The sequence below is a fragment of the Mytilus edulis genome, chromosome 13 (assembly GCF_963676685.1).
Source record: "Mytilus edulis chromosome 13, xbMytEdul2.2, whole genome shotgun sequence".
NCBI classification, from domain to species: Eukaryota; Metazoa; Mollusca; class Bivalvia; order Mytilida; family Mytilidae; genus Mytilus; species Mytilus edulis.
In genome coordinates this window covers 60,965,303-61,037,391 of record NC_092356.1, presented here as the reverse complement: position 1 = coordinate 61,037,391, position 72,089 = coordinate 60,965,303, and the positions used below count along the sequence as shown (strand labels likewise).

The 72,089-nt window shown below is 32.6% G+C and overlaps 1 protein-coding gene across 5 annotated transcripts; it reads left to right on the top strand.

Moving 5' to 3' along the window:
- The first annotated feature begins 42,782 nt into the window (after positions 1-42,782).
- Positions 42,783-71,779, top strand: LOC139500728 (uncharacterized). Of its 5 annotated transcripts, none has more exons than XM_071289570.1 (9): positions 42,783-43,029; positions 44,054-45,231; positions 54,112-54,143; positions 58,199-58,312; positions 58,635-58,744; positions 59,809-59,967; positions 60,332-60,431; positions 61,107-62,315; positions 63,009-71,779. In XM_071289570.1, the coding sequence occupies exons 4-9, from the start codon at positions 58,237-58,239 to the stop codon at positions 69,545-69,547; spliced, it is 8,193 nt and encodes a 2,730-aa protein (XP_071145671.1). In that variant the 5' UTR covers positions 42,783-43,029; positions 44,054-45,231; positions 54,112-54,143; positions 58,199-58,236; the 3' UTR covers positions 69,548-71,779. The 5 variants fall into 5 exon arrangements, with proteins under 5 accessions (XP_071145671.1, XP_071145670.1, XP_071145668.1 ...); XM_071289569.1 differs by having other exon boundaries at positions 42,814-43,029; positions 45,154-45,231; XM_071289567.1 differs by having other exon boundaries at positions 43,000-43,029; positions 45,154-45,231; positions 60,332-60,437.
- The last annotated feature ends 310 nt before the right edge of the window (positions 71,780-72,089 follow it).

Here is a 72,089-nt window from a genome sequence, read left to right as displayed (position 1 = left end):
TTGACTTTAGAACTTGTTTAAAAGCAGAAATAATAACGTTTGATATTGTGACGCATTTACATCAAATATAATAGACTATTCAGACATCAATGATGAACGATAACGAGAGTCCTTTGAAATAACTTTTCAAAGATTTAAGATTTCACTAGACTGCCTTCAAATATTAATCTAATTAATTAAGTTCCTAATCTTGGTATTCTTTTCCAATACTTGGCACAGTACAACTATGGTAATTTCCTATTCTAACAAAGACTACACAAAATTACATTTTTATTTCTGACATAATAAATGAGATTTCTGTATAATATCACTTACAGTTTGAACTTTGCTAATATATTCAATTTTTTCATATTGATGTATCACAAAACTTTTGTGAGTTATGGGCGAGGATTATGATAGCCAATGTGTTAAACGCAAGAAAGAGACATAGATACTCTTTCCGAATGGATTAAAGCTGTAAGCTCGTTGATACAGATCAGACACTAGATGGGTTCATCAATAGCCATGCTACGTCAATCTTTACAGACTTAAATATTGCAAAACACCTGTCCTACCTCAATGACAAATATGTTGTTGTCAGCTCAAATAAAGCCCGAAAAACTCGGTTTTTTGTGTAAATTACATTACATAAACTGCTTGATAAATAAATAAGGTATTGTCAAATCACTTGAAAACTCAACATATACCCCAGCGATAGTTATTAAGAGGAAATCCTGGATAATCCTAGATCTGTTCTATGTTCCTTTTGAATTTCAACCAAATATGAAGAACTAGATTGATACGATATTCCCGGGCTCCAATTGTTGGATTTGAAAGCATCCCTTCGTATATTTCACGAACGTTATCACGAGTTTGATGACCGTTATGGAATATCCGCTTCACAGATGATTGCGGATATGTTACCAATACAATACAAGACTAGACAATATTTTTATTTTCATTCAAGGACGACCTCAGAGAGCAGTATAATTTCAAACAATTTATTACAATGCTTATTATTAATTCTTAATGATATATAATGATAAAGTAGAGAATAGAGAAAATTAACACAAAAGCAAAATTAATAGTTATCAAAGGTACCAGGATTATAATTTAGTACGCCAGACACGTGTTTCGTCTACATAAAACTCATGAGTGACGCTCAAATCAAAATATTTATAAGCCAAACAAGTACAGGTTGAAGAGCATTGAGGATTCAAAATTCCAAAAAGTTGTGCCAAATACGGCTAAGGTAATCTATACCTGGGATAAAACCGCAGATATTTATATATATTCAACATATAAAAATGTTATTCAACTGTTTATGGATACCATTAATGCCATAAAATTTAAATTTGGTCTATGGATGATTCACTTGGTCAGTAAATTGGCCTTATTTTGCATTTTTTATCAAATTATCCCTCTCAGTGCAGAGACAGATTATTAAATTACATCGGTATTTTAGAACTCCTAGATTCTCACACCCTATTAGCCATAGATGTTATCAATGTCCTAACTTCAATCCCGTTATCTTAAATATGCTACCTGCCCGATTAGACTCATTACGGATGTGTACTAACATGAAAAACATGACGGGTGCAAGCAGGATGAGCTTACCCTTCCGGAACACCTGAGATCACTCCTAGATTTAAATAGGGGTCGTGTTTAGTCTTTATGTTTCTAAGTTGTGTTTTTTAAAAGTACTATTGTTTGCCTGTTTGTCTGTTTTCTTGTCTTTTGTTTTGCAATGGCGTTTCAATTGATGAGTTTAAATGTCAATATGGTATCTTTCGCCCTTCTTTTCTATTGTTTGTTGTTTTTCTTGTATTTTAGATTTGTGGTAAAATGACAAAAAATACAACCGTCCACAACGGACAATTAAAGTTCAACTTATATCGTGTAGTAAGCTCTTACAGAAACCCCTGTGACCAGGCTTACAAATGCTATAATAATACATGTTCAACAGTTGTCGTTTGTTGATGTGGTTCATCTCTTGTTTTTTATAGAGATTAGACCGTTGGTTTGTCCATTTGAATGGTTTAACACTAGTCGTTTTGGGTCCCTTTATGGCTTGCTGTTCTGTGTGAGACAAGGCTACGCGTTGAAGGCATATAATTGTTTACATTTTACAAATTGTGACTTGGATGGAGAGCTGTCTCATTGGCACTCATACCACATCTTTCATATATCTATTAAAACCCTTATATATATGGCAGATAGCAACTTACAAGTACCGCCTTATTGAAGGTTTATTAGGCTTAATAAATGTGGTTTTGTTAAATAGCGATGAATCATTCCTCACCATTGGACCGACATTCAATCAATTATATGGAGGTAAATTATTTTGTTAACTAAAAATAAAATAAACCAAAATACTGAACTCCGAGAAAAATTCAAAACAGAAAGTCACTAAAAGCTCAAACACATCAAACGAATGGATAACAACTGTCATATTCCTTAATTGGGACAGGCATTTTCTTTTGTAAGCACGGTTGATTAAACCCGATTTTCATATGTTTTACTTGAGAAGATTATTTATGTACTATCAATTTATAATAGTCACTTTGAAAGCTTTCTGTTCTGAAACAGAGTAGTGATCATCCTTAATTGTGAAACCCATGTTTGGAACTTACCAAACAAGTAATTGTTTGACCAAAAGAACATGTTAATAGCCCTCGTCATTGAATCTAAGCCGCCGCGTACTGTGTTCACAGTAGTTAAGTAGTGGTCAATTATGGTTCTTCTCCAGCTAATTTAATTCAGGTAGTATTGGAAGTCAATATATTTTTAAACTACTTGAAGGTGATGGTACTGTGGTACAAAATTACAATTTGTTATTCTTGAATATTTAACGTGCTTTTCTATGAAAGCCGTAGAAGTTGTGAAAACTAATCAATGATGTTTAAGTATGGAAAATAAAAAAAAATTAAATACTTTAATATAGATTGGCGATAAGAATGTTCCTGCACCTAACTGTTCTTGTGGTGGTTCATTTAGTATACGATCACACTTCTGTGTTTGGTTTTGATTTTCCATGGCAGAAATCCTTATATACGCTATGTTATAACAAACAATGATTTATTAAATTCTATAGGTTTACATTTACATGCAATTTTAGAAACAGAAACATATTAAACGTCACATATTTGTTTTACCACTACACCTCCAAAAAGAGGATGTTCTCTGTTCCATAAAAACTCTTGACAATTGCTCCCTCTCTATATTAACAAAACTGTCAATAAACTGTTCAAATACTCAACTGACCTTTGTCTTTTTAAACTTTTCATGTTCGTTGTTGATCATAAATTAATAGCATCAAGCTAACTTTTGTTTTTTAAGAAGAAGGAGGTTCAGTACAAACCCATTTAAAATTGTAATTAAAATCAAAGATCGCCCTCTGTCAATTTGTGTATCAATTTATATATGAGTTAAAACCACAATGGTTGGGAAGGGTTTTAGCGAGCGACGATTCTTTGTTAGTGGCATCTTCAAAAAGCAATAACAACGATTACTTATAATTACTTAAATACACATTTTAACGTTGGATAGTTGTCTCATTGGCATGCATACCACATCTCTCATTTGTTTAGGAGTGCTGGGTTTTTCTCTATGCTAAAAATACCGATAAAATAAAACAATACGTGACAGGAATACACATGACACAATCCCACAAAAGCAGGACCACATAGGACTGAGAAATACATAACTTAATAATATAATTAGTACATTACAACATGTAAACCATAGAATAACAAAAATTGTACATCAGTACACCACGAACTCTGTTTTAAACGAATGCATCAACGTCAAACAAACGGGACGTACTTTTGTTACGTTGGTTTTATCAAAGATAAATGTCTAAAAATAGAATATATAATTGGAAATGAGTTTATAATTTGTGTTATTTTATATTTTTTCTACCCATTACTAAAATATTAATATAGAATTGTGTTTGTTAGGGTGTAATTATATGTATTTTCTAACCATATCGGTTTAACTTCTAAATCATAACTGTGTAAAAGCAAAAAAAAATGTTGTGCATATAATTTAGTTTTTAAAACTGAAAATGATTTAAATGAACTAGCTGATTATCTTCACTTTTACATACATATGGAAAATAAAAATAGAATTCAAAATAAATGTTTTGTAAATGAACATTTGTATGCATCATTTGGCTATTGCATGGTAGCCAAGAAATAAAGGCAACAGTAGTATACCGGTGTTCGATGTTGACTAGTGGTCCAAATTGATGACCTGCAATTTGTTTAGCGTTTTAGAACTAGAATTACGATTTTTTTTAAATCTTACGAAAATAAAATCACACGATAATGTGTGTCTTAAATTATCTTTGATTTTTCTGTTTGGATGGAACGATGAATAAAAAGTCATTAAAAGTAGCAACAACTAGCTAATACTATTGTTCATGTTTTCGTTTGATCGAAAAATTTATTTCTTATTTTTCTTCGATATTCAGGTTTATGCATGAGCAAAGAGAGGCAACTTTTGTTACTTGTTAGGGCAGTGTAGGGTAGGGTCAAAACGCTGTGAGAAGCTGCAAGTGACTTAAATGAAATTTGACGCATTGTTGATAAATATTGTTCCCCAGAAAGGATTACCTGAGCTGCATTTAGCAAAACTAGAATTAAGGTGATAGATTTTTTCAATTGATTTTAAGGTGGTACCCAACACTTTCACTAAAATTAATTTGGCTCGTTTAATTTTCATAAAATTTTGACAATGTATTTACTTTGACCCTTTAACAAAAATATAAAAATTTTGAAAATTTTGAACCAACCGTTTTGTCAGAAAAATTACACTGGTCATATAGCAGTTTGACAAACACCAATTTTGATCATTAAGAAGCTTTCTATTCCCTTTACAACACAACGTAATTAAAACGTTTAGCTGACTTTACAGAGTTATCTCCCTGTAGTGTTAGGTACCACCTTAAGGATTAAATTTGTATCAAAGTCCATAAATAAGCAGATACTGTATAATGGCTAACAAGTAGAAACTCTTCCTTAAAGACCAATGAATATATGTTATCAATTCATGATATGGCCTTCAATAATGAGCTAAATCAAAACAATATGGTATGCTACAAAACGTCGTGCGAAAGTAAAATATCAAGAAATTATAAAGGCTTTTCTTCTGCCATGCTGTAACAAATAGAAATTAAATGAAATACAATTACAGGCAACCATTTAACAACAGGCCCCTGTGATAATATTTGAACATTCCGATCAATGGTGTTGTGAAAACCCTTCTTTACCCTGCCTAATTGTGGGGCAGAACAATCTATAAATTTTCTTTTCTGTAAAGGATCGGTCATATCGGGAGCTAGTACAAATATGAATACACTTTGAATGAAGATGCAATGTAACGATTAAAGAATAATAACAGTTCTTATTGCCTATCGAATCTAATAACTCACATTTTTTTCCAGAACTAGTACTTTATAGACAGGGTCCTTGGTAGACCCAAATATATAACGTTCTGGAGTTACAAATCTATTGTAAAGGTAAATGTTAAGTAACAACAATAATAATGTAGTTAAACTGCTGGTACCTGTAGTGAGTAGAGTGTTTTGATTCAGATGCAGTTTCTTTATGATTAAAACACGACGGGTGACACATGTGGAGCAGGATCGGCCTAAACCCCCTGTGCATCCCCAGCTTTTGTTTTGGTAGGGTTCGTGTTGATAAGTCTTTATTTTCTATGACGTGTCTTGTGTACTATCATCTGTCTGTATGTATTTTTCTTTTTTAGCCATGGGGTAGTAAGTTTATTTTTGATCTATGAGTTTGACTGTCCCTCTGGTATCTTTCGACACTCTTTTAAAGAAACATTTGATGTCGAAACTGTTGTTGGGGGACTGAAGTAACCAAGCGTTCTGTTTTGGTCATATAGCACTTAACATTACAGTGTATTTACGCATTCCAGATGAACGTAAATTGAAGATTTACAAAAGTGTTTTTTTTCTCTCCATTATTTAATGTGTCAATACTTTTGCTAGTGAACTTCTACTTAATAAAGGGTATCACCTGCTCAGTTATCAATGATTCCGTATGACGTGATTTATACATATACCTATTTAAAATTCCATGTCAAATTCTTAAATGAAGATAGTATTAAAAAAGTAAGATGCCACCTTGATTCCTCTGAAAAAGTGGCATTAGTTAAAACGTCACCAGTGTCTAAGAAGAACGTTGATGAAACAGTGGTATGTCAAAGAAAATCTAGTCTTTTTTCTAAAAAAAAAAAGGTTCATCAGAAGGTCCAAGACCTTGTTGAAAAAAATTCCGTATCAACTTCACAAATAATGCACGATGGACTTGCAATATAGAGTATGGGTACTGACGTTGTTTATCATCAGAATAACGTGTTATAGTATTCTTTCATTTGTCTTTTTGAATATTACTTTCCTGTTTAGTCTAGTTTGGGTGATATTCATTTGACGAGGCTCGGTACTTATACATTCCGTCATTGTGTTATAAAGTTATAAATTTTAGTATATGTGTATAACGTTTTTGATTCATGTGGTTTGTCTATATGCCTGTTTGTATTTCTTTGTAACATATTTGTTTGTTTTTACAGTGATTAAGATTATAACACAAGGTTTACCGTTAAACTATTATTGTGACATTTTTACCAACTAGTATTATGTCTGTTTGTTTTGTTGACACATTCTTGTCAATTTGATGTAATTTTATTTGACTGTCATACTTGTCAGAATTTTAGCTGGCTATAACACCAGATGTAATCCACCCTTTCCTACATAGCAAAAATGCCTGTACAAAAAGAGGGACGAAAGATACCAAAGGGATAGTCAAACTCATAAATCTAAAACAAACTGACAACACCATGGCTAAAAATGAAAAAGACAAACAGAAAAACAATAGTAAACATGACACAACATAGAAAACTAAAGAATAAACAACACGAACCCCACCAAAAACTAGGGGTGATCTCAGGTGCTCCGGAAGGGTAAGCAGATCCTGCTCCACATGTGGCACCCGTCGTGTTGCTTATGTGATTACAAATCCGGTAAATAGTCTAATTCGGTAGGTCACATTCATGAAAGGGAAGGGGGTTTTAGTTACGACGTAAGGAACATATCCGATATCATTTGTGAAACAGTTATTCCATAACGGTCAACCAACTCGTGATGACGTCCGTAAAATTTACGAAGGGATGATTTCAACTTTACCATTTGGAACTCTTGGTTTAATAGCTTCCTTGTGAGCAGCAACCCTCTACCAAGAAAATCATGATGGGAAATGCAAGCACGGGAATATCATATCAATTGGGAGATAAATACCCCGTATGCAGGTGCTGCTGGAAAGTTGCTACTTAGAAAGGGAAAGTTCACAATTGGAAAGCTGAAATCATCTCTTTTGTCGTAAAGTTTTGTTTTCAACCGACCCTCATTGTCAATTTCTAGATGTGAGTCAAGATATGAAGCCGACCTAACTGTATCTGTAGTATCCTTTATCTCTAGTTCGATGGGATAGATGCGTTCCACATAGTCACCAAATTTTGAATTGTTGAGTGAAAGAACATCATCTATATAGCGGAAAGTAGAGTTAAAGGATATTGCTAACTTCTTATCTTTCTTCCTAAGAAGTTCCTGCATGACGTCAGCCTCATAATAATAAAGAAACAAGTCGGCAAGTAGAGGGGCACAGTTTGTTCCCATTGGAATGCCGACAGTCTGTTGAAAAACACGTCCTCCGAACGTAACAAATATGTTGTCAATCAAGAAATCAAGCATCTTGATAATATCAGTTTCAGAGAATTTTTTGTTTGAATCAGAGTGATTCTTTACAAAGTAGGATTTATCCCTCCCTAAGACAAGATACTTGTATTTACGTTGGCCATTCTTTTTTACGAAGCAAAGTAATACCAACTCTTTCAATTTGTCTTTTAGTTTGGAATGTGGAATACTTGTGCAAAGAGTAGAAAAGTCAAATGTTTTAATACTGTTACAAGATGAAAGAGAGTTAGCTTGTATGTACTCTAAAAGATCTTTGGAATTTTTAAGTATCCACATCTGATTCACGCCACCTCTAGAATAGGCAGTTTCACAATAACTTTGCAGACCGTCTTTGATTGCTGATAAAATAGATGTTAATAATTTAGAAAGAGGTTTCGTGGAGCACTTGGAAGACCCAGCAATATACCGTTGTTTGTAAGGACATTTATGTAGTTTAGGTGTCCAATACAGTGATGGAAGATCCAGTTCTTCATCTTTGGTTGAAATTCCAAAGGAACATAGAACAGACCTATGATTATCCAGGATTTCCTCTTTGGTAAGTGTCGTGAGGGTATATGTTGAGTTTCCAAGTGAATTGTCAATACCTAATTCGTTTATCAAGCAGTTAATGTAATGACTTTTACACACAAAAACGATGTTATTTGGGGCTTTATCTGCGAGGACCACAACATATTTGTCATGGAGGTCGGATAGGTCTTTTGTAACATTTGGGTCTCCAAAGATTGACGTAGCATGGGCATTGATGGACCCATTCAGTTTCTTAACTCTGATTTGTATCAACAACCTCACTGCCTTAATCCATTCGGAAAGAGTGTCTACGTCTTCCTTCTCGCGATTAGCCCATTGCCTGGCATAATCCTCGACTGAATCCATCAAAATTTTAAAGTTGTATTTCCAATTGATGGATTTAGGCTCACGATATTTCGGACCTTTCGATAACACATTTCGTAGAGAAGTGTTATTAACAATGTTAAGGTTACAAAGTAAGGAATCGTTTGATGTGTTTGAGCTTTTGATTTTGCCAATTGATTAGGGACTTTTCTTTTTGTGATTTTACCTGTTGGCTATTGTGTTAAGTTCCATATCTATTTTTTGACATTTTGAAATATATTTCATAGCTTTAAACATGTAATGTTGTCATTTTAATGTTATATTTAACATTGTCATAAAAACGGGAGGTTTGGCATGCCAAAAACAAACAGGTTCAACCCACCATTTTTTTTTCTTAAATTGTCCTATACCATGTCAGGAAAATAGCCATTGTTATATTATAGTTCGTCTCTGTGTGTGTTACCTTTTAATGTTGTGTTTCGGTTGTGTCGTTGTTCTCCTCTTATATTTGATGCGGTTTTAGTTTGTAACCCGGATTTATTTTTATCTCTATCGATTTATGAGTTTTGAACAGCGGTATACTACTGGTATTTAACACATGAAGTGCTTCCGAATATTTAAGTTTAAGTGTTATTGGTGAAGGCAAATCCAGAAATGCACTTAAAATGCATGAAATTTATAAAGTCTTCGTTTTATTAACTTGAACTATGTCGATATCGCTACTTGTGGACTGCTAGTCCCAAATGGTATCGTCTGCTCCTGCAATGCTTCAAATCTGACATGACAAATTTTGAATAACAATTCAAACGATAAAACGTTAAATTAAGGTTAATAACAATAAAGGAAAAACAAATCTGATATCTTTATGATTACAAATGACAACCATATTAAAGGCTTCTGGTTTGGGACAGGCACATATAGATTGTGGCAGTGGTGTATAGTAAAGCTTAAGAACGCATTGTTAATATCAGTTTAAAAGTCCTGACTCATACAACGACACTAAACACGAAACAAATTGATAAAAAGACTTAACACGCAAAATACGGATATCAAAGAATTCCAAGCTTCTGGAAACTAGTTCCAAATCAGTAACAAATATTAAGAAACTTGTGCACCTAAGACTCAATTACAAATCAGCACAAATATAATTGCTCTGATGAGGAAAACAAATGTTATACACTTTTTGTACGTCTACTCGCGAAATAGTGATTTTCTTTATAGCTATTAGCTTTTTTCAGTCTTATAATGCTGTTATCATCAAAACAATGATTTGCCAATATATGGTAGTTTTTCTTAACAAATATTGTCAGGTATTATAGTAGTATTCGGATCTCTTTAGAAGTCGAATAGCGGAGCATGAACTGATTATTAATCCGAGTTCAATACCGTGTTTATGTAAGGATGGTTGTGTTGTTAATTCAGGCGTTACCTGTATAATATTTTTTATGATTTTCTTTTCTTTTTGTTTTTGTTTGTCATGGTGTTTTCTGTTTCTTATTAGACTAATGATTACTGAAATTACAGCCTAATAACATTAGGTTACAGACTGTTTGAATACGATTAAATTATAACTACATGTACATGTGTATATGATTGAAGCAAACATATATTTATGTTTTAATAATCAGTTATAACTTCAAGGAAAAATCGTGGTTTAAATCAAAAAGTGAGAAACATAAAAATAAAAAGACATCAACATTATGTATAAGTGTAATCTTTTTGTGTAACATGAAGTTGCATGTGTGACTTTCTCTAACACAGCATTCACTTGCACTGGTTTGGGACAGGCACACATATATATTGAAGTAGCGTTGTAAGAGTTTAAAGGCTGGTTACACACGATCAAAATATAACCATATATATATATATATATATATATTATATATATAAGTACGTCTGAGTCAGTGACAACTCTACAACAGATGTATCCATCGGATCGCCATCAATGATGATGATACATGGCTGTGTACATAATGTATATACAACTCGTCTAAACATCAACCCAACAATGTTAGATCTGTAAATTTGCTTTCGCAAATTTTTGGTTCTTCCCTCGCCGGGATTCGAACCCATGCTACTGTGATATCGTGACACCAAATCGCCTGCACTGCAGCCGTCCCGCTAGACCACACGACCACCTGGGCTCTCATAAAAAGAGCTTTCGCTGGCCGTGTGTTACCTTTCCTCGTCAGTTTTTTAATCTAGCGGCGTACTACAGTACATGATATATAAGGCATGAAGATGTTATTGTTACAGATCAGCTAAATTATCTATAGTAAAGGATCCTACAAATTAATGTAATATACAGTCACAGAAAATAATTATATTTATAAGTACGTCTGAGTCAGTGACAACTCTACAACAGATGTATCCATCGGATCGCCATCAATGATGATGATACATGGCTGTGTACATAATGTATATACAACTCGTCTAAACATCAACCCAACAATGTTAGATCTGTAAATTTGCTTTCGCAAATTTTTGGTTCTTCCCTCGCCGGGATTCGAACCCATGCTACTGTGATATCGTGACACCAAATCGCCTGCACTGCAGCCGTCCCGCTAGACCACACGACCACCTGGGCTCTCATAAAAAGAGCTTTCGCTGGCCGTGTGTTACCTTTCCTCGTCAGTTTTTTAATCTAGCGGCGTACTACAGTACATGATATATAAGGCATGAAGATGTTATTGTTACAGATCAGCTAAATTATCTATAGTAAAGGATCCTACAAATTAATGTAATATACAGTCACAGAAAATAATTATATTTATAAGTACGTCTGAGTCAGTGACAACTCTACAACAGATGTATCCATCGGATCGCCATCAATGATGATGATACATGGCTGTGTACATAATGTATATACAACTCGTCTAAACATCAACCCAACAATGTTAGATCTGTAAATTTGCTTTCGCAAATTTTTGGTTCTTCCCTCGCCGGGATTCGAACCCATGCTACTGTGATATCGTGACACCAAATCGCCTGCACTGCAGCCGTCCCGCTAGACCACACGACCACCTGGGCTCTCATAAAAAGAGCTTTCGCTGGCCGTGTGTTACCTTTCCTCGTCAGTTTTTTAATCTAGCGGCGTACTACAGTACATGATATATAAGGCATGAAGATGTTATTGTTACAGATCAGCTAAATTATCTATAGTAAAGGATCCTACAAATTAATGTAAGATACAGTCACAGAAAATAATTATATATATATACGATCGAACATATATAGATATAGAAAGATGTGGTATGAGTGTCAATGAGACAACTCTCCATCCAAGTAACAGTTTATAAAAAGTAAACCATTATAGGTCAAGGTACGGCATGTTTTAATAAGCAGTTCTACCTCCAAGGAAAGTCGTGGTTAAAATCAGATAATGGGAAACATTAAAAAATAAAACATCCACACTGTGTATTAGTGTAATATTTTCGGTAAAACATGAATTTGCATATGTGACTGTCCTTTACACAAGACAGATGTACTTTTGGTTACATCTTACAAAGTACTCATGATTACCGTATGCTTACAACGATAATAGACGGATATATTTTTTTCTACAAGAGCAAAATCCGACATTTTAACATTATAAAGATATTTGGAATCTTATTTCAATCAAGTGGATGTTATTTTCTTATTTTTTTATTATTTTTTTTTGCAAATACGGTAACTTGCTTAGACTTAGTTTTAATAAAATGAAATGTTGCGAAAACATGTGGCTTCTCTTATTGTTTTTGTTGGTTTATGCGTTGCCGTGATACAGTTGCATTCCTTAAATCAGATGTAGTTTCCTATTGTATATAATGAGCATGATGAGATGATTATCAAACGTTGCCTCCACTTCACCATTTCAGAAACGAAACGAAAAATAATAAGACGTACATTTCTGTAGTCTCCCTTCGTGCTTAACATTTTATGTGAGTTTAACTTCCAAAAGATAAATCTGTTATATCAATACATTGACTATCAAACAATAGATAATTAGACTAATTAATTTTGTCTTGATATTCCGTGAGCCTATGGTGTAGATAATGTGTGTTCCTTTCCCTATGAAATATGTATAACGGTAATAAAAACTGTCTGCCCTTTGGTCGGGATGTTGTCTCTTTGACACTGTCCCCATTTCCATTTTCAATTTTACTTCGCTGATTTAGATTTGTGAAAGCGTCAAGGTACAAGTCTTTCATAAATGCGCATGAAAAACAAACACAATTAATAGTTCAAGTTTGAGATTTGTGTTAATAGTGCAAAATGCCACAGATTATGTCATTTCAGGAACTTCATGCTGAGATTTGTAACTGACATATATATAGCCTCGAATTATCACTTCGTCATGCGTAGATATGTATCTGACAAATAAAAGGCCTGGCATCACCACACTTCATGTTATTCATTCCTTTAAAGTAAATAACATTAAATGGTAGTTGATTCTGAAGAACAAGACAGCGTTCCTCACACCAAAAACAAAGTGCGGAATTAGGCTCCCCTGGCGCCCATTTAAGGTATGTAACATTGGAACCATCTGAGTATTTCCAGTCGTATTTCATCACTATGTCAGTACCATCTATGAAAACACTAGCAATAGCTACAATTGAATACAACTTTTATTAACATTTTACTACTAAGATGGAAGATACTTACGCTAAAACAATCAACGAAAAGTTCAACATAGTATACTTTCTGACATATAATAACTGATCTAAGCATGTTTCTTTGCTCTTCATAGTCTGTAATGTGTATTGATAAAAAATTAACTTTGCAGTGTCAACATCTACGTAACATTTCCATTAACATCCATATGAAAACAATCTTTGTGCAATTAAAACTGAGAATGGAAATGGGGAATGTGCCAAAGAGAAAACAACCCGACCATTGAAAAAACAACAGCAGAAGGTCACCAACAGGTCTTAAATGTAGCGAGAAATTCCCGCATCCGGAGGCGTCCCTCAGCTGGCCCCTAAACAAATACTTACTAGTTCAGTGATAATAAACGCCATATTCGCTATTTTACAATTCATGTTAGCATATCACATCAGACCAAATCTATCATTTTTTTATCTGTGTGGTTCTTTTTCTTTTTTGTGTGTGTTTTTTGTTAGATATCTTTTTTAATGGAAGGGAGGAGTTGTGAAAGGGAAACGTATAGCTTTGGTATGTGTATGTACATGCTTAAAGCATAGTTAACTTATCTAAAAGCCCTTGTGAGAGAAAAAAATATATCCTGATAGAAATGCATACTTTTTTTCAAAGGTATACATATTGTGAGATATATAGAAATAGGATAATTACATGTACATTTATACGGCATGGAAGCCCATTAAGAACCTTCCAAAAACATAATTTGAAATCGATATCACGAATTAAAATCGTAATCACGAATTGTACTTTTTGTTATACCAGATTAAAACTGTTGTAATGAATTGGTTAAAATCGTAATAACAGATTTTGTAATTTGTTATCACGAAATATATTTAAGTAATTAACGAATATTGTATTATTTATTATTACGGATTATATTCGTGATAACGAATGTGAAGAATTATTTGTGATTTCTGATTAAAATTTATGTTATCGCAGTTTTTAGGCTTACCTGACCCACAAAGTTTAGTGAGCTTTTCTCCTCACTTTGCATCCGTCGCTGATCATTACGTTTACAAATATATTCTTTACCGAAACCTTTTGGCCAAAGTGAAACAAACCTGGCTACAATCAATTGAGTTTGAACACATTTAATTTTCAAAATTAGCTAAAGGGATATTAGCAAGCGACCCAGTGTAATTTTACACACCATAACAACTTTTATATGTATTTTTTTATATGGTGATGAGCAATACTATCTTACCGTTAATCTCCTTCAGGTAGGCTCCAATATGCAAGATTGTGTCAATATTGAGAATTTGCAAAAGGGTTGCTGAAGATTCCGCGCAATGTCTAGATGCAGAGATGGCGTCCATGGGTGATGATTGAAAAACTCTGATGCAAACTGGCAGCTGTGGTAGCGTTGGGGTCTGGGTAAATCCTCTAGATGAACAATAATCTGTTGCAATGATCATATGCATATATATTAAGATACATTCATAACAAAACTATAAAGTTATCCTTAAAAAAACAATAGCAAATGTTATCAATTTAGCGTGTTAGTATGGTCTTTATCGGTTAATGTAGAAATATTTGTTGTAACGGTTTATTTGTTTCTCTGTGGTATAGTATCCTGGGGATAGTTTATCACAGTATTTTTTTACAGACATGGTATTTCACAGGTAGATTTTTTCCAGAGGAGTGAATTTTCTATCTGTTTTATGCGGATAGTAATAACCAGTATATATTGTCCGTTCCATATTTCACAGAATCTTGTGAAATAAAGTCCCAATGTCTACCATGTAAGGAATTATCAGTCAATATATACCTGACCATAATTAATAATGTTTCACCAAGGTAGAAAATATTTGCATAATTTATCAATCAAAGGGGGGTGATATTGAGCAATCAATATTTTAACATTCTAGGGGCCAGCTGAAGGACACCTCCGGGTGCGGGAATTTCTCGCTACATTGAAGACCTGTTGGTGACCCTCTGCTGTTGTTTATAATTTGGTCGGGTTGTTGTCTCTTTGACACATTCCCCATTTCCATTCTCAATTTTATTAAGGTTTTCAATTTCATAATGACATTTTTCTTTTATTCTTCATTTTTAGCTCACCTGGCCCGAAGAGCCAAGTGAGCTTTTCTCGTCACTTTGCGTCCGTCGTCCGTCGTCGTCGTCCGGTGTCATCTGTTAACTTTTACAAAAATCTTCTCCTCTGAAACTACCAGGCCACATTTTACTAAACTTAGCCACAATCATCATTAGAGTATCTAGTTTGAAAAATGTGTCCGATGACCCGACCAACCAACCAAGATGGCCACCGTGGCTAAAAATAGAACATAGGGGTGAAATATAGATTTTGGCTTATAACTCTGAAACCAACGCATTTAGAGCAAATCTGAAAAGGGGTTAAACTGTAAATGCAATTAGGAGCAAGTATAAAATCGGCGCAATTAAAAAATTAGAATTTTAAAAATCGGCGCAAATGTCATACGCCCATAAAAAAGATGACTTAAAACATGATTTATTAAGACAGAAAATATTTCTCAGGTAAATACTATCCAGCTGTTGAAATTGTTTTTGTTCCTATATATTGTTATGTTGGTTTCCACGTTATCAACAACTTAACCTCTGTCCTCAGACACGTGCTTTATATCATTTAAATGCATTTACTGTTTACTGTAGTAATGCAACTATATTTCTACCTTTACTTTTCTATATGTACTGAGATCTGAAAACAACTCATTTTTACTGTCCCTCTGGTATCTTTCGTACCTCTTTTTTACATGTGTTTCACTTACCTTAATGGTATTTGCTTTAATAATATATGACAGTATTTTCAATTATAATCTTAGAAATTATTTCCCATTATAATACATTTATTTGGGGGGTTTTTTTATTTACCAACTTAGCTTATATTCAAATACACTATTAGTATTCAATAGTATTTGCAAAGATTAAGTTTTTTTTTGTCAACTATTCAATATTTTACCTTCCCAGATAGAATTTCATGTCAATGGAAATATTATCATAGTGAAAGCTATGATATATTTTCCATTGCAATGAAATTTGGTGTTCGAATGCCATGAAATTGGGATTCGTGTTGCTTATTCTTTAGTTCTCTATGTTGTGTCATTTGAACTATTGTTTGTCTTTTTGTCTTTTTCATTTTAAGTCATGTAGGCGTTGTCAGGTTATTTTCGATTTATGAGTTTGACTGTCACTTTGGTATCTTTCGTCCCTCTTATATGAAAACGCGATTTTGTATATAAGTAGGTCTCTTAACCGCGAAGGTATTCCGAACGATGATTGCCAAGCTGGTGTGAAATTGTAACATGCTCTAGTGCGTTTTTGTTCACGCTGAAGGGAAAAGATGTCATTATCTTGTTGATAGCTAAGCCATAGTTCTTTGGCGGTAAAGCTGAAGTATGATGGATGATATCTTGATGTAATATAAGTAGCTAATTTATTTATGTTTTTGTTTTTTAAAAGCAGTTTTTCATGTTTTTAAGTAAAATGTAGATAATACTCGTTCAATTCAAAACATATATGATGAATCTATAATCCTAAAATAACGAGGTCCAATTTGTTAGCCGTCATGGGGTACAAAACAATAAACCAAAGAATTCAACTTTATATATAGCTTATATAGGAAAATGGTGTTGATTAAAAATTATACCTTTCCAGAACCTTTTGTTTTCAACATAATTAATGTTGCCAATAATTAACTAGAGGTTTGTCGAATCCGATACCGATACCAAATGTATATTCACCTGTTACCTATTACCTTATATGTATGTTCCGTATCTGACAGGAGCACAAACGAACGGTGTATTTAGGATTTGTTATATACACGGGTCATAATCATAGGATTAACACTTCTAAATTCAATCATTTTCATATTGTTCCATATTGAAGTATTTTAATCAGCATGACTTTATAAGATGACAATACGAATACTAAAAATCTAGATCTAAAATAAGGTGTATAGGTACAGTTTCCAATTTGTTAGCCGGCATGACGTAAAAACGGCGAATCAAAGAATTCAACTTTAATTATAACTAATATAGTACAATGCTGTTGATTAAAAACTACTCCATTCCAGATCCTTTTGGTTTAAAACAAATAATATTACCAATAATTGATAAGTTCCTGGTCGACGGGTTCAAACAGAAAGATTTTGAAAGCAGAGAAAACTGTGCATCTTATAATCAGCATGACTTTATCAGATGAAATACTAATACTAAAAATTCAGGTTAAAATAAGGCTTACACATAATAATATACTATATTCGTGAATATTGAATTTCCGTTGTAGGTGTGTTGTAACAGGCTTATTGCATGATAATCATTCTTTTAAATATCATTTTTATCAAAAAAAAACAAAACACTGAAACATATCGTCGATACTGAAATGTCATAAATGTCTGATAGACAATAAGCAATACTTAATGAAAATGTATATACTAACAAATGAAATATATACTTCAAATCAAAATTGTGGCTTTTAAAATAGCTTCTCAGCTTGATATAGATCATCGACCATAAGCGGAAGGACCATCAAGCTTCTGCGAAAAAAACAGTCATAAATTTGGGTACAGCAGTATACTTTAATCACTATGTATCAAACAAGTATGTAAATAAACTCATCAAAGGTACATGGATTGAAATTTTGTATTTGCGACAGATGCGCGTTTCGTCTATACAAACGACTCATCAGTAACGCTCGAACCAACAAAAGTTAAAAAAAAATAGGCTAAATCAAGTACGAAGTTGAAAATCATTTTGAGGACAAAAAGTTCCAAACTTTTTTGCCAAAAACAGCTAAGGTAACAAAGAAGCACAAACTCAAAAAAGCAATTTATTTAGTTGATTGATGTCATATGGTTAAATTCAAGTTAATTGTCACCTATTAACTTATGAAGAAAATTGTCCCCAGATGGCGTGAAAATTAAATCTTTATATTATCTTATGGTCTTAAACAATGAGCAGAAACATTTTCCATAGTAATCTATAAAAGACCCTGAAATGACTAATGTAAAATAATTAATTAACAGCAACAAACGACAACCACTGGCAAACAAATTCTTGACAGTCACAGTCAGAATCAGGCGGGGAACCTCCTCTTAACATGAGTTAAACATATATAAAATCAGTTGAAAAGGGATTGACTCATCAGATAGCTTACTGATATAGGGTATAAACAATTATCATTTTTAAGGCCGCACCATGACCTCAAATCGTCAACATCTTTTTTCCTACATGTTCACTGTATTTTTCCACAGCACATTATTGTCACTTATAGTTTAAAAAAAAAAAAAAAAAAAAAAAAGAACACAAAAAAGCATTCGAAGATTTTAAGTATTAACCCTACGATATCGATATTTACCTTTCCGTTTGAAATACATGTTACCGATTGATGTAGATGGAGCACTAGTATAGAAAATTTTGGAAAACATCTGACATCTTAATTCCCATTTATTCCAGGTAAAAGAGAGACATCTGTTGTCTCTTGCGCACATATTTCCACACACGGAGGCACTTTTACCTTGAACTGTCCATAAAATGTACAGTGTAAATTCTTTGTCCTCATAATCACTGACATTCTGCCATTCTTCTATAGTTGTATCACTAAAAACTAAATATATCAAAACCAAAATCAGTATGATGGCATAAAACAGCGGTCTTTCAATAAACTTAGACTACTATTCTTTCTACAGTGAAAGATGGCATTCGAATATATCTAATATCACCCTTATTGTAAGGTGTAAGTTTCTTCTTGTTTGTTGTTTCCTTGTTGATGACAACTTACATTACAGTTAGGATAGAAATCAATCAATATTAAGATCTGCACTGTATCGTGTGGAATATTGTCCTGTTATCATTCATGGCAACATATGTTCGAGTAAAAAAAAGCATCTTCAAAGATACAAGGCTTAACATTTTGTACACAAGACGCGCGTTTCAGCAAGAAAAGACTCATTTGTAACGCTCGAATCGAAATCAGAACTCAAAATACCGCAGGATTTGGTCAAGTTCAGATAAAAGAATATATCACAGTTTATAAATCATTTATCAATATAATTAGATTATATCATAATGTAGACTGCCGTGTCCCATTTTTAACGTTTTTACCTATAATGTATACTAGTGAGAGGTTTAGCTAGCTATAAAACCAGGTATAATCCACCATTTTCTATATAAGGAAATGCATATACCAAGACAGGAATATGATACTAGTAGTTGTTTTTCATTCGTTAAATGTGTTTGAGCTTTCGGTTTTGCCATTTTATACAGGACTTTCCGTTTTGAATTCCCTTTGCAGTTCGGTATTTTTGAAATTTTACTTTTTGCAAGCATACCTTATCACCTTTTATTTCTAAACAGAAAGAATAAGTACAGTTGATGAAAACAAAAATGTACGCGTTGAACCTTTTAAACTATCAACACATCTGACCTCGAAAACATATTCTTTATTTCATATGTTTAATATATCAATCAACGTCATGGTGTCTTTATCAAATGGATTCGATTTTGGTAACATTTCTTTGATAGACTCAATCAAAATTTCTAAGAATCCGGAAGATTGAGTGTTTAACATCGTGACAGACAAAAGTGTATTGTTGAAAATCGAAGTGTAGGTCGCAGTTAGATAACACATGAGTACTATACAAAGAAAACTACCTATACAAGACTGTATTATTTTTCAGTAATCAGATCGATTAAAGTTAATTTCATTATGAAGTTATATATACATATTGTGAAATTAATGTTTTAAACAATGTGCATGGAAATTAAAATTGTCATTATTATATCATATTGATAAACTTGAATACGAAGATTTTTTCGCATTTTTAAATGAATACAATGTTATAACAAAAACATAGAACTACAATGTAAATTCAAAAAGAGCAAGTCCAAAATATCTGACATAACCAATTCTTGACTTCAAAAACTGTACAACTTATGAATTATTTCAGGCATTGTCCAAAAAAATAGTAACTTAAACATTGTGGTATTCCTGGCTTAACCTGTTACGGATATTTGTGCTGCAAATAAACGTGTTCACTTAAGATCTAAAGCAAATTTTGCCATTTGTCTTTTTTCAAAGATATTATTGTTGGTTTTAAACTTCACTGAAGTTTGATTGTAACAAAAGGGATAGCTTAGATCGGCCCGTTAGATCAGATATGCATATCTGCATAGATATGTGTGCCACCTCAAAGAAGGTTCAGATTATGACAGAAAAAGGACTAAATGGAAAAAGCATTACCGAATTGGCTAAAAGGTAAAATCACAAAAATAAATAATAAAGCTATACAATTTTCAAATGGTACAGTGGTCATATTTATACAGTTTATTTGTCACTGTTGCAACGTTTTGGGACAGTTATAAATCAACTGTTCGAACTGTTTAAAAGTTGGAGCAGTCCTGTGAAAACTGTTTCCAGCGTTGTTGCAGTCTATTTTTGTTACAGATAAAATTATGCTCTTCTCTAAACAAAATGTTATCTGAAACTTTCATTTCCAGACAATTGAATATTTGGTTGACAACAAAATTGTTATGTTTGGCAGACGTGTTTATAAACTATCGGCATAAAGTTGAGAGAAGACGTTAACTCATAATACAGGATTTTTATTTTCAATCATTTTTATTTCCCATTTACTGTGAAGCAACAATACAATAGATAATAATAAAATTGAGAATGGAAATGGGGGAGTGTCAAAGAGACAACATCCCTACAAAAGAGCAGAAAAACAGCCTAAAGCCACCAATGGGTCTAACACAGTGATGAAATCTCGCACCTAGAGCCTGTAAGTGCAGCATCTGTCTCCCAGTTGATACCATATCTCAGTTGTTGTGTTTCCTATGCACTTGTTCTATACAATGGGTCTCTGCTTACAAGATATGTATGCCTGTCCCAAGTCAGGAGCCTGTAATTCAGTGGTTGTCGTTAGTTTTTGTGTTACATATTTTGTTTTTCGTTCATTTTTTTTACATAAATAAGGCCGTTAGTTTTCACGTTTGAATTGTTTTATTTTGTCATTTCGGGGCCTTTTATAGCTGACTATGCGGTATGGGCTTTGCTCATTGTTGAAGGCCGTATGGTGACCTATAGTTGTTAATTTCTGTGTTATTTTGATCTCTTTTGTACAGTTGTCTCATGGGCAATCATACCACATCTTCTTTTTTTATATTGTAATCTTTTTTTACAAAAGTTTACATTTTCGAGCTCATACCCTGAAAAGTGTTATGGACGACATCATAATTTGATTAATCATAATGAAATATCTGTAGCACTAATGATCATGAATATATATCAATTGTCGTAGGAACAATCCTATCCTCTTTCCTTCAATTGGTATATCAACAAATTGTACTTATTACTTAGTGTTTTCTTGTAATAAGCAAAACAAAGGGTGCTAAAAGTTGAGCAGGATCTGGTTAATTTTTCTGGCACCTGATATTACCCTTATGGTTAGGTGTAGATGTAGGCTCGCTTGTTGTTTCTTTGTAAGCCAGGGTTGCAGATGACGTACATTATTGTTGGGATATACCTAAATCAAAATTGAGGTCTGCGCTGTCATGTGCGAAATATATTTCTGCTGTTTTCATGACAAAGTATGTTAGGGTAACACTTATCATCATCAGAGATACCAGTCTTATAGTTGTGTACTAAAACCTCCTTGGTAAATAAAGGCAAAAGCAATATACTGGTGTTCATAGTCATAAAAACTATAAGAGGAAAACAAAGGAACAACAGGAACACTGAAGTGCAACAAAAACAAACGCCAATATACATAGAGTCGAACTATTCGATAACAATTGCCATATTTCTGACTTGGTACAGGACAATTTTATGAAAATGTTGAGTTGGACATGGATTCATGGCTAGCCAAACATTCCGCTTATTTGACAATGTTAACAAATATATTGCTAAAATTAAAATGTGGCAGAAATACAGCACAAACACACTAGAAAAATATTCATCTCAGAGAAACGCACAAACAAATGATACAATAATGGACTCAACATGCAAACCGCAGAATAACAAAGAAAGTCTCCTTTAACGACAGACACTACAGGACATCACAAACAATGACACACTAACGTAACAAACATACAATCTCGAACAATTATTTTCATGATGCCAGTCCAAACAATGTTTATGATAATGATGGTATTGAAAGGCTAATTCATAATGTGGACTACAAACGATAAGACTTCACATATTATCTAACCGAAACCACAACAAAAAGATAAATACATGAATGTTGGAAGTACAAAATAGCGAGACAAGTCCTATAGCAATCCAAATTCACACTCAGTAAAAGAGTAATATTCGGGAATAAGCCACGTTCGCTACATAGCAGACAGAAAACAGAGATGATAAACCACAACCTAAGAAGTGGTAAACATTGTCATTAATTATTTTAGACACAGACACTTCGTAAATATCAACCAATTCCAGACTGTGTCCATAAAATTCACGAAGTGTCATTTTAATCTTTCTTCTCCGTAACTCTGTTCGGAGCAGTTTCTGTGTAAGGGGCAACCTTTATATAAGTCTGTATATTGTTTACATGTAAGAACATAACGTATCAATTGAAATATGTAAACACCATACGTCGGAGCCAAGGGTACTAGTATGTTACAACTGAGAAATGGGAAATTGGTAATTAGGAAGTTGAAATCATCCCGTTTGTCATAGATTTAAGTGTGAAGTCGACCATCTGTGACAATATTAAGGAAAAGTTCAAGGTACGAAGCAGTCCTTATTGTGTCTGTAGTATCCTTAATTTCAAAGTTTACTGAGATATATGAGATGCGAGTAATGACTGTGATGTGGGTTAAACAGTGATAGAAAATTATCAATATATCTTAAAGAATAATTAAAGAATTTTGCAATGTGCTTTTTTGTCTTTTAGAAGGTTGTGAATACATTATGTTTCATACGAGTACAACAAAAAGTCGGTAATTATTACCCGATGGAATACCGACTGTCTGTTGAAATATTAATCCTCCGAGTAATGCTTGAATCAAAATAAGGCAAATTAAAATACGAAGTTCAAGAGCATCTTTGAGGACCCGCAGGATTTGGCCAAATACACCTTAATCAAACTCCTCGTGGGGTAGTGATATTTAAGATATATCTTTGACTGGAGATTTTAAGGAAACAGCTTCTTAAAAGCGGTCGATCGTTTTGTTTCGTGTGTTTATGTGCAAATTTCTCTAATTCGTCTCCATGATTAAGAATAAACCATAAGATAAGAAAAAACTCTTACCGTAAGAATATGATATAAATCCTAATAAAAGTCCTTTGCAAATTAGGAAATAACCCATGATTCAGCTCAACTGCAATAATCCAAGTGTTAATATTTTTATTCCATCAAGAGTTAAATATCATATCATTTAAATATATTTTTGTGGATTGGATAAAGAGAATGTCAAAGCCTCACGACAAATTCAATTGGCTAACACAGATTGACAAGGAATTGTATATGACAAGTGTTAGGTGAAATAAATGTGTATGCGTATCTAATTAAATATGTTGGAATCAATCCTTGATCAAAATGAAGAAGTCAGATAGATGAAAGGAAAGATGGTGATAGTGAAAAGAGAGAACATGTACTAAGGAAGAAAATATAAAACAAAAATATTAAAAAGAAACCGACCAAGCCACGACTTATATTTGTAAAACATAAAGATAAATATTTAATTGACTATTACCCTATTATGGTTGATTTAGGATAAATGCAATATTTTCCAGCTTACCTAGAAAAACAGAGATCGTGTTGCTTTTACAAACAAATCAAACTTTATGAAAATTACTATGATTAAAGAACGTCATACAGGGGTTTTAAAGAAGAATGAACAGAAAGTACAATCATCCTTGATCTTCATGCTGCTCAGACAGTTGATAATATCCATCTTACTGAAAATTTCTTGGTGGAATCACAGTATATCCCATCTATTAATTATTAACGCTCCCATCCGACAAAAAAAGCATTATGAAAGGAGTGTATGTATGTCTAATTCCATTGAAACAACGAATATGTTTTATGCGAGTATGTATTCATACACTCTAAATCAGGCCACCAAATATTAACAAAAATGCACGTAACTGAAATCTTAATACTTGTCGAAATTGAAGGGACTTTCACGTAACTTTATCAAGTGTAATACTTAATGTTACTTGCATGTCGAGGAGGAAAATACGTTAGCAGTATATAAAGGGATCATGTCCTCATTCTCAATTCATTTCAATAAGAGTGCATTGTCGCTTGAATAAATTCGAAATGTGCACAACTTTAAAGTATATTAACCATTATATAGAGGAATGTTTAAAGCGCGACGCGAAATAAGCTGGGCAACATATTCTATTCGGTTGTCTCATACCTTATCAGAGCTCTTAGCTGTTAGACCCCGAGATAATCACCAGCTCATCAGTATGTTGTATTAAATTGACCAAATATACAAATGTGTGAGCATCCCAAACAAACATAGTTGTTTAACCTGACAATAGTTGGGATCCCATCTAGGAGCCAAATGTGTATAAAACACCCTATAGATACATACAAAATAACTAAACAGAAAAATCAAAATAAAGATACAACTAAATCTATCAAAGACGCCAACAAAAATGTAGTATTCAATACAACCGTCCAAGCTATAAAAAATCGCAATTTTAATTATAAATCAAACATGAATTTCTAAAACATTATAAAGAAGAACTGCAAATCTTCATTTTCATTCACGTAGCAGGTACGTTCGATTCCAATCTTAATTGACTGGATTGGCAGTTTCTCGATCATAGGAAAAACCACGAAATGGCCAGCAATGCTGAAAGAAGCGTTAAATATCAATCAATCTCATCATTTAAATTTTCAGTCAAATCGACATTAGACTCATGAGAAGGGGAATTAATGAAACTCTTCCAAAAGACTTTATGGAAAGTTTGTCTTTATACAAAGTACTTTTAAAAATATTTCTTTCAGATATATAAATGTCGTCCTGTTATTAAATAACCCACATTGCAGTGAGTGCTTGGATCCGAAAAATCCGAAACTAGAAAGTCTGTTTCATATTGATATTTTTTTGTATATGGACACAGATGGACACATCAAACTAGAATCTACGTGATGATTTCATCTTTCGAATTGTCAACTTTCCATTTGTGTTCAGTAACATACACTCTGCGAAATAGTATATCGTTACATTTCTTAATTGATACGTAACTTTCGTGCATATTAACATTATATGGAATAAACAGGAGTAATCTTGTTACACAAAACCTGCTCCAACGGAGTTGTGAGGAAAAATTACTGAAATCAACACTTAAGTTGTACGTTCATCATCACGAATTGGTTGACCAATACGATATGTCTGTGTATCAATTAACTGGACACATCTTATATCTTTGGAAGCTGGGAAAGTCGCCGTGTCTTTAATGTGACTGATTGTGTGTCATATTACATACACGGCGCCTTTTTAGTGTATCATATTCCCGATTGTGACATATTTTCTTACTATAAATTCGCATACCGTGTGATTCATGCACAAGCAGGAAACGATTACTCTGTCAACGCACCTGTAAGGGCTTTTTGGGGAGTTCATGCAATTTCCTATCATGATTTCTTTGATAGAGAGTTGCTGCTCACAAGTAAGCTATTCAACCAAGAGTTCCAAGTGGTGAAGTTAAAATCATCATTTCGTGAATTTTTACGAACGCCATAAATATTTGGTTGATCGTTATTGAATATCATAGATGATAGCGGATATGTTTAATTATCGTAACTATACAATCCAGCCCCCTTTTACCCTAACGTGACCTACCGAATTGGACTTATTACTGGGTTCGTACTAAAGTGAGCAAAACGACGGGTATCATATGTTGAAAAGGATCTTCTTACCATTCCAGAGCACTTGCGATCGCCCTAGTTTGTTGTGAGATTCGTGTTTCTCATTCTTTAATTCTCCATGTCAGTTTTTTTAACTGTTGTCTGACTGTTGGTCTTTATTTTTCTTTTCTGGCCATGGCGTTGTCAGTTTGTTTTCGACTTTTGAGATTGAATTTCCCTTTTAGTATCTTTCGCCTCTCTTGGCATAAGACTCACAAGTAACGCCCTAATGAAAACAGTCTAAAGTCCAACATAAATATAATGTTGAAGTAATAGGAGAAATTAAGGTAATATCGAAATAAAAAAAAAGAAATTTATTACAGAAATCGCTAAAATTTTACAATAATTTAGTTTAAGTACAGCTTATATGGAAATTATATTAAAAAAGATAGGTCACCGATGAGTTGAAAAAGATATTTCAATTTTAGAGCCAAAAAATGGCATTTTTCCACCAAAGGGAGATAATTTGGAACTTTTTCAATGATGTATACATTTTGAAAGTCATCTGGGGCCAACACGAATTGATTGTTTTGAATTATTTTTGTACCATATGATAAAGTAACAACTACAAAAGGAAATAAAAAAAATTTGTAATGAAAAACAAATGTTTGATTTTTTTCTGAAATTTTTATACCCTCGAGCCTCCTTAATATCTTTGTATTTAAATCTTGATGTGTATGTGACCTAAACAAACGTGATTTTTCGATGTGTTGTTGTTGCTGTCAGTCATTTCTTGTACAATTAGTCCCTTTGTAATGGCAATTATCTTAAAATTGATAATGGAAATGGGGAATGGGAAATGTTTCAAAGAGACAACAACCCGACCATAGAACTGACAACAGCAGAAGCTCACCAACAGGTCTTTAATGCAGTTCGAAATTCCCGCACCCGGAGGCGTCCTTCAGCTGGCCCCTGCTAGTATATGTATTAGTTCAGTGATAATGAACGCCATACTTAACTCCAAATTGTACACAAGAAACTAAAATTAAAAATAAAGAAGATTAACAAAGGCTCCTGACTTGGGACAGGCGCAAAAATGCAGCGGGGTTAAACATGTTTATCAGATCTCGACCCTCCCCTATACCTCTAGCCAATGTATAAATTCATTAAATCTTAGTTTGTTTTCATATAAAGGAAAATCGAAGTTTATTGCATTCGCGTTATTGTTATACCTAAAGTTTTGCAGTGGCGGATCCAGAAATTTTCATAAGTGGGGGCCCACTGACTGACCTAAGAGGGGGCCCGCTCCAGTCATGCTTCAGTGATTCCCTATATAACCATTTTTTTCCCAAAAAGGGGGGGGGGCGGTCCCCCCTCTAAATCCGCCTCTGTTTTGTTAATAAATCACTCGAAAAATAAATTAGTTTGAAATGTTGTCTTTCAACAAAACTTGATAAAAAAGAAATCCCGTCGAAAAAATAAAGTGCATAGCAAAAATACCGAACTCCGAGGAAAATTTTAAACGCAAAGTCCCTTATCAAATGGCAAAATGAAAAGCTCAAGCACATCAAACAAATGAAAAACCACTGTCATATACTTGACTTGATACAGGCATTTTCCTTATGTAGAAAATGGTGGTTTTCATAGCTAGATAAGCCTTCACTTGTATGACTGTCGCATGGAATTCGAAAAGATTACAAAAGTCATATACATTTTTTGATCTCGCATGAAAAAAAATATTTCCTTAAACAGGAAAGTTAAACTTTGTGATGTAATTTGTAAATAAAGGCAACAGAACCGCTGTTCGAAATTCATTAATCGATTGAGAAAAAAATAAATCCGGCTTACAAACTAAAACTGAGGGTAACACATCAAATATAGAGGTATGTCCAAGACACGATGTTGATTCGATATCGATACACGACTTTTTGTATGTATGTTCTTATGTCCACATGACCTGAATCCTCTGTCCTGAATGTTGATATCGAATCGATATCGACAAGCATTCCATAAACCTAAACCTCTGTGTTTGTTGTTGATATCAACGATATCGACGATATCGTATGGATATCGACAAACATCCCATAAATTGAACAACAGCCTGAAACCTCTATCGACGATATCGAATTGATATCAATAAACATTGCATAACAGTAGTTTTTCTTTTAAGTCCTTCGGTCTTCTCTTCTGCATTTTCTCACTTTATTATACATGAAATAACATTTTTAACTGCATGTTTGAAAATATATAGTGTGCAACAAACAGAATGTGGGGTAAACGTCAATGAGACAGCAACCTAGCGACAAAAATATGCAAACGACATGTGCACTCTGAACGGAGAAAAGGAGATGCAAGTTTCCTTCAATGAAACAGCATCTCAACGACTACAGATGTATATGAATGACATATTCACTCTGCTGATGCTACCATTTGTTTGGTTTTGTTTTTTTTGTTGTTGTTGGGGTTTTTTTTACTGATAAAAAAACTGCCCGCATGAAAAAAAACCAGTAGTGATGAAAGTGGCATAAAACACCAAATAAGCAATACAATGAATCAGGGTTTATTAAAGATGTTTCCTACACCGTATTTTGGTTTGGTATACAAGAATCCGTTGAAAGGATTTTAAATTGACTAAAGCAAATTATGTTTGGCAACACATACATGTTACTATTTTCTTATATTATGACTGATATATTTGTCGCTGGACATGGAGCAGATTCATCGATGATTTAAAGTTCTTCTTGAATGCTTTGTAGGATCTATTAACTGGAGTTTTAAATTAACTAAAGCAATGTTTTGCAACACATACATGTTACTATCTTTTTTGAAATGTGACTGATATATTTGTCGCTGACATGAAGCAGCTACATCTAATAAAAGTTGTTGATCAAAGCCTTGTAATATTGATTGATTTATTGACAAACATATTAATAATGTTAGTTTGTACTTGATATAAACAAGTACATGACTAAGAAGTGTAAGACGACTTAAAAAAAAAGGTAGGAAGGGTACAGCATCAGTTAGAGGGCCTAAGTTTAAAGGTCTTTGTGTCCATCAGAATTTTAGTGTGGTGACCTTTAAGTTTTAACTTTATATCTCAAGTTACACTAGTTAGTTTGTTGCATAACTTTAGGACGACACCTTTATATATAGATTTTTTTTTTCTTACTACGAAAGGGTGTGGTTTATGACCAAGGATTGCGAAATTTCGGAGAAATTATCTCGCAGTCATTATTTGGATGCATCATTCAGTAGGTAAGTAGACATGTCGCTTGGAATTTCAACTGTGCTACACTGACTGTGTCTGTAAAGATTCTATGCGCAAAATGTCAATAGAGTTAAGTTCCTGCTAAACTGAAGTCTGTAGATTTCAGCTCTGGAGTTCCCAGTGAGGACATATTTTTTTTTTTATTTTTTTTTTGGCAAACACATTTAAGATTTACAGTTACTAAATAAAAAAAAAGTTGAAATCTGTAGTACATCTTATAACACAAACTCGTGTGCTTACTTATTATGAACTGCTTAATGACATGAAATATCAAGTCATTAGACACATGGGAAGAGTCGCACTTTTAAAACTACGATTGTTACGCTGTTTAAGTAGACAGAGTTGACTTTCATACACTTTTGACACTTCATCCCACAAGGCCATCCGAAAAAGTTCAAATTTAAAGAAATGATGATGCACATCATTATCAAACAAATAACATAACATAACTTATAATGTTAAGCTATACATTAGTAGTAGTGTATGCGTTGTATGAACCTTACACCTCGGACGCTAGACGCTATATTTAGACCTGCGCGCGGACGCGAACGCTATATTTGAGCCTAAGCGCGGACGTCAGAGTTGGACTTGACATTGGGATGCATACCTAAGGAAATGACTCACACGAACGCCTTATTTGGGCGCGGCCGCTGACGCTGTAGTTGGGCTTAAACCTTGGACGCCATACCTTAATGTTGGACTAGGCTACCCTCCAAGGTGGACGTTACGTCACAACCTTAAAAGTGGACGGTATACCCTCCAAAACGGACGCGAATTCTAATTAGCTAAAGACTAACCCTTTCAATCCAACCCTAGATAATAAGTCTGTGATAATTCTGAAGGAAAAAAAATCTACCTCTCAAAATAGTTACTACTAAGACATGTTTATAACAACTGTAAGAATTCCACAAGATATACTATTTATATAAATCAGATAAACTGTCAATCCACCCAGTAGGCGGTACTATAAGTAGATGCACGTGTAAAGATAATTGGATTAAAATGTTTGATATCAATAAATAAAATGTTTAGTCTACTAATTTTTTAGTTTTTGGATTGCTTATCTTATTAAAATGACAATGGTGAAACATTCAGTATTGCTTTCCGACTTATTTGAACCACTTAATTAATATCATATGGTCCTGATAAAATGACACCTCAAATAATAAGGGCACACATCTTGTGATTAAAAATAAGTATCTGTATACACTTTCTTTCAATATAAACATGTTTACAGGTGTACACTGTTTTGTCTGGTTTTAATTAACGGACAACAATTATAGAAATATCGTCTGTGACATAAAATAATTATCTTTGGTTTTTAGATTTCTTATCTTATAAGCCGTAAATATTCAGTAGTATTGCATCCAAATCATTTTGAACCACTTATAATTAATATCAAATGACTAAAATTTTACCCCAAACAATCCACATCTGGTCATTAAAAATTGTTTCTTATTTAACATAATCCTATCTATATGACTTGATCCACGGTCGTAATTTATTTTTATCTTCAAAAATACACGGATAATGTATAATTTAATCAATCTATATTTATATACGAGGAGTTTTTGATGGAGTTTATAAAATAGAGAATAATGGGCATAAATAAATACAGAATATAGATAAAAATTATAGAATAATGGACAAACAAATAAATAAATAAAGAATAAAGAAAGGTGATATTTTTTTATAAAGAATAGAGAAATGAAGGCTTCTAATCTGTAAGGAATAGAGAATTATGGGCTGCTTAAATTAAAAAATTAAAAAAAGAATACAAACAGATATGAACATTACATTGGATTATACTGTACAGAACAGAACCGGTTTGAACCGGTTTAGAGGTTGGCGGCTCTTAGCATACGGTCCAATCAAACAATTTTTATCTCTATATATTCCTCTACATAAAAATGTGTTGAAGATAACAAAATGCGTAAGGAAGAGAGATAGGTTACACACTTAGGACACTTATTATACAGGACAGATAAAAGTTGTATTTATTTTTTGTTTTCACCCGTATAGAAGCTAAATTCGTCTACTGTACTAATATATTTATCCACAACACGATTAAGCCTGTTAACAAAATGTCTGTCTCCTAATTTTCTGGTAGTCCAAATTTTCCTAACCCGAATAATTCAGTGGTTATATTGCGCTTACTACATTAACAAGTAGGAGAGATGGATTACGGGGAGGGACTAAATTATTCGGGTTACAATTTTCCCAACCTTTATCCCAGACGGAATCTTTACAAGACCTATACCTATTGTATTTATTGTTACATAGCATGACATATTTGCCACTGGACGTTAAGCAATTGATTTACGTTTATTTCTTGAACTACGGGTTTGAGTATAATAAAGCTATAAGAGAGAGACTAAAGGTTAAACTGGAATGAACACAATGGATGAGTTTTGTTTATTTATTAATAGCGAAGACTCGCTTTCAACGTTTGCAAACAATGTAGGTGGCAATTTCAAGGTTTGTCTGCCCAAACGCTATATATATACGTTGGGTGGGCCGTGGGGATGTGCATTATTGGAGGTGTCCTTCATACCGAAATTAGAAGCCTCAATGAGAAGAATGTACTTCTGTTCAGATTTCGTGCACCAGTCGTACGTGAGGGAAACGGCTCTCCCTATTCTCCAATCGATACGATTATTGAATGAAGATATCACGGACGTGACCGTGTGAGAAATCAATCTATTTTCCGGTCACCAGGAACGAATTGTATCACATCGAATTTGTGTTGAGAGGAGATCATCTGCAAAAATGTCGTCTCAAAGATGACCACGTATTTCTCTTGCTACATTTTCGAAGGAGGAATCTATAAGAGGAAACTACACATTCATATTAAGGACATTACGAATATGTTTAATTGCAATATTTGCCATAAAGTGTATGTGTATCTTCAAAGACATATGAGAAGTAAACATTCTTCCAATGAGCCACCAACCACCCAGATGTTACCCAGCAGCAGCAGCAGCAGCAGCAACAGCAGCAACAGTAACAACAGGTACAGCAGCATCAATAGCAGCAACAGCAGCAACATCAGCTACAGCAGCAACAGAAGCAGCAGCCTCATCATCAGCAGCAAAAGCAGAAACAGCAGCAAAAGCAGCAGCATGAGGCTTTCGTGTTTAGACACTCTTTCACCATGATTGTGTCCGGCCCCACTTCCTGCGGAAAAACTCATTTCATGAAAGATGTGCTTCAACACATATAAAGGCTGTGTAGTCCTAGTCTAGAAAGGATCGTTTGGTTGTATTAAAGGTGGCAACCTCTTTACGAGGAAATACAACGAACAGTGCTTCCACGCGTTGAATTCATTCGTGGAATTCCTTTTGATCTCGAAAGGGACGATTTTTTCGATCCCAACATTCGAAACATGATTCTATTAGATGACCTCATATCGACCTCGTCCAAAGACTCCAGAATAAATGAATTGTTTACAGAAGGGAGTCACCATAGAAATTTATCGGTGGTCGTTTTAAATCAGAATTCATACTTTGGCAAAGACCCCACCCAGAGACGAAACTGTTCTTTAATAACCCCATTGATCGTCAACCCATCATGACTCTTGGCCCACAGATGTGTCCTTCTCGAGCGGACTTCTTTCTCCTTGATTCGAAGAGGCACCGAGAACACCATTCGGGTACCTTCTTGTTGACCTAAAAGCTAGAACCCCGGAAGCCTCCAGATTACGCACAGAGATTTTGCAGATCGGTCAAGGAGAGACACATGACGAAAAGAAGGAGGACGACCGTCTCTCGGAAGACGAAAGTTCGATATCATCAGACGAAGACATGGCCGACGAGACAACAGACGTATCGTCGGACGATGCTGAGAGACGAGAAGATCTCATCGCTTGTCGGGATTGTGGAGTAGTGTTTGCTCACCTTCGTGGATTGGAAGCCCATAGTCAGCAAGGGTGTGGGAAGAAAAACGGCATTGCTCTCCCGATGACGGGGAAAGATGTAGAGGATTACTCGTGAACGTGTGCTGTGCAGAAGACTTGCCTAGCTATGTGAGCGACAGGCCTAGAACGTTTGTGGTCAATACGGACAACTGTGATCAAAAAGGGAGTCATTGCGTTGCTTTTTATTTTCCCGCATCGGGTCCAACCGAATTTTTCGACTCCTTAGAACGATACCCGGAAACGTATCAACGCTATTTTAGAAATGTACTCATCGTGAACGGACCGGAATACTGTGTGGTTGGCAATCAAATTCAACCGGATGATTCAAATCCTGTGGCCTGTTTTGCTTTTATTAACACCTTTAAGGACATTATCAACACCTTTTCATCCACTGACTTGATTAAGAATGACAGCAAACTCGCAGCCCTATTTGGTTAAATACAAAAAAATAATGATATAAAAAAAAAAGAATATGAAAACGACAAAAGAAAAAAAAGGAAAAAAAAGAATCTTAAACCACATACATGGAACGGGAGGGATTGTACCTGATAATCTAATTATTAAGAAGTTGGTCAGGTTTATTACATACAAATGTATATATAACGAGTATCAAAATAACTTCTATCTCAAATTAATATAAAAATTTCAATTATAGTAATTGAAATAAAAACTTAATACTTTAAAATTTTAAAAAAATCACTCTTATTTAATCTGTTAATCTCCTGTATTAAGCATGTCAGTAATTCATTAATTTCAGCCAAGTATGCTCATTGAAATTATCGGAAGTAAACATAATGTGGGAGGACAATTGTTGAAGAATATTTAGGAACTTTACAAAAAAATGCATATGCAAAGGAACATGCATGAAAAAAACATGCATGAAAATGTAAAAAAAATATGACGTTCCTTGTGGAAGCAAGTTCATCTAGGACCAGAGTAACACAAAAGGATTCACGGATATAAAATCAAACAAATATTCAATTTCAATTGTTCGCTTATTCACTTTATCCATCTTTTTGTAATAATAACAATTTGTATAACTAATAATAAGGATTTTGATAAATATTTGTTTGAATTTAACCCATATGATTCCAAAACATGTATCGTCAGCTGGACCGTACGCGTATACTCATACGGTCCGACCGTACGCGTATGGTCGGACCGTACGAGTATACGTATACGGTCCGGACCGTACGCGTACGGTCCAAATACTCATACGGTCTGGAACATATATATAGTATTAGAAAGGGGGACTTCATAGTCCATGAGCGTTTGTATTTTTTTCCTCCGGTTGAAGTTAATCCGTAAATTTTCTTTTTAAATGCAGTTTACATACGATTTTTGTCTATGTTGGCAATGCATTTAAGAGATCATGTAAAGTATCTTAACTTGACATTCATCCATACATAGATGTTAACTCAATAAGAATTTATGGTATGGTCGGCCAAGTATTTCGGGGTCTGCGTTTTTCATTTGTTTTTAGTTTCAATGTCAAATGTTATTGTTTGTCCTTGAATGTCTTATTTGTTACTGGGTTTGTCTTTTGTTCTCTGTTTGCCCTTCTTCTTAGATAGTCCTGGGTTGTCAACACTTCTTTTAAGATTATGTTTTTTTCTCCTTTAATGTATATCCATATACCATATATCATCAAATCGATATCATATCGCTGTTGTCGATATCGACGATATCGACGTCTTGTTTGTTACTACATTTTTAAATTCAGAAATTTTCGATATCGATTCGATATCGTGTTGTTATTACAATGTCGACACGATATCGAATCGATATAGACATACGAAAACACCGTGACAAAACACACTGTCGATATCGACAATTTAGGTACGATATCGAATCGATATCGACGAATGAAGATAGCTTTAAAAAACATACTGTCGATATTGACAATAACAACACGGAATCGATATCGAAAATTTCTGAAAACATACCTATGGGATGTTTTTCGATATCGTCGATATCGACAACCAAGACAAAGGTTTTAGGCCGTTGTTCAATTTACGGGATGTTTGTCGATATCGATTCGATATCGCGACGATATCGACAACCAAGACAGAGGATAAAGGCCTTTGTTTCAGTTATGGAATTTTTGTCGATATCGTCGATTTTAGAGGTTTTAGGCCGTTGTTCTTATGCCGTTGTTCAAGCTATGTGATGTTTTTCGATATCGATCAACATTCAAGACAGAGTATTTAGGCCATGTGGACATAACAGCATACATACGAAATCGATATCGACACAACATCGTGCTTGGACATACCTCAAATATAAGAGGAGAAATATGACACTACAGAAACACAACACTAAAATGTGGCACACACAGAAACGAACTATGATATAACAGGCGTTAAACAGTAATTTTCGGCTTCCGTTGGCGTCAAATTGGTTAAAATTCTACCGTGATTAGTCAGAGGTCTCAAATAGTTATCGTTATCGTAATTTTGCAAAAAATATAACGTGATTCGTCAAATACAGTCGATGTTTTTATCGTCTAAAAGTAAATGTCCATTTTATCGTCATGCACCAAAAATTACCATTAACGTCATTCATCAATTTTTTTTATCGTTATTCGTCATAAAGGTACCCCTTTTACAATCCTCGTAGATTGGCATTCATGTTCAATTACATGCAGTCCATCCACACAAGTATGGTTTTCGCCAACATGGTAAGCGCAACTTTTTAATGATCTTCTTCAGTTAATTCACACTATACTTCATATTAACTGGTTAAAAATCTGTCAATTAGTCTTTCGTATCTATGGGAGTAACATTTTGTGTTTTTGACAACCTTTGTTATGTCACCCGATCGACAATGTCGGGTGACATATTGCTTTTCCTCTGTTTCTTTACTATTATTATTATTCTTCCAATGATTTTGTTCGGCAGTTTTCTTGGAGACAATGGACCAATCTTAATGATAGTTAACTATATATTATATATAATGAGGAACACAAAATGTCGGGTTGCAGTAGGGTCTAAGACCATAAAAAATTGCACCCGTTACCATGGAAACGGAACAATTGTGAAAAATTCCAGTTTTTGGTTTTTGTGAATAATTTGGAGATGCTTAAACTCAGAATCATTATATTTAAATACAATGAAGGTGCCACCCATATACTGGTTTTGGATGATTTTGGCAATCATTGGAACTACTATGATGCCATGGAAACTACACCAAAAAAATCAAAAATATGAAAATGCTCCAATGTTTTTGAAACTTTAGCATAACGATGAGCAACTTTGGTAGATGTGGAATTTTGCGTTTGAATTTCCAAAATGTCTGCCGTTTCCATGGAAACAATGCAAAAAGGTCAAAATGCTCCAAAAACTTCCGGGTTTGGTGAATAACTTTGGTATGCTTGAACTTAAAATCATCAAATTTTTATGCAATATAGTTGTCCACTATATACAGGTTTTGAATGATTTTGACAATCATTGCAACTACTATGTTACCATGGATACAGGAGCAAAAATTTCAGAAGGCTTCAAAATTGATGAAACTTGATATGATTGTTGACTGTCAAGTCTACATATGACTTTTGAAGTTGGAATTTCCAAAATGGCCACGGTTGCAATGGAAACTGCAAAAATGTCAAAAATTCTCAAAATGGTTTAAACTTAATGAAATTTTATATTATTGGTGACTGACAAGTAAAGATGAGACTTTTGACTTCAAATTTTCAAAATGGCTGCTGTTGCCATGGAAACGGTATAAATGTGAAATACTTTAAAATGCTCTGAATATACTGAAAATTTACAAAAAGATGAATAGCCATTCATATTTATGCATTTACTGTTAAACAAGTTTGAAATGGCTGCCGCTTAGTGGCAATAGGGGGAAGGGTGACATCCGCTATTGCTTGCAATGGCAATTCTAGTTTTACTTGCTTTTTGTAATTCGTTCACCTTAAACCCTGCGACAGTTGATTTATTTAATAAGTATACCTTACAAAGTTGAACGCGCTTGTCAAATTCTCACCTTTAGAGTTTAAATTGCCATGCAGTCTTGGTCGGGTAAATAGGTGCTAATTTTTTTCCCCAATGACATCAGTAAAAAAACGAGGCTACTAGGGTTTTCCAATAGTACCAGGGATGATATCATTGATACCAATGATGTTGTTGATAATGATGGTGCCCACAACGTTCTCCATTAACAAGTCAACATCTTTTACTGTCGTGCATGTAGTTCCTCTTTTTTTTAACAAAGAGAGAGCCGCGGTAACCGCAGCTCTCCCTTTGTCAAAAAACATATTGATGCCTTACATTTACAGATAATGCCTCCAAAATACATGTTGCTTGGATTTTAACATAACTTTCGCCTTTCTTTCATCCCATATTGGATATCGGGAATAATTTTGGAAAAGCAAAGTTTACAAAAATTTCATTTTACGTTGAAATCTTAGAATAAAGTAAACAGAAATTTTTTTCAACAGTGTGCTTTCACAATTTTTTTTATTTTTGACAATTCGATCACTTTATAATACTGGTAGATTCTATTAGATATAAGAAGATGTGGTATGTATGCCAGTGAGGCAACTCTCCATCCAAGTCACAATTTATAAAAGTAAAACGTTATAGGTTAAAGTACGGTCTTCAACACGGAGCCTTGGCTCACACCGAAGAGCAAACTATAAAGGGCCCCCAAAAATGTTTTGTTGAAATGGTAAGCAAACAAGATGTTTCTCATTTTTTTGTTACTTTTAACAAAATCATCTTTTTACACCATTTTTTTCCAAAATTTTAATAATTTTTTTTCACATGGGGAAGAAAATTTTAATAGCATTGATTGCCTATACCAAATCATCATTTTTTTGTCACGTCACATATTAGCAAAAAAAAAAAAGACATCCCTCTTTTTTCTTTTTCTTTTTTTAAGCAGAACTTGAAGAAATTTGAACCTATCACAAAAGTTGTGTTTCTCAAAATTTATAACAATATATACATTTTTTGTACCAAATTACAACAAAAATCATCATATTTATTTTGTTATTTGAAATCAATTTGGAATAAAATGATTTTGCATATTTTGTTGAAGTTCTAGCACGAAAGAGATTTTTCTCAAAGAAAAGAAAAACATTAGATTTGACAAAATTTCACCAAAACAACAAACGATAGGTATGAACACTGTGTACAGAAATTGTGATAATCAACAATTATACACAGCCAAAAACCTATGCACGATCAACAATATTTGGGAAGATGTATTTAGATAAAAATTGAGTCGTGACACTACTTTTCGTAAAGCAATATTCAATAAACAGAAGAGCCACACGATTATTTTTCTTCCAAAAAGCTGACATCAGTTTTTCAATTTTGTAATGCTGGAGATCATGAAGTTTTTATAACCTTCAAATTTGCTGTGGCAAGATTCACTGTAAGTACATTTAATAAATACTAAAAAAAATAACTGAAATATAAAAATAAAAATAAATGCGATGATTACCATATTGCAGAGTCAAGTATCCACCGGCCACAAACCAAATGTCGGAGATGTTAGCTGGTCCATGTAAGTTACTAACAATGAGCAAAACCCATACCGTATATCCAAGCTATAGAAATCACAGAAGATGACAAGATATATCTGTTATAACAAAGATGAAAACCCAAAAAACCAACGGCATGATTTATAAAACTATCAGTAAAACAATCTGTCTTTGAGGGGTGTATAAATTCCCTGCTACGTCCGGTCTGTGTTTTTGTTTGATGATTAATCAGCTTTGTGTCGATCTGATGTGTAAAGACCTTTTCAACAGTACCAACCATGTACTGGCCTCCGAAGCTGCACAAAACTCCTTACAAATTAAGATTTACAAGTGTATAACGTCTTCAAATTGGAAAGGAAGAACTGAAACAGAAGCCAATAGTTCATGTCTTTAATCAGTGTATATGGGACAAGAAAACAAAAAGTGATAAATTGTTTCACATCACCACAACGACAGTTTGGGGAGTCTACTAAATTTGCTAAGGAACAGGTGATAATTCAATGAATATCTTTTATAACTTCGTTATAAATATAAAAAAGAGAAGAGGACCCAGAACGGACCCTTAGTGGGACGCCTGCATTTATAGGTAGTAATTCAGAGCATGAATCGTCAATAACCACCCGCTGGACTCTATTATGTTGTTTTGTATACCACTGTCCAAGGTTAGTGAGATAAAGAGGGGGACAGGTCGCGCCTTTAAACGTGTTTTTTTTTCAAATATAGATTAGACCGTTGGTTTTCCCGTTAGAATGGTTTTACACTAGTAATTGTTAGGGCCTTTTATAGCTTGCTGTTCGATGTAAGTCAAAGCTCCGTGTTGAAGGCCGTGCCTTGACCTTTAATGGTTTACTTTTTTAAATTGTTACTTGGATAGAGAGTTGTCTCATTGGCACTCATACCAGAACTTCCTTTATCTATTAACCCCGCCATATTCTATATGTGCCGCCTGTCCCTATTCAGGAGCCTGTATTTCAGAGGTTGTCGATGGTTAGTGTCTGCCATATATGTTTTTCGTAAATTGTTTTTCTTTTTTATAAATTACGCCATTAGTTGTCTCAATAGAACTGTTTAATATTTTTTTTATGTCGGGGCCTTTACGAGAATACTATATGGTATAGATTTTTCTCATTGTGGAAGACCGTACGGTTGCCTATTCGTTGCTTTCATAGACTTCATTTTACCTTTTGTGGATAGGTGTTTCATTAATATTCATACCACATTTCTCTATTTTCAAAAGGACATTCGACACAAAGCACTAAAAAGGTTGTTTCAAAGTACATTGGATGTAGACCAAACGGTACTGGGAGTATATCATACATTTTCCTATATGTCATGGTGTTAGAGAAACCCAAATATCTTCTTACTTTATATGTATTTACTACTTTGGTTTATATACTATAAGTTCTTTATTATTGTTAATCTATAAACCTAACAGCTTTTCGTGTCTTTTTCTCTCTCATTTTTATACAAAATGCAAACAAACTTTCAGTAATTTTGACTACCCGCAATCTAATTAAAATATTGATCTCTGATTACGTTATACTACTCATATGTAGTATAACGTAATCAGAGATCAATATTTTAATTAGATTGGACTACCCGCTGAGCTGTGTTTTTTTTGTGTGTTTGTTAGGTTTTATATGTGCTTTATTGTTTAAGAAAAGGGAGAAGGTTTGGTACCATTAAAACGTTTAATCCCGCTGCAAATGTTTGCACCTGTCCTAAGTCAGGAATCTGATGTACAGTATAGTTGTCTGTTTATGTAGTTCATACGTGTTTCTCGTTTCTCGTCTTTATTTAGATTAGACCGTTGGTTTTCCCGTTTGAATGGTTTTACTCTTGTAGTTTTTGGGGCCCTTGATATCTTGCTGTTCGGTGTGAGCCATGGCTCCTTGTTAAAGGCCGTACCTTGACCTATAATGGTTTACTTTTATTAATTGTTACTTAGATAGAGAGTTGTCTCATTTGCACTCATACCACATCTTTCTGTATCTATTTGTATCGATCTGATGAAGCCCTATGTAATGTGATTTCTAGAGTTTCTTGTGTCGTACTGTGACACCACTGTCCCAGGTTAATATTATAAGAGGGTTTAGCGCCAGCATAAATGCTTAGTTTACCCCGCCACATTCTAGATGTGCCTGTCCTATGTCCTTAGTTAGGACCCTGTAATTCAGTGGTTGTCGTTTGTTCTTGTATATTCTGTATCATTTTCTTTTTTCGTTTATTGTTTTATATATAAAATTAAACTAAAAGTAAAGTCGTTAGTCATTTCGTTTAAATTGTTTTACATGTGTGATTTCGGGGTCTTGTATGGCTTACTGCTTATCTTCAATGAGACTAATTAGTTATATAGAAAGATGTGGTATGAGTGCCAATGAGACAACTCTCCATCCCAGTCACAATTTGTAAAAGTAAACCATTATAATTGTATATATATTAAAAAGATAAATACATGAAAGGCTAGCTAAATACAACAAAGTGTACTGATATATATGTGACTGTCATATACAAGTGAGAGATTTAGCTATCTATAAAAGCAGGTACTACCAGTTCAATAAAGATTTATCTTGCATTTGATTTACTTAACTTAAAAATAATGTTTAATCCATCATTTTATACATGAAGTTTTGTGTGTGTCATGTCAGGAATATAACAGTTGTTTTTCTTTCGTGTGATGTGTTTGAGGTTATGAATTTCACCTTTGTTAAAGGACTTTCCGTTTTGAGTTTTGAATTTTCCTTAGAGTTCGATATTTTTACTATTTTACTTAATTTTACTATGCGAAATGTTTTTTCCTCTCATTTTAAAGGTCATACAATGATCTATAGTTGTTTTAACTTCTATGTCATTTTGTGTCTGGTCAAGTTGATTGGCAATCATACCACATCTTCTTATTTCTATAAACAACAAAAGATCAACCACACCGTTGAAAGGAAAAGTCGCAGTTAACGAGAGAAAGCTTAACTGTGCTTCACAGAATATAAGTAAAACATTATTATTATATAATTTAATACAACAACAACAACAACAAATAATTTATTAGAGTCTCACCTCTCTATACAAGAAGAAATCATTTTGTGCAATGTCAAGAATAAATATGAATAATAGAATATATCGATAATGAGACAGACAGCAATCAAACGACACAAAATAACAAAAGACATCTAAAGTTCAAAAAACATAATTTAATACTAGAGAGACGTCTAGATACTGTGTAAAGCTCTTTGCGGTAATAAACCTATATAAAGATGATATGGAAATCACAACTTCTGAACAAATCCCATACCCCCTTTTTTCTTCTTTTTGTGATGCTAATTGGTCCAATCAGTGTGCTTGTCTGTCCAAATTAAGTCGTTGTCATATAGTAAATGGTTCCAAGGCTAATTCCTCCCAACCTAGGCCTGAAATAGTTTAAACAAGACTTGTAATACTACATGTATATATCTTTTTTTTTTTAAATGAGATAAATATATGAAAGGAAAAGTACAACAAAGATTTATCTTGCATACAAAGTATACGTGTTTATAAATACACAAAGAACATACATGTATGGTATCGATTCAATATATTTCTTTGTTTTACATTCACAGTTGTAACTTATTTAATGTCAAGACGTTATATTATATGGGCGATCTGATAGAAAAATAATAAACCATTAATTTTGTTGATTTAAAAAAGATAGAGAGAAAGAAAATCGACCTTTTTCATGAATCTTAACAGTTTATTGTGCATCTTTTCGTGTAAAGTATGTCTAGAATGTATGTTTATAAAGAAGAGAGAGGGTTATAGTTTATTTTATCATTTACAAAGATTCTATGAGATGTCAAGGTGAACTATGGTATTGTGTCACATGTAGTGAATAATGAATTTACATCGAATACCAACCCATATACCCGATTACATTCCCACGTGGTCAAAGAAAGGGGACACTAGAGCATCTTAAAGGTTCGACTCTAATATGGCCAATACTCATATACTCGTTTCTTGATATATTTTTTCTTGTTCTCAGTAATTACATGTAAACATTAGGTTTCTCTATCTAAGGACAATGAAAGATATAGTTCAATGTGAATAATCATGATTAGTCGATTTAGCTCTGCCGGGGGTGATGGACATTGTATTATAGTTGTGTATACACATACTTCTTTTTAAATGTGTAACATGATGTGTATCTTTGATATTCTACAATCAATAATAACTTATAATAACGATTATGATGATTTTGTTAAACTATATTTAAAATATCTTATATAAAAGAAGGAAGAAAATTAAAAATCAACCCTAGATCGGACGAGTCCAAATAACAAGTAATCCAGGCAGCCGAGAAAAGGTACGTATCTGATCATACAATGGCAGAATGAATACATTGGATATAAAAGTGATTTAATCAGCTAATTCTTAGTTATTCATATATCAGGTACAGTCATTTGATAGACAAGATATTCATGTATCAAACTGCAACAATTTAGGGGAATTTGGTGGATATTTTACATGTTTTGTTTGTCTCTGAAGTTGGCTCATATGCAGACTTTCCATCTTTCTTGTAAACTCGAACTTGTCGATAATATTTGTCAAATAATGAGTATATGAGTCGCTCACCTACATATCTGATCGTTCTTATAAATTATTTAAAGATTAAATAAAACAACATAAACAGATATTCTCAGTAATAACAAAAAATATACTTATTAAACGTTAATCGACAAACGTATTTCAAGGGTATTATATGTGTAAGGTTAAAATGAAAATATGAATAGAAATTATAATAATTAACCCTTAGAATGTATATCATTCATTAGAATATTGATTTACAATGTTTAGTTCAGTAACAGATCACGTAAGTTTGTACCCTGAACGATTTGGGAAGCAAATATTGGAACTTGTGTTGACAAGGAAAATTTACATTTTTCTCCAATATGGCGGCGTATGTATTTGACAAATACATCGTGTAACATCTATTTCATCAGAGCTTAGTATATGCAGCCAAATGATAGATTATATTAATGTAATTAACTAGTAACAATATAAATCTTTATACTGAAGTCAAAATTATCTCTGGGTACATGTATTTTACTTGCTTGTTTGTGTTTACAAAGAGGCGTACTTAGAGGGTATTTATAGGTGTGGAACACAGTGTATCGTTTATCAAGCGATTTTATTTAAGTTCCGTTCACTTCGCACAGATAAAGGCAAATAAGGATATATAATTTAGTACAGGTTTTGTGGACTCTGAAATGTACACCTTAGATTCTATTTCAAGACAAGATGTTTATATTCTCTGAATTTCTATATATGCAGGTATTGTTCAAATGAAAACGTAATATAGTAACAGAAATGGAATTTTTGTCCCTTAGGTGATGAATAGTCATTTAAACACGTGGTACTATATTACTCAAACTGAGATGAATAGAAAATAGAAAACAAAGAGAAGGACAAAATAGGAAAGAATAAGCACAATGGTTACAACTAAAATATATGATCATAAATTAAAGACAAATATAGCATGTTAACATGGTTAAGTGCAGGAGAATATTTGTTTATTATTATCCTATATATATAGTAATACAGTTGAAAATTTGATATGTTATTTTTTGTGATGATGACTTTATTGTGTAAGACTGAGAAAACATTAGAAAAAAAGATACACAAAGAAATATAAAAAAGGGGGGTCACTCCTGGAAAAAGGGGGATTGTGCTTCTATTTTTTACTCTATTCTTAATGGATAATAAAAATTTAGAGAAAGTGAGGGTTCCTACTGGGATCCCCCTTTCAATCTATAAATCAAAGGGGGGAATAAAGTTAAAGGTTCTTAGATTTTACTGCACCAGATGTGCATTTCAGCATGTATTGTCCTTTTTTTTTTTTTTATTTTATTTTGCTGGTGTGGTGTGCATCCTTCTTGCCTTGTTCGACACTACGATACATAAACATATCAAATGATCAAATTGAAGGATAAATCTATGAATTTCATTGAAGGAGGGAGTCATAGAGGACCAGTTTTGATGGAAAATGCAAACCAGATTTATAGCCAGTGTTTTGAATGCGAAAGGAATTTATTTTTGAAACCAAGGGGAATGTATGCTGCTTTCACGTATTAAGAAGGTCATTTAGGACATCAAATGGTGAAAAGCTGACAAAAGTTGATGCAGTTGAATAAAAATTGCAAAGTTTTTTGGCAAAATAAGTCAACGAACCCCTTAAATATTTAATGACCAGTGAAAATTGAGTGATAAAGACCCAATAACTGAACTTCAGCATACATTTTTTTGTACTGGAAGAAGTTAGATATTAAGATATTAAGTATAATATCTAACCAAGTCAAAACTGAAGACAAAAAAAAAAAAAAACAACACAATAAAATTAGAACCATAATTACAAAACAATAAAAGAATGAAAGAACCATAAATCAAATTCAAGAAGAAATTTATATACAGATATTATTTTTTTTTGTAGTGGTCATCTTTAGACAGAGAAGCAGATAGATATGCATGAGAATTCCTAAGTGCCAGCTACCAGATATTTGTCATACAGGTAGTTTAAATATAATACATGTATAATATATAATAAGACTAACATTAATACAGTTTATAATCAAGTATTTTTGTTGACTATAGGATATATTAGTTTTGCTCATTGTTGAAGGCCTGTGTTGTAATTCACATTTTGAGTAGGTTGATTCATGGACATTGGTTCCACTCATTTGCTAATAAAGTTTACACAGACAAATCTCACTCACATCAATTTGACATGAATTTAACCTCATGGAAATTTCACCTAAACATGCTAAAACGGAGCTTTTACTGGAAATCAGTTCATGTGAGTTTCACATGTCTCATGTTACACTTGTGCGAATTTTACGTGAAAATCAGATGAAAATACACTGGAATTTTGAAAATAAAGGTATTCAAATAATATCTACATTTTCAAATTCAATTAAAATCTTACAAAATATCAAATTCAATTAAAATCTTACAAAATACCATTTTTTGTTTGTTTGTGAAGTTCACTTGTAGTTGAAGTGAAAATTTAACATGAGATTCATATGAACACACATGCTGAAATTCACATGAAATATTTTACATGAGTTTCATGTATATTAAGCTTATATGAGGTGAATCTCACGTGAAATTTAAAACGTGAATTTAATGTGAGATTCATGCAAAATTCATGTGAGCAAAATTTGTGTTCGTAGTGTTTTCAGGATTCAACAACCTTTAAATTGTTTGGATCAGCCTGACAGGTAATTTTCTTTTGTCTAAAAGATTTTTCTTGGAACCTAATGACACATATTGTTTATAATTGTAAGTGTCACAAGTTTGAAATTATTTTACTTGAGTGTATTACAGTTGAGATACCTTAATTATGCTGCCCACATGCTGCAAAACAAGTACATGTATTATAGAGAAAAGAAGGATATACATTTGCAGGATATATACAATGTTGGATTCTCTACTGTCTAGTTCTAACTGGAACTTCAGACATCAAGTATAGGAAGTTACAACAGACTTTTATTGAATGAATATGCAGTACTGTGTCCAGTTGTATCCCAATTTTTTTCACCTTATCTGACAATCGTAGTCAACCTTCTTTTTTAATAACACTAAATAACAAAAAAACAAAACAATAAGTGTTATACTTTTTTTATATTATGAGAATCACAGATTCTTTAATTGATAAATAAATATATCATTCAGGTTTACAACATGGTTAAATTTCTAGAATATATCTTTTTAAAATTAGATAATTTATTTCTGTGTAAACAAATAGGAATTCTATAAGAACTCTTTTTTCTCATTTTTAAAAGTGTAAGATAAAGTAGGGTTCCCAATTGAACAAAGCGGTACCACCATAACCATCTAACTTCTGTAAAAGTTTGCCAATAAAAAGAAAATTCCACGGTAGGCAAGATACCATATAGTAAAGAAAGGTTGACCACGAAAGCCATTGACCATTCTATGTTACAAGATGGTAAATATTTTAGTTGAATTTTACCTGGAGTGAATGAAGAATAATGGAAATACCAAGTAATGTCAATTCCTTTCTCAATGAAATATACATAGAGTTATCTCCCATTGGTCACAATTAAGTCTTAAGTACATGTATTGTAAATTAATAAAATAAAGTCATTTCAATACAGTTATGTACTATTATTTACAATTTGTTTACAAGAATTATTAGAATTTTAAAATTTATAAACTACATTTTAATCTTTTTTAATATTAATTATATTGTAAAGACTTATATAAAAAAATAAAACCAAAAATTATTTAACAAATTATGAAAACCAATATAAGATGTCACATGAATGTTGAATCATAAAAAGGTTTCACATTTTACAATGGTATAGTAGTTGAACTTGAAACAAAATATAATTTATCAAAACTTAAAAACCAAATAGCCAATAACCAAAAATGGATTTTTATAGAACAGACAGTTTCAGTTTGTTATTTTATATGATAAAAAAAAAGCAGATTGCTCTGTGTTTCGATGTTTAGTTCTTTGATCTCTTAAAAGCAAAGATAAATAAATAAAAATTAACGATTTAAAAAAAGTAAAAATAATTATATGTATGGTGAATAAATATTTTCTATTGACATAATATAGCCAACAAATTTATTCATGATTAAAATCTAGTTTTTTATAAAAAAATTATTTACAATAGATGTCTTTTGTAATTTTATAAAATCGTAATGGCGGTGTATGGAATTAAGAAGAAATTGATATATTTTTTTTTTATTATTATATACCAGCATAAAAAGTATTGAACAATGTTTGTAAATTTACTAAACCTTTTGAACTATTTTATTGCTCTGGGTCCATTTATGTAAGGTGTATTAAAGAACTAATCTGACATTCTATTTTTAGAACTCGTGTCCATCAAATTTTTGGAGATTAATTGATTGTTAGCTGCTTAATATCTAGCTACTTGTATATTGTATGCCCATTCAGTGTGTGTACAATTTCTGCAAAAGATTAAACTTCTACGTCCTAAAATAAGAATAGAAAGATGTTTATATTTTCCATTTTATTCTTGTAATAATCAATATGCACAACAAGAGGGTGCATCATGTACTATTGGCACAGCTGTTTATTTCTTTCTGTTAAGTATTTTAATAAAAATGATTTTTGAAGTTGCCCATAATAAAGCCTACATGTATTTGCCAAAAACTATTGAATATGCAGATTTGTTTGATGCTTAAATGAATAATCATCAAATTAAAAAAATTAAAAGCTAACACAATCAATAATCATTTAAAGGTGGCCAATTTTATATTTCATAATTTTATACAATAAACATGATAAATCTCTATCCTCTTTTTTGGTGTGAAACTAATAACTAACACATTTCATTTTATTAAGATATAGAAGAAGAATTATATTGGAATATATACAATATAAGTTTTTGGAATAATTACAATTATGAGAAAAGCTTTGAAAGCTCAATTCATAAAACTTTAAAGAGCATCACGATAAAATATAAATGGAGAATGTGTCCATGACCATGGGACACATATGATGCCCCATGATTGAATAAGATGTGATAAATCGGCATAACTCAAGAATGGTAAAATTGACTCCATTTAAATTTAAACTTGATTAATCTGTATTTTGAGGTAAAAGTATTATGTTTAAGTTTTCTAACATTTGGTTGAGGCAAACTATAGTTAGAGAAAGGAAACCAATTTTGGAAGGTACAAACAGACTATGGTAACACTAACTACCCCTCCCTCTGGTGATGACAGTGGCATTAAAAGGCTAAAAAGTGGCCAACATTCTTTAAGCCTTCCAAGGTCATTACTTCATGTACTTACTTTGCATGACTGTAATTCAAAAGACTGAGACTTTGGTGCAAAATTGACAACTTCCTCTTTTTCCCATTCAAAAATAAATCTCACATTTGAAAATTATAATAGAATGTTAAATAGACATACATTGTATTATGATTAAATTTAGATTCTAAAATGTATTGCTGATACAACATGAGACTTTGTCAGTTAAAACATGTTTTTACTTTTACAAGAGATGCATGCAACATGTCTAAGTTTACAGTAACAAAAATAGGAAGTGTAGAAAAAATACAAATAGCATGGCAATTATTGTAAAATTATTTGACAGAGAAATAAAGACAGTAATTTGATTGAAAGTAGATGGCTACATACAATGGTTAAGAGATATTGATTTTCCCGGGATATTTAAGTTCGATCAACCTCTCCTAATCAATAAGTTAAATCTAAGTTATAACACTGTTAATGTATGAAGCACACATTATCATGATTATTGTATTTGATTATGAAGGAAAGATGTTACTACTGACATAGGGCCATGATAGTTATGACAGTTGTATTTCTGGCATTTGGAGGACACAAGTAATTTATTGACCTTCTTGGAGGTTATTGACTATAATTTATTGATAAAGGTTCAATTATAAAAAATAAAAATTTTGATAGAAATAGAATATTATTTTAAAACTAATTCTGTCAGCCCACCTGACTTAAGAAATACCTTTATCATGTTTATCTAATGTAAAGGTATTTCTTTTCCTAAACATTATATCATCATTTATCGGACATCTATCATGTCTGTTGATGCTGATAATTTATTTTCATGGAATCAATATGAATAAAAGGATATGATTGAGACAGAAGTCTAATAACATACTGTATAGCGGGTATTTCATTGAATAAGGTGTAGGGAAAATTTTGTCCGTTATTATTTTTTATTAAACTTTTAAATTGGCGGAATTTATTTTGGCGATTTTGTTCTATCCACAAAAATGAACAATAAAAAGAACCAATAAAGGACTAGTATGGAGATATGACAAATGACAACCATACGTGAGGCTCCTGGCTTGGACCAGATAATAAAAACTGCTTTTATATACCGGTACTTTTTAAAATCGTGCATGGCCTAGCGCCTGTCTATCTGGAGGAAACCAATAGTGGCTGTCAACCCTCAAGATCTCTTGAGATTGGAAAACACAATGAAACTACTACAACCTAGTATATGCACCAAAACCTACGGAGACATAATTGGACAATGCTACAAATGTACTGCAAGCCTCTGTACCCCTAAAGTAAAAGAAGCCCACTTCATTTCCTGTTTTTCACAATAAAGTGAAATTAGAATATTGTTTATCTTAAAGTTAGTTAACATTTATATAATTCTTAAATACATGTACAAAACCATAACAAGGATGTGGAGGATTTTTATTATAAAGTGCCTTGTAATAGGATATAATTCTGTACAGTTAATCACACCATTTAAATCACAGTAAAACCTTATTGCATATAACTTTAAACTTAGTTTTTGTTTCATATTTCCTCATTTTAATAACATTCTTGATAACAGTTAATAATTGTATAAGGAGATTATCAGACAAAAGGTTTGCCAGATGGTAGACATCGATGAATATGAATAATTGATTAATAAAGATGTTTGCTGAATGTCCAGTGGCAAATATTTCATGCATATATGTGAACACTTTAAAAAATATCTCTTAAAGTGATTGATTGAATTAAATATAATGTTTTCTCAACATCATGTGCCAAATATTTTGTTTTACTAATTGAAATATCTGTAAAGGTAGCAGGTTGTGAAAAGTGATTGAACATGGATTAACGATTGGGAATTGTTACTAACCCACTCAAAATAAGTGTATGTTCAATAAGGATTACATCTCAGCTCCTTTGTTCTAACAGGGGTGATCTGAGCCGGATCACCCCTACCAGATCACCCCAGTTTGAGTTTCTTTGTTATGCATGCTTTCCTTTGTTCTGTAAAATTTTGGCAGGAATTCCAAATCCACTATAAAACTTATAATTAATTATACGGAAAAGACTATTTTTCAAAATTCACGTAAAAAAAATCCAGAGTATATGGTGGGATTTGAACTCAAGACCTTTAGCATATCAAGACACGACATATACCACTACACCATGATGACTGGATACGATCTATCAGTAATTAAACATACTTAAAGGAAGCAAGATGATTTTATAAGTGGGGCGAGTTGGCTAGACCTGTATTCAGTGGGGTTTAAACCCTTTTCGTTATAAGTGCGTTGTCAGACTGATCGTTCAATTTGATTTTACACTTTTTCAAATTGGGGCGAGTCAGTAAACAAGAGTGGAGCATTTTTTTTATAAAGTGGCGATATAGTGTGCGTGGATTGGCCAGTGGGGCGAGTTGAAATTATTTTATATCTTCTCATCGTGTTCAGGGGTCATTAAGGGTATACATCATATAGTTATATATAAAGTATATTATAATGGTTGTGTGGCGTTCTAAACTAGATCGATTTTATGAATTGTAAATGTTTTTTCGTCTAATCTAAAACAGCTGGGATGTAAAATAGTTATCCCATTCGGACTTGGTGCGTCAGTGTTAGATCACCCTCTGGCCTCCGGCCATCGGGGTGATCTTACACTGACACACCGCGTCCTCGTGGAATAACTATTAAGGAAATTTATATCTGCATCCGTCCACCAATGGACCTTTTGAAAGAGATATTGCATTGATTTGATACCCTCTGGTACCAAAAGGATATTTTTTTACTAAAGATGCAGTCTTGTGCTTGTCTTACAGTAAAAGGTACATGGGTGTGAGTATGAATTGCATTGGATTTCAGAATAATGGATTCACATGTTGTTTATATAAATCTCACACAAAGAAATATTTTTTTTATGGTTACATAAAAATAAGTCTGCATATCATCAAAAGTGTGAAATTGCAAAATATGTGATTATGTATAGCCCACTTTATTATTTACATACTATATCCTTCTACACACAATGAATGTAGTTTATCAAAATAAATATTATTGTAAAACAGATCAGTTTCTATAGTTAGAATTTACACATGGAAGAACAAAAATTATATAATATATGATCTTTGTCATTATACACAATGAACATATGCTGAGATATGGTAATATTGGCAACCAGTCATAATAAACCAGAGATCATTTATTTTACTTTCTGATTTCTGTTAAAATAAAAACATTTCATAACATGATGCAAGTGTAAAGCAAAATATTGTCCTATGAAATATTGTACCACAAGACAATATTTCATAACTATGTAGCATGAAATATTGTGCTCGTCTATTGAAAAATGTCCAGAGAAGGACAAATTTTCATAGCGAAATTTTGTCTGTATAAAGACAATATTTCACAGATGAATGTTATGGAATTTTGTCCTGTTAAAGGAAGGTTATATTTTGTGTGAATTGAGACAATATTTCATAGACAGATTGTCATGGAATTTTGTCTCATGAAGGGGAGGTTATCAACATATATTCATGTTAGAGAAGGTATATAGGATTATTTTCCTGCGACACGTGCCTGTGTATATATTTACAAAATAAGTGATTGTCAGTTCATTACATATATTTGTACAGTATACTGTAATAAAATGAAACATACATTAGACAATTCTTTAATCTATAATACATGTAAACCATTTGTAATGTATCTATATGCAAAGGAGTAGGTTCAGTTAGACCCCTTTTTGGCCCTAAAATATAACTGTTTTACAAAATTGTGAAAATGTAATCTTTTAGCTATTTATTGGAAAGTAGAATGATTCTGCTACATACATATGGGCTGTTTTTGACAATAAAATGCACATATATCGGGTATTAGCATCATTAAGTCATGCTAAATTACTGAAATCTTCACAATTTTAGCAATTTAGTAAAATTTAAGGCGGTTTTCGTCCTAAATGAAAGAGGCCGCATTCGTGTTCATTCATAATACTAAAATGTGAGTTGCATTTGATGATATAACATAACATATATAAAGTTTGAGGATGAACACGGATGCGGCCACTTTCATTTTTGACAAAAACCATCTGAAAAGTGACGTTTATTGGCATATTTGATAGATTTTTCATATTTAAGCTTGAATCGGAGGGTTTTTAATGACTTAATCAGTTAAAATCTTTCACATAAATTAATCGAATCAATTGAAATAGACACTTAAGTGTTTAAAAAGTGTCCAAAATCTTTCATTAGATGAACCTGAAATTTGAGGCCAAAATCCAGGCCGTTACCGGACCTACTCCTTTGAAACTCACTATTAGTAATAATATAAATTCCTTGCTATTCAAAACAATTTGTTATAAATCTAAAAATGTGCATGCTGCATGTTTGTGTTGTGTAATAATTTGATTAAAAAGTATTTTCAAAGCCAGTATTTTATAGTGTAGTATTGTTATGAACAGAATTTCATAGTGAAATATTGTCCAGATGGAGGTGACAAAATAAATTTCAAGGACACTATTTCATAATGAAATATTGTCAGGGACAATATTGTATTATGAAATACTGTCAGATGGTCAGTGGACAATATTCTATATGCAATTTTGTCCGAAAGACAATATTTCATGGGGGACAATATTTTATTTTACATAAGAATGTCACCTATGTCATTTGTATATTAAGATGAAAAAAACATGATTCTGTTGTTTTCAAATGGATTGTTGCATATATACTAGTATCTCCCATTTCCTGAGAATGAGACAAAATAAACTTCTGCTGATGTTTTCAGAATCTCTATCACATAAGCTGAAATCCTTATATTCTACCATTATAACCCTCAGCATATTTGTAGTCCTTAACCTTGATTGCCACATAGTTTATTGTTTTAAATTTACATTAAAATCAAACTTTGTTTCTCATGTCTAGGCCTCACCTCTTGGTTTCTGGTGGATGGTAGTCTTATTGGCAATTATACCAATTTACACCACATCTTCATATTTTGTATTATTTTTGTGTAGAAATTATACTTCTTATTTCAAATTCATGCAACAGCCTTGACTAAAACATCTTGAGTTTACAGACTGATTGCTAAATTCTATGAAAAATTGATTAAGATTGAATTTAAGTCTGCATGTAGAAGTGAATAAATTGATCTGAAGGCTTTTTACGTGTCTCGGCTGTGCACATGGTTAAGGGTGAAACTGTTTCACTGCAGACATGATGATGATGTCGAGTGAGATAAATTTATAAAGTATAACTATGTCAAGACTGGAATAAGATTGTACTGAGTCACAAAAATAGTCAAGTAGGAATTTTATTTTTGAAGAAATTACATTAAAATATTTATTTATATCATTGTTGCCTGAAAGAAAAAAATATAGAAGAATATGATTGTTCAAACTTGAACAAGCGTAAAGAAGATCAAAACTTTGATAAAGCAAAAAACATTTTGAGTTTGGATTCCCTCAGGATCTGTCCAAGCCCTGGTAGAAATTAAATGAAAGTCAAATTGAAAATGGTCCCTTTTAATTATGTCTCTACTTTTACAATGCACAAATTAGTCTAAGATATGAAGATTTGTAAATTATTAACAACCTCCACAACAAAAATAAACAAACAGTCTTTATTATCATATGTCTATTTATGTTTCAGGTATGACCAGATTTACCTGTATATAATAACAGGTAAGAATTTAAATCATTAGTGATAGATATATGGATGTTATTAAGTCATGTGACATGGACCATTACATGTCACTGAACAGAAAGTGTCTGTACAGGTCAAAAGTCAAGTGTCGTGGACCATTTAATTCAATACAGACAATAATGGACTATAATTTGAATTGAGCTGTAAAAACTAGTAATCCTTGCTACATATCATGATCACATTACTGATTTATATACTCATGTTTGTAATAAAAGTATATTTTATGTAATTTATCAGTTCAGATTCGTGTGATTACACAAACATATGAATGAACTTAATGCGTACAGAGACTATAAAGATTTAAAGTCAACAAAAAATATTCTAATTAAAATTTCTGAAATTCTGAAAAACATTCTGTCTTTTGAAACATGTAAAAGGGAATTACTCCTAAAAATTGGAGAGTTTTATGTAAAATTAGACATTTTTTGAAAAAGGACCAAAAAAAAAATTAAATTCAAAACATATGTTTGATGACTTGAGACATTCAGTACAATCAATGCTTCTATTATCTGTAAGATGTTATCTTGACACCAACACAAATTATTATCTTACAGTACAATAAGACTCCTGGAATGTTTTAACAAGTATACTACATAATGGCAGGCACTGTAAATCTAAGTAAAATATTAAAGGGTAATGATTGGAAAATAGCTACGAGACAGCAACCCAGCAAAGAAACCATATACAGTATTTGAATAGATCATGCAAATGTTAACTATTATTGGCCGTCTGTACTATGGACAAGAATTCAAACCAGCTTGTTTTGGCTACATATACAAGCTAATGTCAACTTGAAGATACAAAGAAGATCCTCCATCAATTCTAAATTCCCAAAAAGGATTAAATTATAATATTGGGGAAATAAAAGCTGCAACAGGAAGTAGAACCTTAGGTTTGAACCCTTTTCAGTTGATGGAATTAAAAAAAGAAATTTGTAAAAGTTAAGATGTTTAAAAAAGTCCTGCAGACTTTAAGTAGAACAAATGTTGTAGTCTATTTTTCAATTATCAACATGATCAACTATTATTCTAATTTAAGAATAACTTTTTCTAAGAGGAAAGACAAGAAGATGTGGTATGCTTGCCAATGTATTAATTATCTACAATTTTTCAAATGAAGTAGATGCAAATAACCGGAAGTCAAAGAATAGTTTTTTGTGTGGGGTGATAGTTATAATTTCCACTCTGTAAGCACATCACACATTTATGGTAAAAAAAGGATTTTAGAATAAACAAAATCCTTACCAGTTTATGCACATCAAAACTGTTAATGGCAAAATTTATGTGCTTTGGAGTCGAGACATGTAGGAATTGACTATTGCATGTTATAATATATATATATGTCTCCTTATAATATCAGAGATAAAAGAATATGCACAACTTTCATAATTTTTTAAATTAAAGTGGAATGAGCCTCTGTTATCATGGATAATTATAATTAATTTATCTAACTGGTTTATTTTTAAAAGGAAGATAATGGACAATAACTTTTAAGCATATTTTAAAAGGCAGAAATTATTTTTAAAAATCCATATACATTGTATTGTTAAAAATGGAACAAAAATTTCTTTTTTTCAAGATTGCAATATTAATTCCTTTCTTATTCTTTACTCTTTTCAATTTGAATACAATATCTGTCTAACTGTGTATGTAACATTTAAAGATGAGAGTTAACCCTGCAATGATTTCTTGATATTTACATAAATTTATCAAGTAAACCTCATTGATCATCATATACTGATACATTGTAGTAAATAAAAATCAATTCTTATGGAAATCCTGTGAAGCCTAACAGCAGACACTAGGAAACAGTCTAATCAATTCATTGTACATAATGTATAATAACAAATCACTTATTTGTAAAATATATATGTCGTCCTGAATATGCATGAAATATTTGCTGCTGGACGTTAAGCAACCAACAATCATTGTAAAATATATACTGTAGATTTATTTTTGTTCATGTTTTTTTTTGTGAATTTCGTAGGTAAAATTAATTGCAAATTATTGTCAAAGATTTTAAGGGAATCCTGAGTAATGGAATAGCTGCCAGATAAACTTTAATAATTTTAAATCTAGAAAAAATTACCAGCCATAACCAGTTAATAACACAAAAGTCAGCAGGTATAAACTGATAAAGAAACTTAGGGAAAATACAAAATAGTCTACATACATGGGTTGTATGCAGGAATTTTCAAAACCAATTGAAATAAAGTATCAAGGAATATAGTTTAAACAATGTTTTATTCAAATAAATTGAATTGGATTGGGCAACAGGCATAGCCTATGTAAGCCCTCTCCGAGGAATATACAATGTTTCGTCATTCACTAAATTTGGTACTGAGAAAAAGAGTCCTAAAGTATTGATCAATATATATGATAAATTGTTTAAAATCAGACATGGTTGCTGTTGAAAAATTCCAATAAAAAAGACAAACAAATTTTATTTTGATGTAAGATGTGGTATGAGTGTCAATGAGACAACTCTCCATCCAAGTCACAATTTGTAAAAGTAAACTATTTTCAGTCAAGGGACAGCCTTCAACAAGAAGCCTTAGGCTCATACCGAACAGCAATCTCTGGCACAGATTTCATATCCGTTCCATATGCTCCGCAATACTGCACTAGATATGACATCACAGTCTTTACCATACTTTCCATTGAGTGTAGTGGTACAAAGTTTTGAACGGAACGGATATGATCTCTGCGCCGGAGATTCACAGAACAGCAAGCTCATAATAAAGGGTCTCAAAAATTCACTAGTGTAAAACCATTCAAAGAGGGAAGCCAAAGTTCTCATCTATATAAAAAACAGAAAACACTGATGAACCACATCAACAAATGGTAACCACTGAACATCTGGTTCCTTACTTAGAACAGGTGCTTTATACATGATAAAGGTATGGTTAAAAAACTCCATCCCTTGTGAAAATAAAATAGTAATCAAAACTGTCAGAGGGCTTCTTTTAGTGAATGACAATTTTTGCAATTCCCCCAAAAAATCAATAAAAGGGATGACAATTGCAATTTACACTGGAATAATTTTTATTATCATTCCAATCACCTTAAGTAATAAATAACAGATGAAAAGGAAAATATCTGTAGCATAAAGTAAATTGATTTTTATCATTGAGACCTTGATATTTGTATTGATTAATAAATGGAAATGCTATTACCAAACCTAGTTACAAAAGTTCAAATTTAGGGGATTTATCTCCCTTGTTCTGATTTTAGATATAGATTTATGTTAAGTGCTAATTTTTTTCAATTATGTCTTTTGAAATTGTGAATATATAAAATAGAATTAAACCCTTGCCAAAGTAGCACATTTAGTTGGTTTTTTTTAAAATCTTTTCAAATGTTCAGGGATCTTGTGAAGGTGATTGATCTGTAATCAAGTACAGCTCACTTAATAGAAAAAAAGAATATTGGGTATCATCCAATCATGACACAAAATCAGAATATTCTTAGCAGAAAACACACAAAAATCATTAGAACAGTACTTTTATTGCTGTTTTTCATCTCATAGTCACAATGAACACATTTAAAACATGTAAAACACATATTGACTTACAAATTTGAATAATACAAAAATGTATGGATGAATTCTAAAAATGAGGGCATATATTGCCTGTTTCTCAAAAATGATGTACCTTGCTTGGTGTATCCAAAGCGTGATAACTATGGTCTTATGTATAAATAATGGTGAAGGAGTAACGAAGTTCGGTAAGGGCCATATTTGGACCCAATTATAAAGTTCATAGTTACAAGACAATACATATTTTAAATTGCCTTAAAGACATGTGAGAAAGTTAAACAGAACTGTTTTTGTCAAAGTTTAATTCTTACACGTGGATGTTTACATCACAAAAAGGTCAAGATAAGGAATTTTGGTGAAATTTGACAAAATCAGCTGGACCTGCTGCAATGATATTGTGTCACTTGTTAGAAAGGAGTGGCTGTGACTACTTCATCATAAAAAAGGTTTTTAAAAAACCCACACATTTGTAAATAAATTTCTAATTGTTTTGCAGATTTATTCCTTATTGATCCATATAAGTCAAGATTCAAAATGGAAGTACCAAGTCACATAAAGCCCCCTGATGGGATAGAGTTTAGAGAATCAGAGATGGTTCCAACACAGATGGGTAAGATAGCTGCCCCTGGTGGGATAGAGTTAAGAGATTGAAATAGTGCAAATGAGTATGTGGTCATGGCAACCAACCTTTGGAGTAATTAATGAAACCCAGTAATGAGTGTGGTTAATAACCATTGATTTATAAAAAGTAGTAGTAAAAAATGTATACAACTGACCATTGAAGCAACACTCACGCATGATTTTGAGGGTAGCAATAATTTTGATGGTAAACCATGAACCTACTTTAAGTTATTTTGAGATTATAGGACCTCTTTATTTGAAACTCCCAACTAGGAATCTGTTTATATATGAGTTACTGTATGTATTTGTAGGAACCTGGTCTACAAAGAGAATACCAAGGGAGACATTTTTAGGACCATATGTTGGTGAAATAATCCGAGATAGTGATGAGAGTACAGTTAGCTACAGATATGCTTGGGAGGTTTGTTTTTTATTATTTGATCAAAATGCACAAGGTTAAACATAGAACATTAAAAACAGATGCCAGGGTCAAGAGGGTAAATACATTGAAATGTTTCAACTCACTTACTGTCAGATACATTTTTAGCTCACCTGGCCCAAAGGTGAGTCAAATTTGACCAAACTTGGCCACAATCATCATTGGGGTATCTTGTTTAAAAAATGTTTACGGTGACCTGGCCAACCCACCTAGATGGCTACCATGTCTAAAAATAGAACATAGGTGTAAAATGTAGTCTTTGGCTTATATCACTGAAACCAAAGCATTTAGAGCAAATCTGACATGGAGTAAAGTTGGTTATCAGGTCAGAATCTATCTGCCCTAATATTCTCAGAGCAATCAAGCAACCCATTGTTGGGTAGCTAACCCTGAATTGGAAATTTTAAGAAAATTGCAGCTTTTGGTTTTTATCTTCAATATTATTATAGATAGAGATAAACTGTAAACAGCAATAATTTACAGCAAAGTAAGATCTACAAATATTTAGTCAACATGACCAAAACGGTCAATCAACCCCTTAAGGAGTAATTGCCCTTTATTGTCAATTTTTAACAATTTTCCTTAGATTTTTAACAGTTTCCAATTTTCATAAGATTTTTTAACAATTTTCATAAATTTTCTAAATTTTTGTAAGTTTTTACAAAATATTTTCCTCTGTAACTACTGAACCAAGTTCATTATAGCTAGAGATAATTGTAAGCAGCAAGAATGTTCAGTAAAGTAAGATCTACAAAAACATCACCATCACCATGATCACCAAAACACAATTTTGTCATGAATCCATCTGTGTCCTTTGTTTAATATGTGCATAGACCAAAGTGAGTGATACAGACTCCTCAGAGCCTCTAGTTATTATGCCTGTGCTAGATGAAAAGGGCATTAAGGAGTACATCTCAAAATTGAAATGATGAAAAAGTCCCCACAAATTAATTTAAGGCCCCACCTGCAGCCTCTTTTTCTTTTCATCATAATCATATTATCAATCGAAGTACACATTCTAATTTTAAATTTGTTTTCTTTTGTAGATATTTAATTTAGAGAATGGTGAATATTTGTACACAATAAATTCTACAGATCCTGACCATGGTAACTGGATGAGATATGTAAACTGTGCAAGATACCTGGAGGAACAAAACTTAGTCTCTGTACAGAAAGATATGGAGATGTTTTATAAAGCTATAAAGGTAAGTGGTCAGAAAAAAGACAAAATGACAAGCAATATACACAAACAGACAAACAACAGTCTATAAACAGACAAACAAGTCTGCACACCATGGCTTCCAAAAACAATCATATATTTTTTCCGGACGTTGTTCATCTGGGATAAACAGGAAACGGTCATTTTAACATAATTCACCAAAATATTTGGAAGTTTTAAAAATATAAAATGTCTAGCTGGCTAAAAATGATTTTGGAAGCTCTGTTGCACACAAGATTTTTTTTTTTTTTTTTTTATATATGTATATTATTCAAATTTTTGATTCCCCTTTTGAAACAGTAGGTGTAGTATTTTCTCTTAAAAATAATATAAGTGATATTCTTTTACAGGATATAGAACCAGGGGAGGAGCTATTAACATGGTATCAACCATTCAAAAAACGTAGGAAGAAGAAAATGAGGTCACCACTGAAGTCTCCAAACAAACCAGGTACTGGTATGAGATATTATATTTGTTACAGTGCATAGTTATATTTTTTACAGAGCATAGACAAAATTAGGTATGGAATGATACACATGAACAAAAAAGAAGATTTTAGTAGTTAAACTACTAATTCAATACATGGACATGTAAACATATCCTGAATCTTATTAGTATTTGTCATAGTCTCTATGTCCCTGATGATAACTAGAAACCATTGTCCATAATCTCCAAATTATCTGAATATTTGTAAATGAAATAAGTGTTGGAAGTTTTGATAAATAATGTTTTTTTTCTGGATTGTAAAGCAAATTTTCTGGGCTGTTAAGCAAATTATCTCCCCTTTAAGCTTTCATTAGATACTGTGGATTCATTATTATTTGTAGGATACCAATTTTCGTCGATACAGGTGAACCACCAAATTAATAGTTCAACAAATAACCAACTTATTATAGGCTTATATGCAGACTTTGACAAAACCACAAAATTGAATACCCACCAACATGCAAGTTTTCTGTAATCCAAAAAAATTGGTAGCCACATAAATAAATGATTCCAAGGTTAACATTTAATCAATAAAACCCATTAATGAGTACAAATTGAAAAATGTATGTGCAGAATTTTAAATTTTCATGTATCTTTATAGATATTGAATGAGTTATATATTTTATTTTTCTATTTCAGTGAAAATATCAGAATTTGAACCAGACAAAGAAGTTGCCATTTCCCCGGAGGAAACTACAACTCAAGTTACTGCTGAAGATGGAGTCGTATTAGGGAAAAGGCACAGGGTAAAGAAAAAGATGTTTGACGATATCATCTTAATGTCTGATCTTATCCCAAAAAGAAGACGAAGATCAAAAGCTGAAATCATAGCAGACAAAGAAGCTGCTGAAAGAAATGAGGCAATGCTTGATGATCTATCTGATGATGTTCCTAAGAAAAGGAGGAAGAAAAAGAAGAGTTTAGTTGAAGGGGAACTCATAATGGATCAGTCAGTGTCAGGTGAAAATAAATCTCCTGTAGATACTTCTGGCCAAAAAACAAAAGGGAGGAAAAAATCAACTGAGCTAATGTCGATAAACAGAAGTGGAGTAGTGGAAAGTCCTTCTGACTTAGAATCTTCCACTTCATCTGAGAGTTTTAAACATACAAAAGGAGATGCATTGGTTTCAAGACCTAAAACAACTGAAGAAAAGAGACAACTTGCTGAAATCGAAGCTTCATGGACATATCCAGCCAACAATCAAGAATATCAATTTGAACATTTACAAAGTTATGCTGTTATTAAAAACGGGAGACGATTTTATAAATGTGATATATGCTCAGGGATATATAGACATACATTTAGTTTAAAACGTCATTATTTAAGAAACCATATCAACTGCAGATACTTAAGCAAGGCAGACATGGCCAACTGTTTGGTAGTTCCAGCTCAGCAATGGCTTGACATCAAGCATGCTAATGAGGAATCCTCTTTAAATCAATGCTTGGCAAAATTAGCAAGTGGAACATCCCTGTTAGAGAGCTATGGTGACCAGAGTGGTGTAAATACACCTGGACTGTACCGATGCTGTATATGTAACAAACTTTTTGACGTTTTACAAACTTTAACAGAACACACCCAAGACCATCCAGCCACACCTGATCAGAAATTCTTTGGCTGTGATCAGTGTAAGATGAGATTTACTTTCCATCAGAATTTATTACGCCACAAGCTCGTCCATGAAGACAGTCGACAAAACATAAAGAAGAAGAAAGATAAAAATCCTCCTGCCATCATGGGTCACTTTAATCAGAACGACATCCATGGAAAACCATACAAATGTAGACTATGTCCAATGAAGTTCAAATATCAGTCTAACTTAGAAAAACATCATCAAATTCATACATGTAAGTAAAACACCAATGATGCAACATATGTCCAAAAAAAAGCTTAGTTATTGAAGACTTTTTTATCAGCAACAATATATTAATATTTGACAGTAATTCATTGATGTACAACAGGAATAGCTGGATGACAATTTTGTTTTTAGGTTTTATTTAGACTTTGGACCTATTAGAAAGGGCAGTTAATTTACACTTAAATTTCAAGGAAAATGTGCACAAATTGAAGGAAAAAAAAACACATTCTATTCACAAATATTTGTTTTATAAATAGTAGAATATACAAATTGTCAAAGTAAAATTAGAAAATGAAGATGATTCTTTCAAGCTGTCTGATGACTTTAAAGGCTTTTTGATTGGTCAGGTTTCTTATTCTTTTAAAGACAAACAGTATGAAAGTAAGAAGATGTGGTATGATTGCAAATAAGACCACTCTACACCAGAGACCAAATGACGCAGAAGATTAGCAACTTATAAAGGTCACTGTACAGACTTTCACAATGAGCAAAAGTCATTCCTTATACATTGTTATATATACAAGTTATAACCAATGTCACATGCATGTATATGGTTGCCAAAATGATTCTGCAGGTTAATGAGATTGGAGGCAGTAAACAAAATTTGAACAGATTGACTTGATCAACATTCACAAGCTTAACTTTCCTAAATTACTATTTAATTTTTGTTTGTATTTTTCAGCTGACAGACCATATGATTGTTCCATATGTGGAAAGACTTTCCCTAATGAAACTAACCTGAAAAAACACATGGTGATTCATGTTGGCAGTACCGTCCATTGTAAATATTGTATACAGAAATTTAGTCATGTTGGAACATTACGTAAACATATCCGTCTTGAACATCCAATAAAACACAAGGAGAGGATGCTTAACTTGCTAGAAAGTCGGGACCAGGGAGGCACAGAGGCCGCCATGAAATTACGTAATTTATTAAAACAGCTAAGAGATTTACAAGAGACTCCACTGGAGGATTTAATGGATAGTACGGAAAAAGACAGTAATGTCGTTGAAAAAAATAATACGAAAAGTGAAGGTAAAGTCCCAGCTGATAGCGACCAAGGTCAAGGTTCAAGGTTCAAATTTGCTTGCGTTGTTTGCAAGAAAAGATTTTCTGCATATGTTAACATGTGTCGACACAGAAGGATGGCACATAGAGATTATAAAGAGACTGCAAGTTCTAAAAATGATGAAAAATTGACAGTAACATCAAACCTGTCAGTAGTTCAGAATGATGAAAAATCAAGAACTTTGCTTAAAACTGAGAAATCTAGCTTGAGATTAAAAGAACCTGAAAAAAAGAAAACAGAAGAGGAAGTTACAAATGAAACACCAGAATCTATACAAGAGTTTTATGCTAATGTAGCATCAAATATCGCAGACAATTTAAACAGTTATATAGATGGTGGACTAGATTCTCTTAGTAATTATAAATCTTACATCAATATAGACAACTATGATGCAGAACCAGAAGTTAAAACTGAAGAAGGAAGTAGTGACGAAAAGGCAGATGTCAAATGGGAACAGTTCAATTTCCCACCAAATTACAATTCAAAATTGATCTATGAGAATTTTCAATTTATTGAACAAAAGTATGAAGATGAGATGAAAGCAGGATTAGAGAGTAAAATAGATAAATCGGTGTTTGATGATCTAGCGCCAGCTTTGTGTACAAGAAGAAGAAGCTCTTCAGAATGGATTGCATTGGCTGAATTTAGTAAAAATGATAGTAACCACGGTGATAGTCCACTGATAAAGGTATATGGAGAAAACGAACAGAGTATTGATAACGTTGTGAGAGATGGTGAAGAAAAAGAACAAAGCAATAACCCAGTTAAAGATGTTAAAAGTGATGACAGTATTGAAAAAATAGATGAGACTGAAGGAAATATTGACCGTACTGTTGAAAACAAAGATCTTAAGATATCTTCTGAAAAATCAAATGAATCTAATGGAAATGAAAAGGAAGAAGATAAAAATGCAAATGAAAAGAAAGATAAAATGTCTTTTGAGGAGTCAAACAATACAAATGACCCCACTGTAGAATGTGGTTTATCAGAAAATGACACAGTCACTGTCAATGACATTACAAATGAAACCATAAGTTCACAAAATAAAGATAGATCAGAGGGGGAATGTACTGATGCTATAAAACAAAGTCGCGATAAAGATGAAAATAAGTCTTCAAATTTGTGTCAGACTGCTATAAAAGATTGCTCTGAAGAGACAGAAAGTAGTAAGTGTTTGGATGAATTGGCAAAGTCTAATGCTGTTGTTTCATTGGATACTGTTAGTTCATGTGATGGACAACATTGTGAGAAGGGATCAAGTGAAACTAACTTGTCAGGGACAGTTTTAGGAAGACTTGAAAACAATGTAGTTAAAGAATCAACTGACCATCAAGACTGTGAAATATCCCAGCCAAGTGTTGAGAAAGTCTCATCAGAAGAAAAATTCTTGGTTACACATAAAACAAGTGAACATAATAATACATCTTGCAAAGAGATCAGTCAAACAGTCTGTGACCCATCACTTAAGTCTAGTATGAAGGCTCATAAGGGAGAGTCAGAACAAAGTAAACAGAAAGAACATTTACAAAATGAGCAAACAAAACCAGAACCAATAAAATATTTGAATAAAAAACCTGGAGATGCCATAAAACATGCTGATTTATTCTTTATAGATTTACAGAGACAAGGTCAAATGTTAAATGGTCAGGGGGTTGGAACAATGGAAACTTTTCCTCAGGTAAAACCTGACATTAAGAGTGAATTAAATAGTCAAAAGTGTGACAGAAAGGGAGATAATTCACTCAAAATGAATCAGGAATGTGTGCAAGAAGATTCTAAGGGAGATAATTTATCTAAAATAAATCAGGAATTAAAGCAACATAAATTGAAGGAAGATAATTTAGATTGTAAACAACATCTACGGTCAATTGACAATAAAGATGGAAATAAAACAGAATGTCTTGAAACTAAAGAGAACACTTTAAACTCTGATATGTGTCCACCTAATTGTGTACCAGAAAAATCTTTAGACTTGAAATCCACAATAGGAAAGGAAAACGAAATTGCAGTCTTAAATGAAGAGAAAAATGAACCAGAACTTAAAAAGACACTTGGTGGTGCATATATACTTGATGCTAGTCAGCTAATTCAAAAATTAGCAAAAGAAGTTGAAAAAGCACAAAACACTTCTAATGGTCCAATAGATGACTTTAATTTAAAAACATTAGCCCATATAGCTGATGCCCTGAAAGAAACAAGAGATTCTGAGAGATTTTCAAAAGAAAGTATTCCTACTGTTGTTAATGACATCATGCAGAGCAATGAAATAAAAGTGTCCAATGATAACACTTGCAAACCTGTTATAATTAAGGAAAATAAGCTAGATGAAGCACGGCTAGAAACATTAGATATGAAATCTAAGGTTCAGTTTGAAGAAACAAAGGAAGACAGCAGTGTTAATAAACAGAAAGAAAATAATGGAGCAACTAAGACAATTGAAATTGCAAGTGGAAGCAATATAAGTGAAAGTTCTGGAGTTATGTCCCTTGAACTGTTCACTGACTCAGATAATGAGTCGGATGATATTTTTACTGGTTTAGCTTTATCAAAGAAAAATTCTACGACTACTGGAGAGGAAATGAAGTTATTTGATACACATGATGATGATGATTACACAGAGCGTAGTCCATTCCATGATTATGAACAGATACAATTTGGAAAACATGGGATAATATTTTACGTTTGTTCAGTTTGTAAAAAACAGTTTGAAGATGGAGACAGACTTCTCAGACATCAATGGAAAAAACACCCATCTATTTATTGCCATTATTTACAGGTGGAACAAGGACATGGAATTGAATATTTGTTTTATTCTAAGCCTTGTAATAGAGGAGTACTGGGAGTAACTGGAAAGGCATTAGAAAGTGTTGGTGATCAGGGAACATACCACTGTACACGGTGCCGAGGAACGTTCAAAAGTGTGGATAGATTGAGGATTCATATAATTAACTGTGCTCCTAAAGTAGAGGGAACTGAATCATCAGAAAATAAACCAAAATATAAGAAAAAATATCGTAAACATCATAAAGTGCTAATAAAGAATGACGTCAGCTCTCCTGTGAAAATGAAGAAAGAGACTGCAGTTTCTACTGATTTCAGATCTTATGCCACTGTATCTAAACCAAGAAAACAATACTTGATTGGTACCAAAAGTGTTAAAACTTTAAAGATCCCAGAAAAGATTGAGTTTGACCCCTTTAAGGTAATTCGAAGGAAGAAAAGTGCAGAAATGGCTTATAATCCATTAAATCATATACGACGCAGAGAACTGACTGAAATATTAGATACTCATCAGTGTCGAGGTTGTGGTGTTAAATTTAATTCTATATCATTATTGGAGAGACATGTGAAGAAATGTGATGGCAAGGACAAATTTAAGGATTTGAAGGTCATGAAATCCAGTGTGAATGACACATTTCACCAAAAGCTTAAACATACTTGCTTATACTGTAATCGTGGATTTTCTTATCCAAAAACACTTATGAATCATTACAAAGCATTTTGTTTAGTGAAAAAAGATAAAGTTTCAAAAGGGTTTCTAACAGAGAACGACAAACAGCAAGAATCGGCAATGATGATGAAACTTAAACAACAAGAAGAAGACCGATGTTTCACAGATATTCCAGAGGAAAATGTCTCAGGTAAAAAAGGTTGGCCAAGAGGGATGAAAAGAAAGTGGAGGAGGAAAAATCATTGCTGGACATATATCAAGAAACGAAAGCCATCAACAGAAGAAACAAAAAACGAAAACTTATCAGAAGAATCTATCGGTATTATTGATCCTGCTGATAATGTGAATGAAGAAAAAGAATCAATGCAATGTAGTTCTGAGTCAACTGAAGGGAATAATGATAAATCTATACCCAAGTCTGAAACTATTACACCTAACAAGTCTGTCAGTAAGATGAAATTTAATTTAGGAAGTCCTAAGAAAGCTAGCAATAAAACTGATTCAGGTTCTATAACTCCAAAAAAATCTAGCAGCAAGATTAAGTCAGATTCTTTAACTCCAAAAAAAGATAGTTGTAAAATTAATTCAGATTCAGTTATGGAAAACAATATTGACAACAAGAATAATCCTGAGTCTTTGACTTCAAAGAAAACTGACAGCCAGATAATAACAAATTCATTAACTCCAAAGAAATATAACAGCGGCAAACAGAAGGCTGAAAAACAAACATCACCACAAAAACTGAAAGGGACCAAGAGTCCTTTATCTTCTAAGAAAAAGCTTGTTGATCAGAGTGTAGAAGTTCGTCAAAAAAGGAAATATATTAAAAAGAAAATATTTACATTTGATGATGTCAAGAAGATCCGTAAAAAAAGAAAAAGTTCTGAAGAGTCAATCCAATCAGTTATAGATAGTGTTGCAAACTGTGACAATATTGCTGAAGCAACAGGAGCAAAATGTGATGATGTTACAGTAGTTACAACAGCAAAAAATAGTATAATAAAAATGAAAAAGAAAGTCATCAAGGATACTAAGGGAGAACAGATTGAAGCTAAGGAAACTGACAATACTAAGAGAGATAATATTACTTCTCAGGTGGATGAAGAACCGGCAACAAAGAAGAGAAAACTGTCTGTAAAAAGTGTGAAAAGGGGTAAATTAAGTTTATCAGAAGCTAAAACAAAGGTCAAGGTTAAAAACTCACCTTCTAAGTCAAAGATGGTTAAACAAACAAAAACATTAGAACCATCAAAGGGAGGTAAATCTATTAAAGGTTTAGGTAAAAAATCCAAGAACAAGGATAAGCCAAAAGTTTTATTTCATCCACAAAAAAGATTGAAAAAAATTAAAAGGGAACTTTCACAAAAACTTGAACTTGAAATGAAACAGCATGATGTATCAGTAGAAAATGAGGTTAATTCTAGTATACAGAAAAAATGGTTGGAGATAAAATCAGATTTGGCAAAAAACATAGAAACTGCTTTGCAGAATGTGTCAGTTGACCTTGGAATTCCTGTTTCACATGTTATAGATCATGAGTTTCAGAATAGATTAACGAAACAGCAAAGAATGGATATGAAAAAGAAGATGAATGAAATTGGATTGCAATTATTTTCTGTAATCGAAAAGCAATGTAACAAGCCAAAACCGAGGAAATTATCAAAAAATAATGCAATTGTTAAATCTAATCAAAATCTTAATACTGAAGGCAATTCAGACATTAAACAAGATAATCTGACAAAACAAGACATCAATCAGTCACATGACAATGAGTGTATTGTTTCAGGAAATACTAGTAGTGAAACAACGGCCCCTTCAAGTGTTGAAGTTGGTTCTGATAAAGAAAAGGGGGACACAACTGCCGCGAAAACTTCTCAAAAGAAATCCATTATAAAGATCAATTGTAATGTTGTAAAAGTTAGCAAAGGAAGTGTGAAAACTTCTCCGAAGAAAGGCAAAACAAAAGTGGATGATCTTGACATTGCTGGAAATAAACTAAATACATCTAAAACTTTATCCAATAAAAATGTTCCAGATAATCCTCTGACTTTGGCCTCTGTCAAAACAGTGCCTTATGAGAAGGGAAATTTATTGCTATTAAAGAAGAAAAGTGTTAATGTAGTAGTTTCACCAGCCAAAGTGATGACAGCAGGTTCAAATCTATCATCTCAAGGTCATGATGACCTAGAATCAAACAAAACTAAGCAAACTTTTAATGCTAAATCAAATGAACAGAATCTGGGAAATCTTGAAGACAAACAAACTTCTAAAAATCCTCAAATCAAAGACAACTGTGAATTGAATAAGGAATTAAGTGCACCAACAAATAATATCAATACAGTTCCAATGTGTAAAAGTGATTTGAATATAAGTCAAAAGAAGTCAGGTAATCTAGGCACATCTAATAAATCCAAAGCAGAGTTACATCCCTTTAAGTCAACACCTTCTAGTGAGGAAGGCACACTACCAAAGAAAAAAGTCCCTATATACAACCAAGAAATTAATACAAAAACAGCAGATAAGAAAGACGCTAAAACTCCACAAGCAAAAACTATTTTTCTCAAAGCTGTTGATAGTGATCTAAAGAGGAGACTTGAACTAGCTGGGCATATTCCATATACAAAGAGGAAACCAGATATAAAAATAGTGCAATGGAACACTAAAAAACAGACAGGGAATCAGTCGAGGGACAAGTCGTGAAAGAATACAGCTATGACACGAAAATTTGTATTGAAACTTGGTCTAAAATAAGAGCACCATAATAATGTAGATTTTAAAACATTAATGTCATTAATAGTATTGGAGGGTTGGGCATGATTTTATAAAGTTGGATTTTTTACACCTTTTAGTGACCGACAAATTATGGCATTCCATGCTATTTAGAACCAGTCTTAGAATTTGACATTAATTACTTCAAACAGAGTGATCATCTCTGATTTACTGTGTGTATTTATTATTGGTAATTCTTGACCTCAAGAAAAATTTCTAAATCTAATTAATGCAATTGCAAAGATTTTATAAAGGAAAGTCACTTCTAAAATCAAGGATCTGTATAGTAAGTTTTATTCAAATCCTTTGCTGAAATTAACAATGTAAGTTTATATTATTGCATCGATGCATTATTCACAATAATCATAATAATTTCTGAAATATTTCAAGTTTACATATGTAAATTTGCTTTCGCAAATTTACAGATCTAACATTGTTGGGTTGATGTTTAGACGAGTTATATATATATATTAATATACATTTAGGGGAAAAGGCATTTGATTTCATTGTAACAAACCTGAAATGTTTTTATTTTGGAATTTAAATTTAAATTAAAGATTAATGTAAGGTTGTGGAAAGCAATGTTTTTTTGATAACATTTGTAATGAAATATTATCATATTTGTAGAGGAACAAAATGTGTTGTATTTGGAGTTTTATTGGGATAATTTTTTTTGCATTTAAATTTTGTGTTTGTTTTGTACTTTTATTTTTAGTATCAAATTCAGAATCCAGAATAATTTCTTGATCAAGTTTTATTGAAAGAATAATTAAGATGATATTATGAGCTGTAATGTGTATGAATTTTTGAAATCATTACAAGCATTATCTGATGACAGCAAATTGTGTTTATATTTCCTGATTTCACCACATGCACAAGGTAGAAGATATTTTGAAAATTTCTTAACATGTGACCTTATCATGTGACTTTTACATTAGTAATTCTTGTCTTATTTACGGTTGCGTAACTACTGTCAATTCATAAATGATTGCAAATTTTTGCATTCATGATGCAACTGATAGTGGGTAAATAAGGCATTAATTTAAGTAAATGACGTTCTTAAACCTTTTACATATATCTGTGTATTTAGATTTTTATGAATTTGCAATAAATAATCTTGCATTTTTTGTTTATTCTTCCAAAATCGTAATAATAATTGCACACAAATAATTTCTATATTTACAGTATTGTGAGACATTTCATTTTGAAATATTTGATTACATAATGACTTACATCGATCACATGCCTTTTCTTTGTAATTTTTAATTTTTTAATGAAATAAGTGTAAGGAGGTTTAGATGTCAAATATTGTTGGATGTATTTATACCTTGCCATTACACAGTCAATACATAAATGTATGTCTGCACTTATTCTGATTACAAAATGCTAAGATAAAATTGAAAGATAAATTGTAAATTTGTTAATTAATGGATACATTGTGTGGAAATGTAACTGAATATGGTTGAAATACTAGATGTACATTTTATATGATAAATATTTTATTAAGATGTATATGATAAGAATAAAAAAAGCATCTAAATCAAACAACCTGAACCTAGTCATGTTTTCCCCATTAATGAAAATAGTACTTTCCTATGATGTACCTGAATATGTATAGTCCACAACTACTTGTCCTTATGTTCAACATCTGTGTCCAGTTTGTTCAGGATTTTAAATGTGCCATATTTTTTTTTAATATCCACAATTTTCTCTCCATATCAGCTTCATAGGTTTCTTCTATTGATACTTTGATATAAAGGCCTGTTTGTTTTGGACCATGAACCACCCATTGTCTCAAGCATTTTCAAGTGTTTTAGACTTTATTATTCAATGACTCTACCATGTACTGCCTTTCCTAATTTCAAATGACATTTTCTGAGTCCAAAATGTTAAACAAATGTCACATGTTTTGTATTGCAACTTCCCCTGATTTTACCTTATCATGTTTCTGATGTATTTTGTATGTATGTATGTACATGGGATTATGTTAGATGTTTTAAATATCAAATGTTTGTATAGAAGGGTAAATGTATTAAACAGATTTTTTAAGTTGTTCAAGTATATGAATGTGAAACATTAACTAATTGCAAATTTTCCATTAATGAATTACAATTTGTGCATTGTTAAGGATAACATGAAAATATAATAAAATATTGACGTTAATTTGCTTTGTTAAATGTTTTAACTTTTTATGCCCCACCTACAATAGTTTTCTGGTCTGTGCATCCGTCTGTAGATTCCTCCGTCTGTCCCATTCAGGTTCAACTTTTTTGTTGAGGTAGTTTTTGATGAAGTTGAAGTCGGAACAACTTGAAACTTAGTACACATGTTCCCTATGATATGAATTTTAATGCCACAATAAGAGTTTTTATCCTAATTTCACAGTCCACTGAACTTGATAGTGCGAGTGGGGTATCTGTGTACAATGAACACATTCTTGATTATTTTTTGACAAAGACCAATGATATTTGGT

What these genes read in the sequence shown, in the direction of transcription:
- LOC139500728 (XM_071289567.1), top strand. Translation starts at nt 58,237, where the DNA reads ATGGAAGTACCAAGTCACATAAAGCCCCCTGATGGGATAGAGTTTAGA. An exon ending in GCTACAGATATGCTTGGGAG is followed by an intron (nt 58,745 to 59,808) that starts GTTTGTTTTTTA and finishes TTTCTTTTGTAG; the next exon opens with ATATTTAATTTAGAGAATGG. An exon ending in TCCAAACAAACCAGGTACTG is followed by an intron (nt 60,438 to 61,106) that starts GTATGAGATATT and finishes TTTCTATTTCAG; the next exon opens with TGAAAATATCAGAATTTGAA.